Genomic DNA, 72089 nt, shown 5'->3' on the forward strand with positions numbered 1-72089 from the left:
TGTTGCTGGTGTGATGACACTTTCAGTGAGTTGCTGACACCATGGCCTGGGCCTTCCTTTTTATCCTGGTAAGTCCCCATTTTTGCCAGCAGATTGATGGGGGCCTCGCAACCGTATCCCCCCTCCATCATGAAACTTGTTGGGTTACCTTCACTCTCAGTTTAATCTAACACACAGGGTGGTTGCAGGGAAAGGGAAATAATGTATTTTGTCCCGAGCTCTTTGAAGGAAGTGGGATAAAATTGTACCAGACAGACAGTGACAGTGCTGCTAAACAGGAGGAGTGGAGAACATACTCCTATTAGCTTGCTGCAACTGACAGCCTGAAAGACACATTCTGGACCAGGTATAATTCCAAAAACTCTTCAAAATCACCGTTACTTATAAGGCATCACACTTGTCTGGATGCCACTGAGGTATTAATAAACGTAGCTAAAATCCTTCTGACTAGCTGGCATACCAAAGCTGGTTAAAGGCATTCCTGGCCCCACAGCCTCCATTTAACCATCTAGCATCTCCAAACTGCAAACCAGAGTTTCAAAGGAAGAGCAGCCACTAACAAAGGCATCACACCTACTTCCCAGATTAATTCAATAGTTCCCATTCCTCATCTGCATCAAATGTTTACATCTATTCAGTTCATGAATTATTTCACAGTTCAGTAAACTTTCATATTCTGTGTGCTAGACAATTTGAAGATGCCCCACACTTAATGCATGAGCTAAAATACAGTATGAAGAGACACATGGAAGTCTTGAGCCTTTTTGTGAAACACTTCCTGAAGAAGTCATTGGAGTGGTGGTTGTGGTTGGAAATTATGTGTGAAATTATAGAACTCAGCTCTACAGAGCCAGTAAAATTCAGTATTCCAGAAAGCATTCAGCACAATTCTATATTTCCACAGCCAGCTGTGGAAAACATCTGTTAAGACTGATCAGATTCCAAAAACAATGCAGCATCTGTCTTTTTCTTTATAATACTGTATAGTCAGGAAAACTGCACTCATTAAAGTTTCTTCCTTTCTTACTACTGTCTGACAACGTTCATAGCCCTCTTCTATACACAGTATGATTATTCCTGCCACCTTCCAAATGATTGCAATAAATGATTTGCCACAGTAGTACTGACACAAGGTCACTCTTTGCTTGGGAAAGGTGGTGTGAACCATATATTGTAACTGTATCTTGTCTTCAAGCAGGCTTTTTTTTTTACTCACTGGTATGGAGTACCAACACCTTTTGGGGGGCCCTCCCAAGTCCTAAGACAGGAATTGGCAGAAATCAGTGCAACCTTACATACCAGCATGGACACTGTTTTTAAACAAAACACACACAAACACAAAACACCCACTGTCTTCAAGTATTAATATTGTTATAGAGAGTTCTGTCCTTTGTTCATTACATTTCACCTTCATGAAGTACACTGCCTTTCAATGTAAGCCTTTTAATGTAGGTATTTTGGGTAAAGACCATCAGATAGATTTAAGCATGTCTCTGTTGTCCAAATGTAAATTTAGGTTAACGTCGAAGATTTCACTGGAACTGGACAAAATCCATGTAAATGCTAACTTGGGAAGAAACACATTTTAAATCATTATTTTTTCACACTTGCATGTTTTGACTTTGCAGACTGCTTAAGGACAATATTCAGTAAAATAAATACTAGTGTTTACAATATAATATTAGTATTTACTTCAAAGAGTCTTGATAAACTATTTAATACCTTTGGGTTAATGAAATCCATATAATTGTTGTGGAAGTATATGTTTCAAACCTTCAAATGTCTCATCATCTATAATTATTGAAGAGAACAAATATCTTTTACCCTCTCATGGATTGCTGCCTTGACACGGTGAGAGGACTTGCACGGTTCAGTGAGGCTGTGGGCTATGCCATGCAGGGCCACCCAAGATGGATAGGCCACAGCTGAGAATCCAGACAAAATGTGATCCACTGGAGAAGGAAATGGCAACCCACTCCAGTATCCTTGCCAAAAAAAACCCATGGACAGTAACCAAAGGCTAAAAGATATGGTAGATGAGCCCCTCAGGTCAGAAGGTGCCCAATATGCTACTCGGGAAGAGCAGAGGGCAAGTACAAGTAACCACAGAAAGAGTGAAGCGGCTGGGCCAAAGCTGAAAGGACACTCAGTTGTGGATGTGTCTGATGGTGAAAGGAAAGTCCTATGCTGCAAAGAACAATACTGCATTAGGATGTGGAATGTAAAATCTATGAATCAAGGTAAGCTGCATGTGGTCAAGCAAGAGATGGCAAGACTAAACATCGACATGGGGAGGGACGGTGGCTCAGTGGGGAGCATCTGCTTGGGAAGCAGAAGGTCCCAGGTTCAATCCCTGGCATCTCCAAAAAAGGGTCCAGGCAGATAGGTGTGAAAAACCTCAGCTTGAGACCCTGGCTGCCAGTCTGAGAAGACAATACTGACTTTGATGGACCAAAGGTCTGATTCAGAATAAGGCAGCTTCATATGTTCATATGACATCTTGGGAATCAATGAACTAAAATGGACAGGAATGGGCAAATTTAACTCAGAGGATAACTACATCTATTTCTGTGGGCAAGAGTCCCATAGAAGAAATGGTGTGACCTTTATAGTTAACAAGAGAGTGAGGAAGGCAGTAATGGGATACAATCTCAAAAAAATGACAGAATGATCTCAGTCCATATCCAAGGCAAACCATTCAATATCACAGTAATCCAAGTCTATGCCCCAACCACTGACATAGAAGAGGCTGAAGTGGACCATTTCTATGAAGATCTACAACACCTTCTAGAATTGATACCAAAAAAAGATGTCTTCCTCATCACAGGGGACTAGAATGCCAAAGTAGGAAATCAAAAGGTAACCGGAAAAACTGACAAGTTTGGCCTTGGAGAGCAAAATGAAGCTGGGCAAAGGCTAATAGAGTTTTGTCAAGAGAACAAGCTGGTCATAGCAAACACCCTCTTCCAACAACCTAAAAGGCGACTCTACACATGGACATCACCTGATGGGCAACACAGAAATCAGATTGATTATATACTCTGCAGTCAAAGATGGAGAAGCTCCTTACAGTCAGCAAAAACAAGACCTGGAGCTGACTGTGGCTCAGATCATGAGATACTCATTGCAAAATTCAGGCTTAAACTGAAGAAAACTGGGTAAGCCATTAGGCCATTCAGGTTTGACCTTGGTCACATCCCTTATGAATATACAGTGGAGGTGAAGAATAGGTTTAAGGAACTAGAGCTGATAGATGGAGTACTTGAAGAACTATGGACAGAGGTTTGTGACACTGTACAGAAGGCAGCAATCAGCATCATCCTAAAGAAAAAGAAATGCAAGAAAGCAAAGTGGCTGTCTGATGGGGCTTTACAAATAGCCGAGGAAAGAAGGAAAGCAAAAGACAAAGGTGAAAAGGAAAGATTCACCCAACTGAATGCAGATTTCCAGAGAACAGCAAGGAGAGATAAGGAGACCTTCCTGAAGGAAAAATGCAAAGCAATAGAGTAAAACAATAGAATGGGAAGGATGAGAAATCTCTTCAAGAAAATTGGAGAAATCAAGGGAACGTTTTGTGCAAAGATGACCATGATAAAAGAAAAAGCGGTAGAGACCTAACAGAAGCAGAATAGATCGGGAAGAGGTGGCAAGAATACACAGAAGAATTATACAAGGAGGATCTCAATGTCCTTGACAACCATAACAGTGAAATCGCTGACCTTGAGCCAGACATCCTGGAGTGTGAAGTCAAATGGGCCTTGGAAAGCATTACTAACAACAAAGCGAGCGGAGATGATGGTATCCCAGTAGAGCTATTCAAAGTCCCAAAAGATGATGCTGTTAAAGTGATGCACACATTATGTCAGCAAATTTGGAAAATGCAACAGTGGCCACAGGATTGGAAAAGGTCAATTTATATTCCAATCCCAAAGAAGGGTAATGCCCAGGAATGTTCAAACTATCACACCATTGCACTCATTTCACATGCCAGCAAGGTCGTGTTAAAGATCCTACAAGCTAGGCTTCAGCAGTATGTTAACTAAGAACTACCAGAAGTTCAATTTGTGTTTCACAGAGGTAGAGGAACTAGAGATCAAATTGCCAACATTCGATGGATTATGGAGCAAGCACGGGAGTATCAGAAAAACATCTATTTCTGCTTCATTATGTTAAAGCCTTTGATTGTGTGGATCACAACAAACTGTAGCAAGTCCTAAAAGAGATTGGAATACCAGCCCACCTCACATGTCTCCTGAAAAAGCTGTATAAGGGTCAAGAAGCAACTGTCAGAACGGGATATGGAACAACTGATTGGTTTAGAATAGGAAAAGGAGTTTGACAAGGATGTATATTGTCACCCTGCTTATTTAATTTATATGCAGAGTACATCATGCGGAATGCTAGCCTGGATGAAGCACAAGCAGGAATTAAGATTGCCAGGGAAAACATCAACAACCTCAGATATACAGATGATACCACTCTAATGGCAGAAAATGAAGAGGCCCTAAATAACCTCTTGTAGGTGAAAGAGGAGAGTGCAAAAGTAACATCAACATCAAAAACTCTAAGATCATGGCATCCAACCCCATCACACCTTGGCAAATAGAAGGGGAAGACATGGAAGTTGTGACAGACTTCACATTTTTTGGATCCAAGATCACTCCAGATGGTGACTGTAGCCATGAAATTAAAAGACGTTTGCTCTTTGGGAGGACAGCTATGGTGAACCTGGGCAGTATAATAAAAAGTAGAGACATCACCCTGCCAACAAAATTCCATATAGTCAAAGCTATGGTGTTCCCCATAGTAATGTATGGATGTGAGAGTTGGACCATAAGGAAGGCCGAGCACAGAAGAATAGATTCTTTCGAGCTGTGGTGCTGGAGAAGAATTCTGAGAGTCCCTTGGACTGCAAGAAGATCGAATCAGTCAGTCCTATGGGAAATCAACCCTGACTGTTCCCTGGAGGGCCTGACGTGACTTTGTCCATGGGGGGTGCGACTAAGTGTGGTTTTACTAGACTTCTGCTGTCCTTAATGTTTTAAATGTTTTAACTATTTTAACTGTTTAAATGTTTAAACCCTATTTGTGTTAGATTCTATGTTGTAAGCCGCCCTGAGCCACTCGCTGGGAAGGGCGGGATATAAATCATTAAATAAATAAATAAATAAATAAATAAATAAATAAATAAATAAATAAATAAATAAATAAATAAATAAATAAATAAATAAATAACTGACTGACTGACTGAACAACAAAAATGTGTTTTAAAGCAAAGGGAAAAAATTATCATAAATAAGCATTTTTTAAAAAAAATCGAAAAGTTCTAAACCTCCTACTCTGGAATCCTTAGGATCAGGGCTATTTTTGTAGGAAAAGCCCAGCAGGAACCCATTTGCAACACAAATAAATGGCTTGTATATATATGTTCTGTTATTCTTCAGGGCAAGACTGCAGAAACACAAAGGCTAAAGGTTAAGTGGCCATCTTGTTGTGAATGTGTGGTATACCTGTAAACTGGTCTCACATTTCTGCCAGGGAATCTGACTTTTAACATTTTTCTTTAATTACTGCTAAAGCTATCAAAGTCAACCAATCTCCTGAACACTTGATGGATGCCTATCTATGTTTGACATTAAGGGAGAAATCTATCACTTTTGGGGAGCTTCAAGGAATCAGTCTGGAAAAAAACAGGGCCATAAAAAGTCATTTGGCCAGTGTAATTAAAATTCCTCTATTGGGGTATGCGTTTATGACACAATGATCTCTCATTGGATATTCCACATATGACACTCTGATTTTTCATTGGTGTGACACTCTGCTTCCTCATTGGGTAATTGAATCGCTTGACATGACGTAATTTACCCTAGAAAATAGGCAATCCTACCTGTCAGGATTGAGAATTCCTCCATCCTCTCCTCCCTCTATCCCTTCCTGCCCTCACCCCCCTTCTTCTCAAGAGAAATCTCCCTCCAGAGGCCTTGTGTTTCCTCTGACTGAGCCTACTCTGCAAGATCTAGGTATTGTATCACCTCTCCCCCCATCCATACTTATTCAGCTAACCACTGTATTCCTCTTGTATGCTTGAAATTGTATGACTGGGATGTAACTATTTGAAAACCAATACCTATACTAAAATCCATTATTAACCAAAGGATTTTCAGTGGTCTATCTCCATAAACATTGACAGAGATCCTGGCTCACCTCACCTCTTATAGACTCACCAATATTAATATTCCCCAATAAAAGGTTAGTTGAGGTGTAACTTCTGACACCAAGCCAGCTGGAACTGTGTTCCTGTGCGTTCCTGCTCAAAAAAAGCCCTGCTTAGGATTAAAAAAAAAAGCTTAGCCTTTGCTAGATATAGTTATCCAAATACATGTAAAGCAGAAAGACTGCTTACTTGAAAAAGGTTTTCGTAATACATATTCTTCTGTAACACAAATCTGACCACATGATCCATGCTCTGATCACATCCAAGTTAAATTATTGTAATGCAGTGTATATGGTGCTGCCTGGAAGCTCCAGTTGGTTCAAAATGTGGTGGCCAGGCTGTCAATGAATAGGTATGGATATTCTATCACCCCTGAGCTGAAAGATCTGTACTGATAGGTACTGCTTACCTATCTATTTCTGGGCAAAATTCTAGTTCTTGCCTTTAAGGCTCTAAATGGGATGGGGATTGGGTATCTGAAGTATCCCGTCCTATCTAGCCCAGGAATTAAAATCTGCCTCTCAAGACTGGCTGACCGTACTCCCCATTTTTAGAGGTGACACCTCACCTTTGGAATGACATCTTGCTTGAGGCTCACCTGGCATTTCACTGTATTTTAGGTGCCAGGCCAAATTTCTTTTTTTGCGCAGGGTTTTAATTGGGGTTTTTATCTTTCCAACTTGCTTTTGGTCTGAGCTCTTTTTTAATGGCTAGTTTCATGTTGTTTATATCCATTGACTTGTTTTAATAACTTGTTTTTAAGGTAACTTATTGTTGTTTGATTCCTTCACTGCACCCATTTTCCAAATGTCAAAAAATCTAATTCCAGAAACAACCCAGAAGTTTTTTCCTTCTATACCCGTGTTTCACAATCTTTCAAAATGAACATTGGAGGCATGCATTCATTCCTTGGTTTGTTTCTTTTGCGTACAGTAGGGGGAGCCAAATGCAAAAAAATCTTAGCTACATTGTTTATTTGCAGTCTTCTTTATGTGATCATTTCCATATTTATAGAAGTTTTTAAAAAACACTACTTTCTAGGATGTCTACTAAATTCTATTTAAATGGAATCAGTTGGTAAGTCCAAGGTGTCTTTGGATAAATTCAAGGACTAAACAAGAATTAAAAGAAGCATTCATCATACTTCCTGATTTCTGACACACAGGCAGTAACCAAAATACAGTGAATCAGAATATTCCAAGATGTACTATGCAAAGGAGCTGAAAAGTACAGAATGTGCCATTATAGTCAACTCATGTCAGTATAGAGTTGTGAAATATCCATTCCTGTTATAGCTTGATTATTTGGAACAGATAACTGGAAATCGGGTTTGTACTCATATCAAATCACTATGCTGTCAGCAAAATGGAGAGAATTAATCCAATCAAATACACTGAAGATGCATCCTTCCACTCAAAATAATCAGGACATCAGCCAATTTGGGGGGAATGACATTATCTGTTCATATATTCTCATTTAAAGGATAGACAAAGAGCTAGGTAACATACCTGATAATGCAGGTGCCATTTGTGCTTTTTGGCTGGTAAGCCATCCCTATCCTGTCTGCTGCTAGGACTCTAGAAATACCATCCAGACATTAGTAATGTTCCAGTTAGTTTCTGTAATTACAGCATTTGTGATCATTTCGATGTTTCAACTAGTGTGGCATGGCATGGACCATCTTTTGACAAGCATGGGTTATACAGAATGTATTACACTAGTGGTAAATATACCTGTAGTATCGTCTGAGCTTCAAAACTCAGTTTTGAGTTCTAATTCATATCTTCAAAGTCTTTCATAGTTTTCACTTTACAAAACCAAGGGTGTGATCACTTGAAGTTTGGCCTGGCATAGCCACCCCTCCCCTCTGGATCAAATGGGCATGATCACATGCAGTCATCTGGCTCCTGTTCCCCACTCATCCCCACCTTGTACTAAAATGACTCCTATGTTGATTAAGTAGCCACCGGCAAACTCTGTTGGCTACCTCAGCTAAGTGCTTCCATGGCCATCTGATCACCCTGGCATACCATGGAAATGTGTGAGCAGAGTTATAATTCCATTCTGTTTCCAGTGTATCCCCCCCCCACCTCAACCCCACTCCAATATGGACTTCAGAGCCCCCATAGATCAGTGCCAAGAGTGCTTGTGCACTTTTGCTTCTGAGAAAGCACAGTGGGAATTTGGAAAAAAAATCTGTGGGTCTGTGGTTGCAGCATGCTAGCAATGTGGACAACCAACCACAGGCCTGCAGCACTATGATGCTGGGTTAAGGAGCACTGTCTGATCTACATAAATTGCCTCAAACTCAAGTGGCTTACTTAACGTTGTGATTCTGCCACAGCAACCCAGTAATCCCTTCTTCTATGCATACCTCTTCTTTCCCTGAGACCAGCATTAGGCCTTTGTTCATGTTCATGCCAGTCTGAGAAGACAATACTGACTTGGATGGACCAAAGGTCTGATTCGGTATAAGGCAGCTTCATATGTTCATATGTATCCTCTTTTACCAAAGTTAGACCTGAAGCTAGCCAGCATATAATAGGCCATTTAAGGTCACTAGGAAGAGATGTGGTGTTCCTGATTAGCTGCTTAATCCTCCTGAATTGTGGTTGAAAGCTCATGCTTTGTATTCTGTTCAGTTGACATTATTATTTATTTATTTATTAAGTACCTCATTCCCTCAACTGATTTGTGACAGGCTGTATAACTAGGTTTGTGGTCAACACGTTCTGGGATTATAAATAGAAGAGCACCTGTATGTTCATATATTTCACAAAACTGAGTGGGATTTTGATAAAACTAGATATCATTGCAGCAGACTCTTGTATTTATGAGCCTGACCTATCACATACAAAGTGGGCTCAGGATGGGAACATGATTTTAAAAAGCAAATGTGTTCAAAAGCAGAACATGTGCAAAGTCACATATGTCTGGAGGTACTTCAGAATAGAGATAGCCTAAAATGGATCCTCTGAAATAGCAAGAAATAGAAAGAAGTAATTAAAGCATGTATGCTTGCTGCTTTCACCATACAGGAGTAGAGGGTGGGAGTAAACTTTTAAAACAGATTTCGGAATAACTCATTTATTATATGTTGGAAGGCTCTGTGATGCATATTCTCTAGAAACCTTTTTATCTACTTTACTGACAATTTGGAGATTCAAAGCATGTTACAAAAATAGGGGGGGGGGGTTAGTTTATATCTGTCTAAAGATGAAGATGGAGGGGTAAAATTAAAACTTATATTCCTGTAGCCTTATATGTGGCTATGGCAGCAGTGAATTCCATAAGTGTTCCATTATCTGAAAAAGGCCCTCTCTTTTTTTCTGTTTTAAGCCTATGTACAACCAATTTTATTTGGTAATCTTAACTTCTAGTGTTATGTGAGATTTATTGCTTCATAATGTAAGAATCATCCAATATCAGTTGGCAACACTGTGGGTCTGGAGAAATGAGAAGATTTATGTTTGATTTCAAAATAAGCAGTCTTCCCAATGCAGCTCAAATTTCAACTTTTCACCCACTTAGCATATTTCATCCTGGCACTTCTGTGATTTCCTGCTGATTGCTAAGAAAAACAGCAAGAATCTATAAGAATATTTCACCCAACCTCCAAATGTTGTTTTCTTTGTTACAGAAAAATATTTTAGCGTGGAGTTTTGAAATAATAAAGCAAAGCTTCATCTAGAAATGAAATATAAGTCATAGGGAAGAGAAATCAGCAGCAAGCTCATCAGTCTTGGATAGAAAAACCGTCAATGGGCTAGGTGAAATTGCTATAGTTTTAGTAATTACTGGCACTCTTGCTGATTTAAGAAGTAAAATGGCTTTTTATAATGAAGTATGTAAACAAGTTCAGTGTTAGAAAACATAGGAAAAATATAAGACAGATAAAACTGGCACAATACACTGTCTTAGGTCAATACATGAAACTGCAAAATTTTTGAGGGGACTAAGGTATGAGACCTAGACCACAAAACATGGGCAACTTTTCTAAATACAAACATAGCCACTACCACCAAAGTCCTTCAGAGCTTCCATAGTATTAGATGTACAACAGCAATGCAACACTGATTACATCACTATCAGACTGGAGGATCTATTGGTTCTAGCCTTTCTGCTCTAGGCTAACATCATAATAATCCTTCAGGATGTAAGATGCAGTTTCATCACCCTTAGATTGACAGGTGACAATATTAAATTTACTACTGAATAATGTAGTAGAGGCTAGAACTCATCTTGATAGCATATTTGTAATTACACTAACTCCTTTCTTAGCATAACTGTATTTTGCATTTCAAACACAGAGCAGCAGTATGATATGAAGAAAATAAACTGGAAGCAGACATTCCCTGCTGCTGCTAGTGGTGTCTTTTGTGAAGAAAGGTGTTCTTCTAGTTTGCCCATCTCTGTGCTGATGCAGAGGAACCCACAGAAGGGGGAGGTGGAAATCCCAAACTATTCCTCAGATTCTATGTCTCCAGGATTTTCAAAGCAGATAGGAATGAGAGCAGGCCAGTGCCCCCTTGCCTTTAACTGATACTCAGCTGCTCTGTGCTGTCAATACCCCATCATTCTGGAGTATTTTTGGTCCTCCTCAAGCCATTGCAGAGGGTAGTATTTTGTTTAATTAACAGATTTAGGTCCCCTGAGTATGTAAAAACAAACAAACACACTAGTCTTATCTATAGGTGGCCTAGGTCTTCTGCTTTCATTATCAAAACCAGTTGTGCAGTTAGGAAAGTTGAGACTCTATTTAATGGCACCTATTCTATACCAGAGGCTAGCCCTGATGCACTGCTGTTCATATCAGTGGACTACCACTTTAATGTTAGAAAGAACTGTGACAACTCGAAGGTGTGGGGGAATTGCATCTCCTCCTCCATTGCTAGCCCCAGGCCACCCAGAGACAAGGCTGTACAGTAAGGCAGGTGATTAACTTTGGCATGGGGCCATGCTTGCAGTCTCACGCCACTGCTATGATTTTGTATAACATCTGCATATGTGCAGATACTGTATATATACAGATATCCCTTGTTACTTGGGGAGAGGGGATTAGTTCTGAAATTTAAATAAAACTTTTCAAATTTTCATGAAATTTCTACCCCAGGTTACTCCATCTTGTAGCTTTTTTGATCCACCAAGTAATGCCAAGTTGGAAATTAGGTATATGGTGAAACTTGCCTTCAATTTTGAACATTCTTTGAGATTCATCAACTTTTTAAAAAGGACATCTAGTAAAATATAAAATGTTGACTTTAGATTAAATAGTATGGGACAGCATTCATTGGCATTGACTGATACCTCTGAAGGTAAAACCAGAAAGGTTGGTGATATTACTATCTCCATGTGTGAATTTCTGCCTCTTATAAGTATAAGAGATTGTTCATCTTGCATGAGCACTGTCAGGGTTATGGCCTTTAATGAGCCTTCTAAAACCCAGCAGTAGAGAAGGAATTCTCAGCTGTCAAAATATAGAAACCTCGCTGAACAATTGTCTTGGGGAGCTGTCCAAACACTGAGAACTGCTAGAATATCTGTTACGCCTTTCAAGAAGTTGCCCATTGCTCGAAAGAGTGCAGGGTACAAAGCAGCTCAACATGGCTCAACTAAGTGCAGAGGCTCTATTCAAAGGTAAGATTAGATTAGTCTAAGCCATATCCCCTTGACCTGGATGGCCCAGTGAGCCCAGTCTTCTCAGATTTTGGAAGCTAAGCTGGGTCAGCCCTGGTTAGTGTTTGAATGAGAGACCACCAAGAAATTTCAGGGTCACTATGCGGAGAAACGCAATGGCAAATCACTCCTACTTAATCACTTGCTTGAAAACCCTTTGGGGTTGCTGCAGGTCAGCTGCATCTTGATAGCATTTTACACAAACACACACAAGCCATACCAGGGCCTCTGAGTATAGTTCAAATTACCCATGTTGCACTGCACTTGTGTGCAATGTTATCTCAGTGGCACTGGCCACTTATCCATCACGAAGTGCCTTTCAGAGGGTCCTTTCTAATGAAGAAGGTGTGGGGAAAGCAGGTGCTTCACATTTCCTGAGTAAGCTATTTACCCTTGAAAACTCCCATCCCTACAGCAGTGTTAACTTTCACAAATGTTCTACAGCCATATTTACCTCATGAAGATGCACCTGAAAAAACCTAGAGGGAAATGAGAAGGTGTGATCTAAACACAAGACTGGTGAGGTAAGGAGCTTCTTCATGCAATACTGCAAGGGCTCTGCATCTCATTTCTACTATGCTCAACCAGTACAAAGTAATATATCAGCAGAATCCTTACAAGGGCTACAAATCTCTAGCTACAGAACTAAGCATGTGAAGCTGCTTTGCATGGATTGAAATGAGACTACTGGTCTTGGGGTCACATGAGGAAGCTTGCCAGCCTCACATTTAAATCAAACATACTAAGTGGCAGGGGGACAACTAAGTACTTGCAGTGTAACATATAGTTTGGCACCGCCACAGGTTTTTCTGAATGGGTTTCTAAGAAGGAATTATTCTAGAAGGATTTACAAGGGATTGGCTCAGGTTCTGTTTAGAGCAAGTAGAATGTTTGTGTTTTCTATTCCTCAGAAATAAGAAAGCTCTGCTTTGTGTTTTGTTCTGAGGTGGAATGCAACATCAGCGTTCCTGAAGACTATTTACACACACACAACTTAAACGCTGCCATTAGAGCTTAAATCAATTTGCATTTATAAATCTCCCCAGAACTCTTTGCAAATCTTGATAGGGAATATTTTCTTTGGATTTACATTTAATGTTTGCCAGATATACAACATTTGGCATTGGATTTGATACCTGATTCTATTTTATTTGTGTTGACATGTTGATAAATATCTAGTATTTGATCATTTAAAATATATTTCATTTTTAATGCATTTAATAGCTTGAGTGACAGTTTGTGACATCTGCTGCACAGTAATATCTAGTATTCGACAGAGAACAAGGAATGGTATGTAATATTTGATAATATTTAACACTTGTTATCTTACACAATTTCATTTTAGCCACTTTAAAAATTAAAACAATCAGCAGTTGCCAACAAAACATCTGAATTTCAAATTGTGAGGTAAACTTTTGCACCCAGAGCTCAAGCTCTAATTTTGCATTTCAATATTTCCAGATTTTGAATATTTGTTTCAATTCTGCTATGGCAGAAGTTACTGTGCAAGGGAATGAGGTGCTTTCTTCTTGCTATAACTAACAATGGGAATGCAATACCTGCACTTGAAATTCTGCATTGCTAGACTGATGCAATATATTCCTCTCATAAGCTGCAGTGTCAATGGCAGAAAGCAGTGATGAGAATGAGAAAAGACCTAGTGACCAATACGTGATTAAAGAAGCAAAAGCTAAGGTGTGTTTGAGGCCTATAACCATCATTTCCTAAAGTATTAGTCTATAACCCAGTCAGCATCAATTTTTAAAGTAGACCGTAAGACAAAGAACAATGTTTAAATTCACCAATTTGCTGTTTGGAGAGCAGGGAAATAGTTCCCTCTTGCATATATCTTTTCCTCTTGTCCACTCTCCTATACCTTTCAACAAATTACACTTGCTTAGTATTAGTTCAGAGAACTTTCAGTACTTTGAAGCCTGCTCACACTTAAAACTGTTGCTGAATTATGTGAGAAACCTTGTGTTTATAATGGCAGTTGGCTAGCCAAAAATGACTTCCAAAATGAAGGCTGGTGTTTGTTTTCTCACAGGCTGGAATGCAAGTTTGTTTGTTTGTCACCCCCAGAAGATTTAGAAAAACCACTTTAAAATGTAAGGAGCATTGTGTAATTGTGCAAAATTCACTATCAAATCTAGCAGATGCATATGATTGCACAAAATAGCAGACAAGGAAGACACAAAATCTATTATCTCCACCTACACATAAGATGAATGTCTCCTTTCAGATAGTTTTGTGCTTGCTAAGTCTGACTGCAATCTTTTGTCCCCTCTTCAGAGTGCAACACCTTAAACTGCTTGTTTCCCTCTCCGGAGTGAAACACCATGCACAGACCCGGTTTCTGGAGCTCTGCTTCTGGTGAGGCTCCCCAGATGGCTCTCTAGTATAAACTTTTGCAGCCAGCAGCTGGTTAAATCAACATCGGCTCATCACTAGCCTATGGTAACTTAATGAAACTGACACAATCCATACTAAATGAATGTATCACTTCCCTACGGCGAGACGTTTCTGGATAAATTCCTATTCAGGGCTCTTTCATGTAACCACCAACTTTTAAAAAGTTAGGTTCTTCCATCAACCACTTTGAGTCTCAGCACCCGCTCTGCCTTTCTCCTTTTTCCATACCGTCTGCTTCTTCAGTATCCTCCGTCTTTTCTCCTCCCTACTCCTCGGCAGCCCCTCCTCTCACTCCTCCTTTTCCCCTCCTCCCTCACAGTTAGTGGCTTGAAAACTTTTTAAAAGCTCCCACATCGTTTCAAGTTAGGAAAAAAAGGAGGGTGTCTTTTTTTTTTTAAACAAGTTCTCAGCACTTTTCTTTCAGGAAAAGGGGAAGGAAAGACAGGGGAAAACAAAAGAGCAGGAGACTTTTAAAGTTTAAATAGGCATGTCTGAGTGCCTGAAGTAGTTCTTGCATTTGAGTTTTAACCCCCTGAGGAACAGAAGCACTTGTTTTACCTTCTTCACTGCTGACTAGCAAGGTAAGGATGGGGATTTTTTTCCACTTTTGAATTATCTCCAAGTAAATCTTTTTCAGAAAATTGCAGTTATCTCTAACTTGAACACTAAAAGTATATTTTAACATAATTTTAGGTTTTTCAGTCACAAGTACTGTTACTGTGGATGGCTTGTTTGTTTTTTGTACAATTTAAGCATGTATTCAGGAAACTTTATTTTTCAACTGATTGAGTTGCTTAGCTTCCACTATGTAGAATATAATTTATTAGGTTTTCTTTTTATATGCCAAGCAAGCTTGTTTAATTGAAGCTCTTTTTTAAAAATAACAATAGAATTCTTTTTCCATAGAGAAGAAATGTTCCACTTTAGGAAAAGCTAATCAAGGCACACTTCAATGGTACGTTGGAATCCCTCATTCTGAAAAAGATCACAGAAGTTCATAACAACTTCCAGCATGAATACATACACACATTTTGCTTTCATATGGAAATCCTGACTGGTGTTTAATAGTTCTTACAAAGCAAAGTCTTTAATTGGTTGCTTTGTTCAGACACTGCTTCTGATGCAGTTGCTACTAATCGGGTGACTTTCACGTGGCCTTTCTGAACTTTTTCCTCCTTTTTTTGATAATAAGTTCAGGCCTTTGTTGGTGATTCTTAAGCCCTTCTATGACTAGTTACCCTGAATTAGCAAACCTAGATGTCGCTTGTGAAGCATGAAAGAATCTGATGCCTCTCACCATGCTTACAATGCCTGTGAAAACTTTGGGTTGCTTGTTGACTGAGTTTGTCTGACTTTGTGTTCCTGACTGTGTCAATGTCCATTTCTTTCCATCTTATTCAAAAACACATAATTTAGGTTTGGAATGCTGGTTTTCTTTAGAAGGCACAGACAAGTCTCTCAGATTCCTTTATTGATTTCTTATAGTTATTGTTGACTAGGGTTCTTGCCAGAAATTAAGGGTAAGGGAGAGGGGAATGCAGGAGGATTCAGTGGGAAATCTTTTTGGAAAATAACACCCATTTTCTTTTTATTGGACAACCTTAATGTTCCAAGCTCAGTCTAACCTTTCATCCAGGTTCCGTCCCAGTATGCTTGGCTAGTCCTATGGTCTGGAGCACCGAGTTTTAGAAAAAGAAGAATGTTCATAGAGAGCTCTGTTATAGCCAGAAGGTCAGGCAGTGGAAGAACATATCTCTCTGATTTCAGCATGTGTTTGCATCTGGGGAGGGGGAGGGAATGGCTTGCCCTGGTCTTTCGTTCAGCCATATTAACATCTGGAGTTCAGAAGCCTCCAGACTTTGAAATGTTTACTGCAGTATTTGCCGGAAAAAAGAACCCTTCAAAGTTAAACACTGGCACTGACCCATGATACCTATCTGGAATACTAATAGGAGAAGAGTGAACAGAGTTCAAATGAGGAAAGGAAAAAAATAAAATGGAATTGATCAACAACAAAAAATAACTGTACATCATGCCAATCATAGGGGAGCAGGAAACATATAGAACAAACATTATTAAGTTTTGCAGAACTCCCATATGCAAAACCACTTTACAATTTCTCTAGGATCCCTATTCTCTTTTTTGGTTTGGCAAGTAAAACTTAACTTGAGCAAGGAAATGAGGTTTGAAGCCAACTCAGTTGCATCTAAGGAATGTTTGATCAACAAGTAGTTTTTACAATGATCAGTGTAATACTTTGTACTAAGTGAATCTAAGAATTGCAAATGAAATAAGTCCCACAAAGCTCAGTGCTGTATTTAGAATCTCTATATGTCATACAACTCAAAATTCATTGATCTATCCAGTGGAAAATAATTCCCTTACCTATCTTGAAAAGTAAGCTGTGTTTGGTTTTACACTCAAATGCTTGTTGGGGTTGAGTAGAAAAGCCCCTGGATAGATGATAGCTGCTTGTTGCTGAGTACACTTCTGACTGAACAAATAACATTGGCCCTCTGAAGCATGTTTTAGCTAGTCTTTCTGCTACCTTCCATGTAGGCATTTTAAGTGCTATTCATTGGCCTTAATGTTAACTTGACTACAGGTTCCAATTGGAGTAGTTTTTCCTGCTTTTCTTACCATCTGATGGCCTTGCTTATGGCAAATTGTATGCTTATGCCTTCCGTAGTCTTTAAGGTGTCAGGACTCTGTCAATCTTATCTTTTTGTAAAAGAGTGTAAAGTAAAATTTGTCTGCCCTTAATTATGGCAGACATACATTAGGGGCCAAGGATTGGGCATTCAGATATCAAAAGAGTTTGCCTTTCCCATTTCCCCATACACTAATTCAGGGCCTCAGTTCAGCCCCTTTAGCCCCTTGGTTCTCCACTATTCTCTTTGACAGTAAATTCATAGCTTTACCAGGTAGAAGTAAAGGTTTGAGGAAGAGCTTAGTTGAAAACGCAATTCTGGATTCTTCTTTTTTTTAAAAAAAAGCAATTTAAGTAACAGAATATTTAAGATGACCTTATTGCTTACATCTGAAATTCCCTGCTAGTTTTCTCAATAAACTTTAGATTTCTTCTCACAAGACCTTTTGTTTTGCATCCACATTTGTCCTCGAGTCCTAAATCATCTGCTTATTCCTCTTCTTACCTGCTATATGTTATGTTTCTGTTATTCCCTGGAAAATGTCCAAAGTAACACATGCTTAAATATTGCTCAAATTCTGACAGGAGGCTTTAGTTTTACAGGCTTTTCCTTCAGAATTTTATGTGAAGACTTAGATAAGTGTTCTTGCCTAATTGCAATAGGCATATGCAACTCCACAATACAATCCCATAGGACTCTACAGAAAATGCTTACCTATAACTTTCTGACATGGCACTCTGTTTCCATAGACACAATGGAGGAGTGGGGCTGCCTGAAAAACATGAGACACATAATGTACAGCACAGCTTGCTTTTTAAATTTCTCCATTTTCCCAGTTGTGACTTGCAGGTCAATTTTTTCTTGCACATGGTAATCTGAAAACGACAATAAAATAACACTTGTTCCTGCCTGCCCATGTTTGATGACAGGCTCTCTTTTTATCAAGACACACTGTGAAGGACAGCTCCATTATCAGATTGAACCCATTGTTTTATCATACCTCACTCCAAAAGATTATTTATATAAGGTGCTTCAGAATTCAGAACCCACCCAAGCTGTTTGAATGCATATTCCTTTCTGTATTTGGCTTTCACTGTAGCTAGCATACATGCCTTTGAAGAAGGAAAATACACAAGGACATTATACAAGTTATATGGCCTGCTATAGCCTATGTAATTTTGCTTTGCCCTCCTTCTAGATGTGTTAATTGTTATTGTCAGCCAAGTTAAGAACTGACTAAACATTCAGTATGGCATCATTGAATATGAAACAGTCTGTACTGGTACTTTGGTTGCCAGGTCCCCACTGTTCACCGGCAGTGGGTGGAGGGGAAGAGGTTTGCCAGCTTCAGGTTGAAAAACTCCTGGAGATTTGGGAGTGGAGCCTGGGGAGGACAGGAAACGCAGTGGGATACAATGCCAAACAGTTCAACCTCCTAATAAGCATTTGCTTTGTCCAGGGGAACTGATCTGTGTAGTTTGGAGATGAGCTGTAATTCCAGGGCATCCCCAGATCCCACATGAAAATTGACATCCCTAAGTCCCTGACAGCCTCTCCTCATATCACAGGGAACAGTCCAGGGTTAGTAGTATTTCCACTTGGCTTGTCAGAATGAGAGAAAATTTGTCTCAGAAGGAGAAGGAACGCTGCATTTTCCATAGAAGATTCTTTCAGTCATTTTTGTACAAACCAGAACACAGAACCTGAAGCACATGAAACTTCTGTAGTTTGACTGGGTAACTGTGTTGGTCTGCAGTGGAACAGCTTTGTTTTAGTCCAGTAACACCTTAAAGATCAAAAGATTTTCAGGGTATAAGCTTTTGAGAGTTAAAGCTCCTTCTGTAGAAGCTCATGCAAATGTTCTTTGCCCACTAGACAGAGTACTACAAACACAATGAGCAGAACAAGATTCTACATCTGTATCTCCTGCATTGTGATGGTGGTTCCAATAATTTATTTTTGCAAACAATTGGGTGTCTGAATTGTAGGCATGTTTATTTGGAAATAGCGAAGTCCCATTGGTTATTCTGAAGGTCTCTTCCAAACAAATGACCTCCTTCCATCCCCTGCCAGTGGCCCGAGGGGACCTGGCAACCCTAATCAGTTCTGAGGTCATTTTCACATAGTATAAATGTGAAACAGTTGAAGGCTTCCTTTGACCACACAATGGATAGGCTAGGATGTGCCAGCTGTGATGCCAATGCAATGACACAAAACATGACTTTGTGCCACTACTGTGGTAAAAATCTTTAAGCATCATAGATGCATAGATACATTTGTCAGTCTAAATGCTGGGGATCAGAGTGTCTTTTTAACATTAAATGTTCCACATAAAGTTGAATACAGAGATTCATATTATTCCATTACTTATACTTGGTACAAGAAGACATGCAAAAATCACCACTGATACAATATTCTTTCAGATCAGTTTTTTGAAAACAAAACTATCACATCATGGCAAAAATGTTCCCTGCAATTTCAGGTTTCCAAATCTATAAACAGCATGTCATTCAGATCAATGGGGAGGGATGGTGGCTCATTGGTAGAGCATCTGCTTGGGAAGCAGAAGGTCCCAGGTTCAATCCCTGGCATCTCCAAAAAAGGGTCCAGGCAAATAGGTGTGAAAAGCCTCAGCTTGAGACCCCGGAGAGCCGCTGCCAGTCTGAGAAGACAATACTGACTTTGATGGACCAAAGGTCTGATTCAGTATAAGGCAGCTTCATATGTTCATATGTTCATTCGAGCCTACTGAATCCCTTTAACATTCATGGCTCAAGAAGCAATGCAATTAAGCAACTTGTTGAAACAAGTTGTGCAGCACAAACTGATATGTTTTTTTCTCTGAAGTAAATCTTACTATATTATGTGGAGCTTACTTCTTGGTAAGCAGGCACAGTATTTCAGCAGTACTCCCAAGCAAGCAGTCATAAAGGTTGCTGCTTGGGCTCCTGTCTTGTTCTATTGGTTATCTATCAGCTGTATTTATAATAGTTCTCTAATAGAAATATTTCCAGGGTTAACAAAAATATAATTATGGGAAGAAATGAACCACACAGTCATTCAGTTGCATAATCTTTGTCCAAATGCCCAGCTTTATATGAAGTTTGACTCTAGCTGAGGGACATCAGTTATCTGGAATTAACGTGTACTTTCTTCATCCAGAGACTGCATTAGGTTATTACTCGCATGTGTGAAACAGCTGCCACAGATCAAATGTCAAATGTCATCAAATGTTTTCAGATCACTTGATGATTTTGAACATTAAAAAAATTGACATTCAGCTGTAAGTTACTGTAGTGGTGAGTTGTCCAGTCATGAGTATACATTTATGAGTCATTCCTAAGTCACCTTGATTTCCATGACATAAGCATTCAAACAAGTATAGTTAAGACCATAGCCAGTCGTTTAAGCATACTTATTCAGAGATTCCTGAAAATTAAGAGAGTTATTTCCAGGTAAACATGTTTAGCACGTAAGTGTCAGCATAGGGCTTTCTGTAGCATATAAGTAATAAAACGTAGGGCAAAATAAATCAGAATATTAAAAGATTTCTTTAATATTGGAGGTCTGGGCAGATTAGAATACCGTATATGAGCGTTTTAAGCTGTGTAAAATAAACAGTTGAGTCCTTGTATATTATGCTCCCACATAAGCATATAAAGAAGCAGCACTGAAACACTTAAAATCTACTTTAGAAGGTGCTAAAAGTTCAATTATTATCTACTTGTATTTAAGATCAATATATTAGTTGATTTCCCTGATGCCATAAAATGTTGTCATTCAAATAAACACATACTCACTAATGAAAAAGATAGTATTTCAAGTCTGGGCTCATTAAAACCATATTTCTTTAACATATACTATGCATTGGTAAAGCTAAGAATGCTTTGTGAATTATTTTTAAAAGGATATATTTGTTTCTTAGAACTGTATGAATAATTCAAGCAAGGAATGCTTCCTCCTGAAATAAATATAGCCAAGTGATAATGAATTTTGCTTGCTAAAAGAAATTTAAAAATTGATGCTAAATTGAAAAGAAATATTGCTGATGTGGAATTATACAGATAAGGTTTGGTGTATATCTTCTTATATTAATGGAACAGAGTGGAATGTAATTAAAAGCAAATAATCTGAAACTCCTCAGGAATAATACTTCCTTTGTTTTCAATCATACTTTCAATCTGAAATAATATAATACTGTAAAGAAATCCACTGAGCCTGGAGGGAATTTTGATAATGGCATGGCATATTTTAAAATCATCAGCAAAGCATTTAATGAAATCAAGAAGCTATTACTTGAGATGGAAGGTTCCCCTCTCCCCCTCAGATAGGGCACAGAGAAAGGTAACTTTTCAGAGAAAAATAACTTTCAATTTTATTCCTTGTGGCTTTAAAATCTTCCTGATATTCACATACAATTTTGCCTAGCAATGAGAATTGTTCTTTGGGGTGTAACTAGGGCTTTTTTGTAGCATGAACTCCTCTGCATATTAGGCCACACACCCCTGATGTAGTCAATCCTCCAATAGCTTACAGGGCTCTTACTACAGGGCCTACTGTAAGCTCCAGGAGGATTGGCTATATCAGGGGTATATGGCCTAATATGCAAAGGAGTTCCTGCTATAAAAAAAGCCTTGGATGTAACTATGGTTGTGGAAAGTGTCATCAAGTTGCAGACAGCTTATGGTGACTCTGTAAGGTATTCAAGGCAAAAGACAAAGAGAGGTGTTTGCCATTGCCTGCCTCTGCATAGCAACCCTGGTCTTTCTTGGTGGTCTCCCATACAAGTACTAAAAAGGGCTGACCCTGCTTAGCTGGTGATAGTTGATGGGATCAAGCTAGCCTGAGCCATTCCAGGTCAGGGCAAATGTAACTTTACAGGAACATAATGGTATGTGGGTGGGAGGGGGACATTTAGCACCCTAGGTTACAGTCTAATTTCTCCAATCATTTGTTTTGGAGAGTGAAGATTCTGATATCAGGCACAAACACTCAATACTTTAAAAGTCAAAAAACCTGCAACAAATATCTGTTTAGGCAGGGAGATCACCAAAGTCCACTATGCACATAATACAGTGTTATATGGGAGAGTTTGTGGGCTAGAGCCATGGACTTCATCAGACTTCATGATCTAAAGACATTTTGATGTTCTCACAGTCATACTTGGGGACCATAGGTCTGTAGAAGAATATGTGCATTACATGAAGTAAGACTGCCAATCTCCAGGTGGGTCCTGGAGATCTCCCAGAATTAAAATTGATCTCCAGATGACAGAGATCAGTCCCCCTGGATAAAACAGTTGTTTTGGAGGGTGGACACATAACCCATTCTTCTCTGGCACTGTCCCCAAATCTGAACTTTCAAACATGGTTTTGGCCACCCTGTGAAAAGGTCCAAGGTTCCATCCTTAGGAACTCAGGCAGCAAGACTTAAAAAGAAAAAATGCCTGAGCAAAGAGTATGCTGCTTAATATGACGGGTTTCTAGACAAATGTAGCTAACTTTTCATTCTAATGCCCTAGTGACATTAAGAGTATATTCAAGAAGACAGGAACTGACAATATTTTACTGGTACTATTTTACTGACTCAGAACAGATTAAGAGCTTGCCTTGCTGTTTGAAAAGCAGGTTGGCATGGTGGCCAGGCACTAAGGTCATCAACTCTGGTTTGGGGAAATTTCTGGAAGTTGGGTGGTGCCTTGGGAAGATGGTGTTTGGGGAAAGGAGGAAGCTCATTAGGGAAGCAATATCACTCTAGTACAATTTTTCATAGAGTTTATCATATACCACAGAGTCTCTCATTTGAAATTGCCTTTCATCCAGAGGAATTGTTTTTTGTAATCTGGAAAAAAGGGGTAACTCTAGCAGAACCCCAGGTTCTACCAGGAGGTTGGCAACCTTACCAGGCATGCCTTCTGCATCTAATTCACCAACTCTTTTGTTACCTAGACTCAATCTACCCTTGCTGATCCATGCTTCTGTAGCCTCATGGCTGGATTACTGCAACAGGCTCTACACATGGCTGTCCTTCAAGACAACCTGGAAACAACAACTAGTTCAGAATATGGCAGCCTAACCAGGGCCTTTTTTGAGCAGGAATGCACAGGATTCTCTGGCTTGGTGCCAGAGAGTGTGGCCTAATATTCAAATGAGGTCCTGCTGAGCTTTTTCTACAAAAAGCCCAATGTAAAACAATGGTGATGTCAGGGAGTGTGGCCTAATATGTAAATGAGTTCCTGCTGGGCTTTTTCTACAAAGAAAGCTCTGAGCCTAACTATTTTGAGTTGCTAGTCACTGTGAACATATGTTGCCCATTTTGAAACAGCTACATTGGCTACCACTGCCAGTCTGTTTTGAAGTTCACTTCAAGGTGCTGATTATCTTTAAATCTTGTCATGACCTGGGACTAAAATATTTAAACTAAGGATCATTTCCTTCCATATGTCCTTGTGTACCAACAATGGTCTTTGGTGGTCTGTCCAGCATCAACCAGAGTGTGACCTCCTGTTCTATGGAGCTCCCCCACCTTGGGAATTTTTAGGAGGACCTGGAAGGTGTTTGCTTATTAGAGGTTTAGAGGAGATTTGAATGATCTTTAAGGTGAGGGAGAGATTTATTTGTTGTTTCATTTTGGTTTTAACTGGAAATGTTTTAAATCTGTTGTTATAAGACACCTTGAACCATGAGGAGAAACAGGTTATAAATGTTTTAATAAATAAAAGACACTATGACACCTAATATCCTCTACCACCTAGAATATTAGTTCAAACCTAGAAAGACTGGGTTTGAATCACTTTTCAGTGCAGAGTTGCCAGCTCCCTGTGGGTGAATCCTCGGTTTCAGGGGCTCCTCTCTGCTGCAGACCAGCTGGCTAGTGGGGAAAGACCACCCCCTAAACAGGGCAGGGTTGCCAGGTCCAACTCAGAAAATATCTGGGGACTGGGGGGGTGGAGCCAGGAGACCTTCCCATTTCGTAAAATAAATAAAAACAGTGCAGTTCCCTGTCAATACAGTTTTTATTTTCTTGTCCCCCAGCAGTTGCATTTCCATTAAATGAAAGCACACACACACACATAGTCACAAAGCAGCTAAAATAAACAGTTTGCAAGCACACACTTTTGTGATTTCACTGGGGCAATTTATTTGCGGGAGTTACTGAATGTAACCATCTGCTGTATTTCAACCAACTTCTTCAGACTAACCAAAAAACAACAGGAGAGCAGCCTAGGTGGTGGAGTTTCCCTCCATCCTAGGTAACTCGATTTTACTATGCACATTTCTGAAATCAATGCAAAACAAACAGAGCACCTGTACTGGCTTCCCTTCCTTTCTCACATGGTTCACACACTCACTGGGAAGAGCCACATGGCTTTGCTTGTTTGCCTCATCCATGCAGCTTTCCTCCTGCTGAGATTTAATGGCGCACACGCAGTCCAAAATACAAATGGTTTGAAAGGTTCTTTTAAACCTGCTTAGGTTTAAAGGCACATCCTGGCTGTTGGGGCAGAGCTTCCTCCACCAGCTATTTGGCTGGCAGCAGGGAGGAGCCTGCAAAAACTGGAGGATCCCCCACCAGGACCTGGGGGCTGGCAAGCCTAAAATAGGAACAGTGCATGGTCAATTTAACCATAGAGTTTGCCCCAAAACCAGAGCATCCCTTGCATGATGTCCCTAATGTGATGTCACTTCCAGGTGATGTCATTGCATTGGACAACATCCCTGCCCACATTGCACAACATCTCTGTCCACCCCCAGAATGCCCCCCAAATCCCCCTGTCAGACAGACAAGGGGACCTGGCAACCCTAATTCAGTACTGTACAATTTACTGTCTAGGCTTGCCACTCCCCAGGTCCCAACAGGCCAGGATCCACTGGTTTTGCAGGCAGCTGGCTGGTGGGGGGAAGCCCCACCTCAATAGCCACCATGTGTCTTTAAATCTGTGCAGGTTTAAAATAAGCCTGCAAACTACCTGTATTTTGGACTGTATATATGTCTTTAAATCCTGTGATTAGGGAGACCAAGAGGAAAGCTGATTGGGCAGGGTGAAAGGAAGAGAAACGAGCAGAGCCCCCCTGTGAGTTTTGAGGAAAACTCTACCCCTTGGGTTGCTCTACTTTCATTTTCCTGTTAGTCTGAAGAAATTGGTTGAAGTACAGCAGATGGTTATATTCAGCAACTCCAGTGAGTAAATTGCCCCAGTGAGATTACAAAAGTGTGTGCTTGCAAACTGGGTTTATTTTAGCAGTTTTGTGTGTGTGTGTGTGTTTACTTTCATTTAATGGAAGTGCAGCCAGCTGCTGGGGTGAGGAAATGAAGACTATATTCAGGGAAACTGCACTGCTGTATTTTTTATTTATTTTAGGGAACAGGAAAGTCTCCTGGCTCCACCCCAATGTCCCCAGGTATTTTCTGAGCTGTACCTGGCAACCCTATTACTGTCTCTTATTTTCAATTCTCGGTTTGAGAATGATAATACTAGCCTACTTAGGACTGGTTAAAAGAAATATTTTGGGGGTTAGGGGAAGGCAATATTCGAATATATAGCTAAAATATGATTTTATAGTTTTAAAAGATAGATTCATTTGGCTATTGTTAAATCTAGGAAAAACCAATGATTAATTGATGTGCATGCTAAACTCTTTCTAGTGGTTAACCTAGATTTGTTTTCTAGAAGCAACTATCCCAAGATTTTTCTTCATAGAAATTTTATCATCTAGATTCCATATGTTCTCATAGTGATACTTAACACCCATGTTTAACTGGAGTTTAGATTTGTAGCCTTCCTTCCTTCCTTCCTTTCTTCCTCCAGAATTCTTTTTTTTTTAGTCTAGAATATTTGTTCCTGGGGTTTTCTCCCAATTTTTGGTAAATTGATAATCTTGACTATTTCACATTATTGATATTAAAATAGCCACAGGGGAGTTTTAAAGTAATCTAAAAGCAATAATGTCCACAATGTCTGTGTGTGTTTTAAAAAATAAAAAGCAAAATCTTCCAGATATGTATAAATTCAGATTGAAAGCTCTGCAAGATCTAGAAGTGCCTAAGTGTGAGAGTTTGTGCTCCAAATAGTGATTCCAGTAGAAATAGTCTAACAGACTTTCATTTTGATTTCTACTATGTTTCAGAAGCACCAGTTTGTTTGCTAAAAGCGTTCTGGCCATGGAATGTATTGCACTTCAAATAATTTGTTTTCACAAGGATTTCACCATGTAGTAACTATAATAGTCATAACATGCTGCCCAACCACACTTTAATATGCTTATTATTTAATATTTATTTTATTTTATTCATGCTGTGAATTGCCCTGAGCCCACTGTAGGATAGGGTGGTATATAAGTGCAATAAATAACTAGATATTTATTTATATTTATCTCCATTCATAATAGGTTAGACAAGAATTACGTAGGCTACTAATCCAAAATCAATCGTGAGACTGTGCAATAAGAAGGGTCTCAGTACTCAATACTCATATTTTTAACAAGACCAAGGAGTGAGTGTTTAAGCTGAAGTCATATTGATGAATATGGTAGAATTTTTTTTTTACCTAGCAACAGTTAATACAATTAAATGTCACCATATCTTACAGTTCACGTGTTAGGTGTGATAACTGTGCAGGCAGTCACATTACTTTATCTGTCTTTCTTTTATGTTTGTAGGTAACAGCCAGTGAAGATGGGTGACTGGAGTGCTTTAGGAAGGCTTCTTGACAAAGTCCAAGCCTATTCTACAGCAGGAGGGAAGGTGTGGCTGTCTGTGCTTTTCATTTTCAGAATCTTGCTACTAGGGACAGCAGTGGAGTCTGCCTGGGGAGATGAGCAATCAGCGTTCCGATGCAACACGCAACAGCCAGGTTGTGAGAATGTTTGCTATGACAAATCCTTTCCAATCTCTCATGTGAGGTTCTGGGTTCTGCAGTTCATTTTTGTGTCTGTGCCAACCCTCCTGTACTTAGCACATGTATTCTATGTGATGCGGAAAGAAGAAAAACTTAATAGGAAAGAAGAAGAGCTCAAGCTTGTCCAGAGTGAGGGTGTTAATGTAGATATGCCCCTCAAACAAATAGAAATTAAGAAATTCAAGTATGGGATTGAAGAACATGGCAAGGTCAAAATGCGTGGAGGACTGCTCCGTACCTACATCATCAGCATCATCTTCAAATCTATCTTTGAGGTGGCTTTCTTGCTCATACAGTGGTACATCTATGGGTTTACCCTGCAGGCCATTTACACTTGTGAACGAGTGCCATGCCCACACAAGGTGGATTGCTTCCTGTCTCGTCCCACAGAAAAAACCATCTTCATTATCTTCATGCTGGTGGTGTCTTTAGTCTCTCTCTCCTTGAACATCATTGAAATTTTTTATGTCACCTTTAAGAGCGTTAAGGATCGCATGAAGACAAAAAATGATCCTTTCTCTCCTAACAGCGGTTTGAGTCCCTCCAAGGAATGTGGATCCCCCAAATATGCCTATTTCAATGGTTGTTCCTCTCCAACTGCCCCTTTGTCACCCATGTCTCCACCTGGATACAAACTTGTCACTGGTGACAGGAACAATTCCTCTTCTTGTCGTAATTACAATAAGCAAGCCAGTGAACAGAACTGGGCAAATTATAGTGCTGAACAGAACAGGATTGGACAGGCCGGGAGCACCATCTCCAACTCGCATGCCCAGCCATTTGAATTTGCCGATGACCCCCAGAACAGTAAGAAAATGGGTTCAGGACACGAGCTACAACCTCTCACTGTTGTGGACCAAAGGCCACCAAGCAGAGCTAGTAGTCGAGCCAGCAGCAGACCTCGACCTGATGATCTGGAAATCTAATCCTTTGTAGCCACAGTACTTATCACAACTATGCTATGAAATGCATTAGAAGATGCACATATGATTTTCATGCGGTTCCATTGGAGGTGGTACTTAACAGTCTCAGTCAGGAGATTTTAACAAACATAAAAAAAGAACTTGGGGGATTTTTTTTTTAGTGGGAAGCTGGGGTGGTGTGGGGAAGTACAGCACATGTTGGTATTTAAAGTAGCTGATTTTAAAACGTTTAAATGCTAATTTCTAAAAAAACTTAGTCAACACTACATTAGGGGGATTGGGGTTGTTATTTGCTTTAGAAAGATTATAAATGAGTAGGTATGTGTGTGTGTTTATAATATGCTGATTTTTCTGAAGAGTTTTGTTTTTGTTATACTAAAAACAAAAGTTAAACTGATTTTTTTTTATCAAGATGAAATGGAGATGGTATTCTTTTACTGAAAACTGACAGTCTTACATCAGATTCTGATGATTTTCCTGTTAGAACATTCCATTGTTAAAATTTGCACTTTGAAGGAAAACTTCCTGGTATGACCTGGTCAGTGTCTATATAATTATGCAAGTATAATCTGTTTCCTTGAAATCAGTCAACTACATTTCAGACAAGGCCCACCTGGCATACTTTGGCCATGTTCGCCTTATGATTCAAACAGATCTAATTCAGGGTGTAGAGTGGAGTTTTTGTTCCTGTGCCATTGTTTTACCACCTCAGTGTCCTGCTGATCACATACAGCCTTCACCAATTGCTAGGAAACCGTTTGTCAGGTATGGTGTGAAGCTGGACAATCAAGCCATTTTTATTTAATGTTATCACCTACATAGATTATTTGTCCACAGTTAAGTTCCACTATTATTAGTGGGGTTGAACACTGGTTGGAGTTATAGTCACTGGGTACAATCCAGGATGATTAAATTTGCTGGAAATTACTTACTCCTATCAGAGTCTCTCATGCATTGGGATGCATGCACAGATTTCTGTTCATAAGAACCATATCATTTACTTCAATACTTATAAAAGTGTACAGCTCTACATCCTCAGGAGTGTGAAACACCCACTACGTACAATGAGATTTTCCTATACGTTTGGACATCTGTATTCATAGCACATTACTAGACTAGGCCCAGCATATGAATCAAAGGACAGGTATACATGGAGTTGAGAATGTATTAGTGAATGGCTTAGTCTTCCATGAATACACACACATTAATGTGTCATTGTGATGTTTACATTAAACAATTCTAATAAATAAATCTTTTACCCATTTTTAACAATTGAAACCATATTTTTATATATTCCATAGCAGATGCTATAAACTTGTAAGTATATAAATTTGTAAGATCCCACATTTTTTAAAAAATTTCCCTATCAGTTCCAAAAAATAGTTAGTGTTCCTCAAATTAAGAAGGAAAGAATCTACTAGGTTACCTAGTCCATTTCTCTGACTTTTAATGACTTATGCTTGAATAACATAAATGGTAGTACTGTGGTGATGGTGGCAATGGTAGCCTGCCGATAATGTGAGAGACTTGGGGATAATTTACACAACCACGTTTATCTTGGAGTAATTTCAGTTATCATGTGATTGCTCAAGGGTATGAAAAGATCATCATGGATTATACATCAAGAACTGAACAAAAAAACCTCCACTTGATAACTGCTGCCTCAGAGGATTGTGTGAATAGGACCCTAAAACAACTGCTTTGAGCTGTACAAATAATACATGTCTATGTCAGTTTTATGGTAACAAGCACTTCGTGAGTGTTGTTCACATACAGATTAGCTCAACTATAACATGATGGTCTAATTCCTTCTCAGTGACAATTTTGATATTTTGCACATAAATTTTGGGTAATGCAAGTGAGGCTGAAAGAGTACAATTCTAATTTATTTGAAATATATGCTGAAATACACAATTTCAACCACAGTGCCTTTTACTTCAACACAGTTCAACCAGGAACACAGCCTGGTTTCATTTTGCAGCAGCACAGACTTAGGGATCTTATAATATGTTGTACTAAGTAATTTTTGACATTCCATGTTAAAACTATTGTCAAGCTCATTGATTGCATGTATGCCGCCATAGTCCATCAAATCACTTTTTCTGGAGAACAAACTTTAGTCAATAAAGTTTTAATTTAGTATAAATTGGCTTGCCAATAGTCAGTTTGTGTGTCTGTGTAACTTTCCCATCATAGTATTTAAAAAAGCCAAATTAGGCTGTTTCGGCAATGGTATTCCCTGTACTACAGAAGCATAACATGTGAATTGTGGTTCTCAACTGAAGCCAATGCTTGTGGAAAAGAGCAGAGTTCCATGGCTCTGCACCAGTTTCCTGGGAAGTTCTATGCTCCTATGCTTCCAGGGAAGTTCTATACTACCAGGCGGAGAAATTTTGTACAACCCTCTATTGCTCACATACACCAAAGCACAACTTTGCCCCCCAAATGGAAGGAAGAGATGGACACAAGGGTTTGGGTAACTAAAGGGCCACTTTCTTTATTACATTAACACAAGGGCTATAACATAACAGGCAGCATGGCAAGGCCAGGGGACAAAATACCCCTTCCCTGCCGCATGACGGGCAAGCCACCCTGCCCCAAGGTATAGCCAAAATACATGGTTTGTACCCGGGCGGCCTAGCAAAGGTTATGCCCTGGAGTTCCAACCCTCAGCCGCATGGCTAATGGGTGAATCAATCCATGCAAACCCAAGGAAGTCCGCTTCATCCCTCAACTGTCCCACACGGTCCAAGAATGAATTAGCGAGACCCCGTACCCCAAAACTGAGGTGCTACAGGTGCTCACCAAGCTGCATAATGAAAGTTTAGGCCAAAACCCAGCCAAATTAAAAAGTGACTGACCTATTTAACCAGCCACACCCCAGCCAATTCCACATTCCCTTCTACAAGCAGTGTGAGGTAGGTGAAAAACACCACTTCCTACAGCCAAAACAAGTGTCAAAAACATTCCTACCCGGTCTCCTAAAACAGAGCAACCAGCAGTTGCCCACATTGCATCAAGGGCAGGAGGAAGGGCCAAGCACAAGGCAAAGAATGAGAGGAGGGAGTGGAGCCCGCCTCTAGGGTGTGCCTGCTCCGCCCCACCTCTGATGATGCCCTGCCCGCTGCTCCTCCTTGCGAAGAAGCAAAACGGCCCCCAGACGCAAAGCTGTGCATCCTGCCTCTGGATGGGAGCTTCATTGCCCCCCCAGAGAGAAGGAAGAGATGGACACAAGGGTTTGGGTAACTAAAGGGCCACTTTCTTTATTACATTAACACAAGGGCTATGACATAACAGGCAGCACGGCAGGGCCAGGGAATGAAATACCCCCACTCCTGCCACATGACAGGCGAGCCACCCTGCCCCTAGGTATAGCCAAAATACATGGCTCGTACCTGGGTGGTCTAGCAAAGGTTATGCCCTGGAGTTCCAACCCCTAGCCACACGGCTAACAGGCAAATCAATCCATGCAAACCCAAGGCAATCCGCTTCATCACTCAACTGTCCCGAACGGTCCAGGAATGATTTAGTGAGACCCCGTGCCCCAAACCTGAGGTGCTACAGGTGCTCACTGAGCTGCATAACGGAAGTTTAGGCCAAAACCCAGACACCACAAGGCCAAGCTTCTGCTTACGCAGCTGTGCCAACTAAACGCCCAACACTTCCTTAAGCCTAAGTTTCAAGTCCTCTAAAAAGGCATCATTACCTTTGTCTGAAAGATGTACGCCATCACTTCTGTATAAATCTGTGCAATAAGCCCAGATCCCAGGGTGAGGAAGAAAGTGGCCCAACCCCCCCTCGAGGGCTCTTTTAAGTTCTAAATTGGCTTTGCAGTGAGCTTTCTCAATCGCCTGTGGGTCCCAAGACGCATGCTATACCCGGCGTGGGATCATGGCCGACCACATGATCAAAGCCTGCGGCCAATGCCTCTTGATGACTCTAAAGTCATCTTTGGCCTGCAACACAAGGGCTTTTCCCTTGAGCAGGCCTAAATCATTACCACCCAGATGTATCACCACAACATGTGACGGCAACACATGCACATCTTCAACCAATGGAGACCCCACCGTCCATGCCATTCAATGGTGGCCCACTTGCTGAGCCCCAGCCAAAGTTCTCCTGGCCCGATGGGCAGCCCAAAACACGAAGCTGTGTCTGCATATGAGGACGCGTCGTCTCTCTCCACGGACCACAGCACCTGAGAAAAGAAGAAACAGTGAATAACATAGTCCCCTAATAACATGCCAATTACTGCAGTGCAAGAGGGCAAACATAGTCCTTTTAGGCCGAGGAACGCCACCTACCATAAGAACATAAGAACATAAGAGAAGCCATGTTAGATCAGGCCAATGGCCCATCCAGTCCAACATTCTGTGTCACACAGCGGCCAAATATATATATATATATATATATATATACACACACACACACACACACACTGTGGCTAATAGCCACTGATGGACCTATGCTCCATATTTTTATCTAACCCCTTCTTGAAGGTGGCTATGCTTGTGGACGCCACCACCTCCTGTGGCAGTGAATTCCACATGTTAATCACCCTTTGGGTGAAGAAGTACTTCCTTTTATCCGTTTTAACCTGTCTGCTCAGCAATTTCATCGAATGCCCACGAGTTCTTGTATTGTGATGCTTCTGATGGAAGGCAGGGAGTACCCCAGTCGTAGATGCTGCTCCAATACGGAAGGAATGGGTACCGAACTTAACTCCCGACAGGCCCAGCATAGCAAGGGCCTTGCACGTCACTGTCCAAAACTGATGTTTCGTCCCTGTGATGGAACAACAGGCTGGCACCCAAACCATGAGCAACCATGTATCGTGTTAAAGCTGCTACGGGATAGATCTCGACATCAGAACAGGAACCCAAACTAATAGTATGCCGTTGATCGGTTTTGGAACGATGAACTGTAACATATACAGACCCGCCAGCCAGACAAATGTCTTAGTCCCTCCCTGAAACGTCCTATTTGAACTGAGCCACCAGCTCACTCACCTGGAGAGCCCCGAAGAATGCCATGAGAGAGGCGGCGTGAAAGAGCAGTGTTTCATACTCCGACACGCACACCTGGCCCCAGACCAATCATAAACCCATAAGAACTGCTAGGGAAATCAGTTGCCTAGGATCCCACCTGGGCCCACCTGGGCCCAACTTCTCTAGACCAAACCTTCCAACATGTTCTTAATGTAGAAGTCATCAGTATTCTCCTGGAAACCCAAAGCCTTACTAACGAAGGCCAACGCAGACAGCCAGCCCTGAATAGGTCGAACTGCTAATCCCCTGCACCTTAAAGATACACTATAGTGGAGTAATTGCTCCACCGGAAGGGGCCATCCTCTTTGGTAACCCACTTTGAACTTTTGAACTAGCATACTGCCCTGTTGTATGATTTTCTGGTACTAGGAGCAATGGCAAGACTTATTGCTCTGCCAGCCTCGACCCGCCAATCATCCATATCCCGGGGGGCATCATTGTCAGAAGAAGATCTGCGTCTGGGGCCAGCTGGCGAAACCTCTGCATCTGTTTGCAGGAGAGAGCGTCAGCCACCCCATTAGCCACTCCAGGCACATGCCTGGTGAAAAATAAAATATTAAGCCTCAGGCAATTGAGAGTGAAGGCCCACACCAGCCTCATCTCCCTGGAGGATTTGGAAGTGAGGGAATTGATAACATGCACCACGGCTAAGTTGTCACACCAAAAGTAGACTGTGTGGTCTGCTAACTCATTCCCCCACAACCAAATGGCTTCCAAGATCGGGAAGAACTCCAAGAAAGTCAAATCTCTGTTCCACCCTGTATCTACCCATTCCTGGGGCCATTCCTCTGCACACCAGTGTCCAAACCCAAGGGACCCCACTGCATCTGATGTAATTTGCAGCTCAGCTTCCAGCTGTAACTCAGCCCTCCAAAAGGAGACACCATTAAAGGAGGTTAAAAAACTTCCATAGTAAAAGGTCCTCCCTCAAGCTGCGTGAAATCCTGATTCAGTGATGTGGCTGGCGTAATCCAGCCATTGCATCACACAATCTCCTCAAAAAGGGGTGACCAGGAGCTACCACCTTACATGAAAAATTTAAGTGACCCACCAACTGCTGCAGCTCCCTCAAGGTCGCCTTTCGCCACAGCAAAAACTGAGCAACCATTTCCTGCACACCTAGAATTTTGTCCCTTGGGAGGCGTGAAGTTTGTTGAAATGAATCAAGTTCAACCCCTGGGAACGTCAATCACTGGGTAGAGCCCTCTGTCTTCTCATGGGCTAAAGGAATGCCCAGCTCCACTGACTGCACTGCAAAGGCCACCATCAAATGGGTGCACTGGTCAGAGCCTAAGGGGCCCACAAACAGTTAATCATCCAGATAATGCACCACATTGCTCAAATGAGCCCAGAGGTGCACCACCCATTCTAAAAAAGAGCTAAAGCGCTCGAAGGCCACACAAGAAACTGAGCACCCCATGGGCAGGGACCTGTCCATATAAAACCACCCTTCAAAATGAAAACCCAGCAATTCAAAATCCAAAGGGTGAACTGGTAGGAGGCGAAAGGCAGACTTTATGTCGCACTTGCCAACTCAGCCCCTACCCCACAACGCCTTACCATCTGCACCGCTTGGTCAAAAGATGTATACTGCACAGTACACAAATTTTCTGGTACGGCGTCATTCACCGATTCCCCATGGGGATAAGATAAATGATGCATCAATCTGAACTCACCTGAGGCCTTTTTAGGCACCTGGCCCAATGGGAAGACCCTCAAGGTACTCACAGGGGGTACGGAAAATGGGCCAATCATCCTACCCTCGGCTAATTCCTTCCCAATTTCTGACGAACTATGTGCTCCGTCCCTATAACCAACTTCAAATTATTGGCTGTAAACGGCTTTCTGGGGCCCTGAAAAGGAATTCTAAACCCAAACTTAAAACCATTTAACAAATAAAGCCGACCTTCATCCCTTGGATAATCATGGAGCCATGCCTCAAGCACTGTTGCCCTTATTGGGCTGGGACCCTTTACCAAATGGCTTATCTGCACCACCCGGACCCTGCTTGCACTGTCCCTGCCTGAATCTACCCCTGGAACAATTCATGAAAGAATGAGACCCCCCACAAAGGGGGCACTCATGTTTGTATGGACAGTTCTTTTTACCACACACTCTCTGGGACCCAAACTCCCAACAAAGTGGGCGGGGTTGAACCACCTGCCCTGCACTGCTGCGGGCATCAGAAGCAGTGGCTGTGTGCTGAACAACATGTCCACTGTCTGACCTATCACCCAGGTTAGGTCATGCTGGAGACATAGCCTGCAGCCACAGCTGTGGCTGAATCTGATCCCATTGAAGGGCTGGGTTCAAAGCTGCCCTCATTCTGAACTCCTCATGATATTGAAGCCAGGCCGGGCCAGTAAAGCTAATATAGCTTTTGTAAATGATGTCAAAATACTGAAAAAGGGATGTGGCCCTCCATGGCTGTGACCTGGAAATAATTCCGGCGTAAATAATGAACTCGGGCACCCAGTTCGCCCGTGTTCTGTCAACTTTCCGCTTCTTGATTTTCTCCTTTTTCCTATCATCCAAATCCTCTTTATCCTTTTTCTCCAGCTCCCTATAGAGCAGAGAGAATAGGTCCACGAATTCCCCTTTCAGTATCTTATCCTTGTTGGCCGGCAACAAGTGATCCCCAAGAGGTAAGGCCATATCACCAAAAGGTAAAGCCTTAGCTGGCACAGCAGAGTATGATGGACCCCAAGGATAAGAAACACCCCAGCCATCATAGGGTGCCACGGACGCTCTCGGGAACTGGCTGGGCAGGTCTCCCCAAGGACCCCAAGGGTTAGCGAGGTTAAAGCCCCAAGCCCAATTATTAAAAGCTGCAGGCTGGCTATTGGCAACCGGCCCCAAGGTGGCCGACTGCCCCCACGACCCCCAGGGTCAAGCTGTGGTAGTGTGTTGTGCAAACTCACCCCTACCCAACTGCAAACTCTGCGAAGCATCCGCATCAGGCACCTCCGCTAGAAGAGGCAACACACCCTCCGTTTTGTCTGTAGAAGACCTGCTTTCAAGGGAAAACAAACGATTAAGGATTTCTTCCCGGAAGCGCTTCTTAGCAGCCCGCTTGTCTGCCTTGGAAGTCAGGCCCATTACTCCCAATACAATCAGCTGCCTACTACTTGGCCCCTCCAAAGCGGCTATTCTGGCTAACACAGACTGCTCGGAAGTGCCATCCTCCTCATCAGACGATGAAGGCAAAGGTACTGACCGCTTAGGAACAGGCCGCTGCGGTCTCGGTGCAGGGAACTTGCCCTTGGATTTGCCCTGTCCCTTAGGCATGATAATGTGCCCAATAACAATGACAAACCCGTCTACTGCCCTCACTGATGTGGTCCCCACCTTACCAGAGGCAGGTGATGAACGTTAAAGCCATCCTCGAAATGGCTGTTCCAAGCAATCCACAAAATGGTCGCTCTTCTCCCCGGCAACAGGGAGGAAGAATAAAAAGACTGTACTTGAAATGCCTGCCCCGAGCTATCCGTAAAATGGCCACTCTTCTGCCCAGCAACAGGGAGGAAGAATCGAGCAGCTCCAATAAAATGGCTACCCAATTTAACCCACGATTAGCTAAGGCCTCCTTCAAAACTGCACTGTCTGGAAGAACAGCCCCACACACTGTGAAGTAACCATGCACTCCCCCAGAAGATTATATAAACGGGGGGTGGGGGGACTTCGTTCCTCAGCCGCTTAACAGAGGGAAAAAAGGGGGAGTCTGAACAGCACCCTCAAAAAGGGAGAGGCACCGCAAGATACCCTAAAACAAAAAGGGGAAGCACAAAAACGCCGGCTGCGCAAAAACACCACGGCCAGTGACAAACCGCAGCGTCAAAGATGCTCCCAAAGATGCTCCTGATGCAGTGAGACTCCTCCTGAAGACCACTGTGGCTCACTACAAGCAGCTGTGGCAAAGTCCGACACGTCAACCACTGTGAATAGCAACAGGTCTCGTGCAGGGAAAGAGCACATAAGCTGCGCTCTGCCTTCCCCGAGCACGAGGCAAAGAATGAGAGGAGGGAGCGGAGCCCACCTCTAGGGCGTGCCTGCTCTGCCCCCACCTCTGATGATGCCCTGCCCGCTCCTCCTCCTTGTGAGGAGGCAAAACGGCCCCCAAACGCAAAGCTGTGCAGCCTGCCTCTGGATGGGAGCCGCATTCTGTCCATTCCTTTCTGCTCTTGGAGCACCCCCTTGCTAAGCACAGCCGGGTCTAATATGGGGTTTGGTGTGGAGAGGGAAGCCTCATTTATGATTTTAGGATGTTGGGTAAGAATTTGAACCAAGTTCTTATCTGACTAGTGTCCTTTCATTATCCTTACTGCCTGGATCTTATACATTCTGGAAACAAAGGATTGCTTCACAAGATCGAGAAGATGACAGAACTGGAACCCATAGAGTAATTCATTTTGATATATTTCAGGGTTACCTAATATTTTGAGAAGAGACGTAAGTGCTTTACATTTCAAAGTGATTGTGACCTGGAAAACTGTTTGTCTTTCCCTGTAGGAAGAACTCACATGTTTAACTTTTGGGGTAGTTTTCTAAACAACTCATTTTATTGTCTTTCTGTGGTACATAATGATCCATAAGCAGCTGATACAGTGTTTGCTACAGGCTGTCAGAACTACCTTGTTCCACACCAGAAAAAAATCTGATGGACCCACATTTTTTTTAATTTGCATGTCCATCAAATCACCTGCCCCTCTTTTGAAATTAACTATGTATTCTGGAAGCTCTAGTGTCTCCTTCAGAAATAGCAAATTCTGGTGATTCTAAAGGTTTTTCAGTGCATTTTTGCAGATGCCTCCTATAGCTATGTAGCATTTCACACTATGGTGAAATGAGGCCTGCTATATTTAAGAAGCATCTACAATGAAACAGATTTGTGACTGATTCAGTAAGCCTTCAGAGCATTCTAGTATGAGTTTGCCCTGCCAAACCACAGATTCTAATGTGGCAAAATCTGATGACTTTCCTTTAAAAGGAAGATCATTTTGCTGTAGAAAACGGCAATTCTGTCATTCCACTTTTAAGCTCAAAACAGAAACTGAGGTGGTTTGCTGAACAGTAAAGCAGAGGAGCAATCAGGTGTGACCCAATATCTTTAGCAGCCAGCATTGTAAAATGGTACCAAAGATATGGGTTTGACTAGATCATCACAGGTGCAAGCTATGAAATACTGGTGGACTAGCTCAGAGTTGAAAAATAGCTGGAGATTTTGGGGGTGGGAGCTGAGCCATCAGCTGGAGTTTGGCAATCTTAATAATTGGCCACTGTCCTTCAGTGCATATGCAGGGAAACTCATTTTGCAGCTAAAGTGTCTTCAGCATCACTGTAATGAAGACATACACTTTATGTAAAAATGAATTGCATCTTCAGCAGTGTGAACTGAATCTCAAGGTTGCTTCTACTCACTTCATCATACCTTAATACTGCTTTACTGATCTGTGCTGTTTGACTCTTTGCCCCCCCAGTCAGAATGAAGAGACAGACACAGAGTGTTGGGTATAAAAAACTGGGCCGCTTTATTTAATAACTTATTAACCTATAACTGGCAGGGATAGGACCTGAACAGGACAAGCCCTGGGGTCACCCCCTGACCCCGCCTTGTCCTAAAGGGCGAGCCACCCTGCCCCCAGCACAAGCCCACCGTATTCAGGTTGTAGCTGAGCGGCATGGCCCCCAGCCGTTCTCCACCTGGGCTAGCATCAATCCCCCATGGAAAGATCCATCCAGATGAGGCTCTCCGTGATCTGCATTCCCCGCACTGAGCCGTGTAGCCCATCTGCGGTTCATACAGACCACCCGCACCACTGGTGCTAGGCCATAGGTGCTCCCCAGAAAACACTGTGGCCAAAACATCCTCCAGCCTGAGACCGAACTAAAACTCCTACCAATGAAACCTAAAGCTACAAGGCAGTACAAGGTAGGCGAAAAACAACTCCACATGGGCCAATTATGTGAAGGTGAAAAAATTCCTACCTGGCCTCTAATAAGGCGACCGGTTGAAACCTGTACTGCCAAGGGGAGGGCGGGCAGAGAGCCCAAACGAACTGCGAAGCTCTGGGTGGGGGCGGGGCTTATATAGCCCCGATGCCACGCCCAGAGAAAAGACCTGGATATACCGGGCCGAGCGCTCTGCTGCTCCCTCCTTCCGAGGGGGCAAAGACGGCCTCCAGTCTGAATGCCGGCGATGCCGGCTTAGCTGGGAAGGGGCCGGACCTTATAGGGGGTGGCATTGTTTTAAGCTATATAATACAAAGTTAAAACAATCTTCTTTTTAAAAAAAATATTAAAAAAGATTTGTCTCAAACTGCTCTGCTTGAGAACTTTCTGTTCTAGGCAACATCAGACCAAGTCCTTTATTTCATTATTTTGATCCATAATTCCTTAGGGTTACCTTTGCCACTCCTGCTTAGGGTATCTCAATGTCACTAAAGATTTCATGAGATATTGCAAAATATTTTCATTGAAGGGATAGTGGTTGATTTTTTTTTACCTTAGAGAAATTGTAGCGTATGGTGCATTTTTACAACTTCAGTATCAGCCAGACTATAAATGAGGCCTAAAATTCAAAATAGGGTAGCTTATTATTTCAAGGCAAGGGAGCTATTCAAGAAGACATTTAACTATTTGGAATGCATGACAATGTGTGCCAGCTTCCATATCCGCAGAACCCATGGGAACAAGGTGCATTCCAACAGAGAGGCCAAGTGGCTATTTACAGAGTCCTTTAAAAAGGATAAAAGTTGCATTGAATTTGCATATGCTAATTTCCATTAATAGTCGATACTTTACATGTCATTACATGTAAATAGAAAAGCAACTCATCATAGTGCCAGGTGCTTAGTGTTGATGAGGAACTTTTCCAGATCCCTACTATCTCTTATGACTCATCATCTTTCATTCACCCCAAACAGCCAGCTTAACTACAGCAGCAGGTAGATGTTCTAGAGTGTCATCTCCACAGCCACTTTAGTTGATTTTTTTGTGGAAGCAGAACTTGGACATTTCAGAGGACGACTTTATGACAATCTGACCACCCTACATAGAGGGAAGGAGGGGATTGCAGCTATAACAAGAGGGGTTACACTAGTTCCATGCACTGAAAGGGAGTGGAGTGGAAGGAGATGCCTATACTGTGGTGCTGGTCCCTCTATCTCCAGCTTCTCCCAAATGATTGGGACAATATTTAGAGTTACTCTCAGGACCACATTGATAAATTTCTAGAAATACTTTCTATGTTTGAGTCCCACTCTTCACTCAGTAAGATTGGCTGGGAAGAAGTGGTGAATCTTAGCAAAACCGTGATTAGAATTGAATTACACTCTTCTACTTTGCTAGAATATTGCCAAACTTAGTGCATACTAAGAGCCCTAAGAATAAATAACCAGGCCTGTTTCAAAATGATAAGCACTTTTTTTTTTTACAAAAATGATTTGTTATTTTAAACAAATGCTCATTAGACCTTATGGTTCTCATTATTGAGACATCCAAGCAACATGTTACCAAAATTAAATCTATAACTGATAATAAAGTAGACATGGTTCAAATTGCTAACAGCCTTGACCAAAAGCTACAAGGGTTAGGTAAGGAATTAAAACAATTTAAAGAAGAATTGCAAACCATCAAGCACAAAAAAGTTGTATGCCACAAAATGGACCATGACAATAACAAAGTATATCTCTGGCTTTCAAAAACATCACGAAAATCTACATGCCAAGTTTCATTTTTGACTACAGACACCTTGGGAGTTAGTTCCAGGCTTTCCAGCAGAGATGATAACTGCAGAGGAGAAGAGGTTACACATATTACAACAGACCAGCCACTTTGGCCTCATCATTGTCTTCTTTTTTGGATGCCCTGACAAAAGTATACTATCCAACAAAAGGGCGGGGGGGGGGTACATATCAAGAGAAGACGCAACCATCAAGAATAAGGTTGCCAAGTCTAATTCAATAAATATCTGGGGACTTTGGGGGTGGAGCCAGGAGCAAGGGTGTGACAAGCATGACTGAACTCTGAAGGGAGTTATGGCAATCACATTTAAATCACCTTTTAAATGCCATCCCTCCATTTGGAAACAATGAACAATAGGGGCAACTTCTTTTGGGGCTCATAGAATTGGACCCCTTGGTTCAATCTTTTTGAAACCTGGGAGGTTTTTCTTGAGGAGAGGCACTGGATGCTATGCTGAAAAGTTGGTGTCTCTACCTCAAAAAACAGCACCCCCCCTCCCAAGCCCCAGATATACACAGATAAATTCTCCATTCTACCCTATGGAAATTGGTCTCCATAGGGTATAATGGAGTGCCCAGCAGACATTTCCCACCCCCATCCACACTTTCTGATAACCCTGAAGCAGGGGTAAGACCTCCAAACTGGGGGATCCCCTGCCCCCACTGGGGATTGGCAACTCTAATCCAGAACAAGATGGAGACTCTAGTTAATCTCTCTGACAGGATTTTATCAGAATATGAATGGCAAGTTCCAAATAAAGGTTTGTCTTTTGCACCTACTCCTAGATATGACCCTGTAGGCATGAGGTTAGATATTTTAGGTTCATTAGAACTGTGGGATGAAGGCATTTTTAAAAGACAAAAAGCAGCTGAGCCTTCCCCTGTCTTTCCCCTTTTCAATGACATCTAATTTTATCCCACCAGGTCCAGAACCAATTACTATCCAAGTTTTTAAAAGTGAAATACTCCAGGACCTTGAACAGTTTGAGAAGCATAACAAACCTGCTTGGTCCAATTTAAATGGAGGCCCAGATAACAGCCACTGCCAAGTCAGCTTTCTTCCATCTGAGGCGGGCAAAGCAGTTGGCCCCTTTCCTGGAGCGTCGGGACCTAGCAACGGTGATCCATGCGACGGTCACCTCACGATTGGACTACTGTAACGCCCTCTACATGGGGCTGCCTCTGTGCCGGACCCGGAAGTTACAGCTAGTGCAGAACGCGGCGGCCAGGCTGTTACTTGGTCTCCCAAGATGGGAACATGTGCGGCCGGGGCTACGCGGACTGCACTGGTTACCGATTGTATACCGGGTCCAGTACAAAGTGCTGGTTATCACCTTTAAAGCCCTATATGGCCGAGGACCAGCCTACCTGAGGGACCGTCTCTCCCCGTATGAACCCCAGAGAGCACTGAGGTCAGTAGGAAAGAACAGACTGACTACCCCTGGGCCAAGACAAATTAAACTACAGAATACTCGCTCTCGGGCCTTTTCGGCCGCAGCCCCACATCTCTGGAACCAACTCCCAGAGGAGGTGCGGGCCCTGCGGAACCTTGATCAGTTCCGCAGGGCCTGCAAGACCACCCTTTTTAAATTAGCTTATGAATAACTGAAAATCCGCCATCAGCATCAACTAGAAGAGTGTCAAGGATAGCGTCATAAAATGTTTTAGTTAATTGTTTTAATTCAGGCTTTTAAGGTTAGTTTAATGTTAATTTAATGTTTCTAGTGTAACTGTTTTATTGTTGGTGCACCATTGGTCACCGTATTGTTAGCCGCCCTGAGCCTGCTTCGGCGGGGGAGGGCGGGGTACAAATAAAATTTATTTATAAATTTATTATTATTATTAAATGAACATGAAAGATATAATTAAATACATTTGCAAAGGACCAAACCGTCATAATCAAGGAAGCTGATAAAAGAGGATCTATAGTCATAAAAAAATAGGAAGGAATATGAAGCAGCAATATTTAGATAACTGAACGATCAGACTTAGAATCATAGTCATGGAGCTGGAAGGGATTCCATGGTCGTCTAGTCCAGCCCCCAGCACAATGCAGGAAATCCACGAATAGCCAAATTGGGCTCCCCATACCACCAGTGACCCCTGCTCCACGTCCAACTCCTCTCACAATACAAGAAACCCACAAATACCCCCAGTGACCCTTACTCTGTGCCCAGAAAATTGTTTAAAAAAACTTTTAAAACCCCCACCCAGGATCCCTGGCCAAACTGGCTTGGAGAAGCATTATTATTATTACTTTAAATTTCTATCCCGCCCTTTCCGCAAGCGGACTCAGGGCGGCTAACAACATACATTTTTACAATTTAACCAATAAAAACTACAATTTAAAATTATTTAAAACACTTAAACATTAAAACATTCCATTGCATTTTTGGTGCTGTATCACTATGATAAAATTTAACATAAATATAAATGTAAATGGTGATCATGGTACTCTGTAATCTGTAATGGTGTAGAGTGGCAGTGCTCTCCCAAATTAGGTTAGATCTCAAAGGCCTGTCGAAACAGTTTGGTCTTACAGGCCCTGCAGAAGGTGGAAAGATCCCTCAGGGCCCTTATGGCCTCTGGGAGAGTATTCCACAATTCTGGCACTGCCACCAAGAAGGCCCTAGCTTGCATCTGCCGCAACCTATCCTCCCTTGGTCCAGGGATGGACAACAGATTTTTTGTCCCTGAACGCAGTGCTCTCCGGGGAACGTGTGGGGAAAGGCGGTCCCGCAGATAGACAGGCCCCTGACCATAGAGGGCTTTAAAGGTCAATACCAACACCTTGAAACGGACTCGGAACACAATAGGTAGCCAGTGCAGCTCTCTCAGCACTGGCCGAATGTGCTCCCAGTATTATAGTCCAGTATGACCCAACAAAAAATATCCAAAAGGAGATTTGAACCTTGCTGGAGGAGAGCGTGAATATGGGATATATTTCAACACAGGAAAGAGCTTGTTAAGATAAAAAAAAAACACCCTAGACCACCTGCGTTTTATACTCTGTGTGGCAGAACATGCCTTATTAGGCTTCCCAACCCTCCCGCCCTGGCGGGGGACCCCAGAATTTCCACCCTCTTCCCCCGCTCCCCCAAAAAAACGGAAGTGGGGGGGGAACGGCGCCAGGGAGCATGGTGAGCCACCCCATCCTGGAGCGGGCGAGGCCACCGCGCTGCCGCCACCGCCCCCTCCCCACCCACCGCAGCTGCTCCTCCGAGATGGGCCCAGGCTGAGCCCATCTCGGAGGAGCAGCCATGGCGAGCGGAGAAGAGGCGGCAGCCGCGCAGCGGCGTCGCCCGCTCCAAGACGGGGCTGCTGGCCACACTCCCTGGCGCCGTTTCCCCCCTCCCCCTAGCTCCACCCCAGTGTCTCCTGGCTCCACCCCCAAAGTCTCCTGGCTCAACCCCCAAAGTCCCCAGATATTTCTGTGGTTGGACTTGGCAACCCTATGCCTTATTCTGCCCTGCCCTCCTAGGTGTTTCTCCACATCCGAAGGGGTTTTTTCCTTCACTCTCAGGATAGCTCACCAGAACCACCTGACCTCTTGCCAGAACTGCCCACTGGGAGGGTCAGACTCCTGACTTCCCTTCCAAGTTCTGAGGCCTTGCCTCTGTGTTTTCTGCTTCCCAATGCCTGGTCACCATGGGGACAGTTTACTGCCTTGCATGCCCCTGGAAGAATAGCCACTTGCCAACTTCCTGACTTTCCCCAGCGTACCTTTTAAAATAGTGTGTCTGAGACAGTGAAGGTCTATGTGGTACAAAGAACCACTGACAGCTTAAAACTTATAAAATATTTATTTAAAAGAAAATGTTTACAAGCAGGGCCAGCTCGCTCACTAGGTGGTTGCCTAGGGTGCCGGGAGGTGGGGGTGCTAAATTGGGCTCCCCCCAGGTTCCCATGGCAAACACCTAGTTTGCCTTCCTCCCTCTTCCCGCACCGCTGCCACTGCCTCCCCCCTCCCCCTGCAGTGCTGCAAGCCAGCGCCACACTCCATCTCTGTCGCCCCGTCCCTGCCCAGTCAAGCCAAGCCTGCTCCTTACCAGCTTCAATGTGGCTGGTGTGGCTTTTAATGCTTTGAAGGGCCCACAAGAAGAGACTTCGCTCCCCCTCACTTTTGGGAAGGAGGGAGAGCAAACTCTCCTCCCATTTCAAAGCATTAAAAGCTGTGCCAGCTGAGAACAGAAGGAGGGCGGCGGGTGCGGGGGGCAGCGACCGTGGAGGAGCGGCAGCCACAGAGCCTGCCTGGGGCGTCATGCGCCCACGGACCAGCGCTGTTTACAAGCATACTTTTAGCACAGCACAAAATTGAGTAGGGGATTCAAAATAAATTGGTAAAATGCAAATCCTCTGTTCCTTTCTCTATACATGTCCTATCAGATGTTACAATACAGCTTTAGCTTTAAGAAGTTACAGATCTCTACAATGTCTATTAACTTGAAGCTTGCTCCAGCTCTTGAAGCAAACACATGGTCAGTGGGCTATCTTGCCAGTGAAGAGGTCTGTGGGAGCTCACAGATGCAGCATCCAAGGGAAAGAGTACTCCTTCTTTTTGAAAGGAGGTTGTATCATATCTCCATATCTGTTTCTCCACCCACTGACCTGGCCAGGTCAGGTCAAGAAAGCATTTCCTGCAGCTTCTTCCTGGATATTATCTAGGATTCTATCTCTCCAAATCTCTGTTCCCTGTTAGGAAGATGGGGGAGGTCTATTAGCAATTCTTAGGAGGTAGCTGAGGTGAGCCTGAAAAGTCATTGACAGACTTCCTCCTTTCCAGCCCATTCTCTGCCCAAAGGGAGGGGGGCATTAAAATGCCTAGTGGAGATTTTGCTCCTTACAACCCTCCTAGGAAAAAAATGCACCTTTTCACATCCTGCCAAAAATCCATAAAAATAAAATTCCCCTCCCAGGAAGACCTGTAGTTTCAGGTTATGGTTCATTCCTTGAACCAGTCTCACATGGAGACATACTACTGTTTTGTTGCTTTTGTTAGGGAATTCTGTTTGAAATTCTATTTCTTTATCTCAAACAGTACGATGGATCACTGGATCAAATAATCATTGAGAGGCATTTAACATGAAAAAGCAAAAACATATTTATTTCTACAGGGAAAGGGTACTGGGAGGTGAAAATAACAAACACTATAGAACTACATGCTTACACTAGAAGATCATGTGCTTAATGGAAGACCACTTCCTCCTTCTTCTTGAACTCTGCCTGAACAAAGGAAGTCACCTGACTAACTGACCAAACAAACAAAACAGGTTTTCCCGCTTCTAGACCTTGATTGACAGCAGTCAGTATGTTCTTCCTAGCTCATGCAGACAATAGGGAATCAGACAGTGTTAACCCTATAATGACTGGAACTTTAGAACATTGCAAAGGACATGCAGAACAGATACATATTTCCAACACCCCTTCTCAATGCCTAATGTGCAAGTCATTATACATTCAATAGTCATTACTCATTATTCACTGTAACATTCACATCAACTAAATTCATCATGTCACATAAACATTCAAATCTAGCACAAGGTAATGGCTTTGTAAGTATATCAGCTACCTTAGCTTCTGTACAACAATATTTTATTTTAATCAGCCCCTTCTGGTGTAAATCTTTCACTAGTTCACATTTAATACCAATAGATCTACTTCTGGCTGTTCTACTTTCCCCTTTACATATAGTAATACAAGCTTGATTATCTTCAAACACTACAATAGGTACAGGTTCTTTTATCTTGAAGTCTTTCAGAAGATGAAAAATCCATTCAAGTTCACTCACTGCAGGCACTGGCTGCTGACACACACTCAGCTTCTGTTGTAGATTGTGGCACTATAGTCTGTTTTCTGCTAGTCCATTCTACAAGTCCATTTCCGTAGAAGAACAAGTATCCGCTGGTTGATCTGTAATTGCACGATTCTTCTGCATAGTTGGCATCCATGTATCCAACTAGTCTGGGATTCTCAGAAGATTCAAGGATCAGTCTTAAGTCCATAGTCCCTTTTAAGTATCTGGCAAGTTTCTTTACTTCATTCCAATCATGGTGATTAGGCGAACTTACTTTTCTGCTCAGTATTCCGACAGCAGCTGAGATATCAGGTCTGGTAGTTTTACTCAGGTACAGGAGTTTTCCTATAGCTTCTCTGTACTCTCCAATGTCTTTGAGTGGTTGACCACCCTGAGCTCTCAGGTATGCAGGTTCAAGAGATATCTTAGATTCTTTAAAGTCTCTCATGCCAAGAGATTCTATAAAGTCTATAATCTTTTGTCCTTGGCACAGTTGAAAGGTTCCATCCTCGAGTCTCTCAATCTGTATTCCTAGATAGTGTTTAATATCTCCAAGTCTTTTGACTTCAACCTCTTTGTTCAACTTTTCAACAATGTCTTTAATGTCCTCTTTGTTCTTACAGCTCACAACCAAATCGTCATCGTAAACCAGAATGTATTGATATTCTCCATCTTTAAGTCTAGTGTACATGCAGGGTTCAGCTTTCCCTTGCTCAAATTCTTGTTGCTGTAGTAGTCCAGTTATTTTGTCATACCAACTTTTTGCAGCCTGTTTCAAACCATACAGTCCTTTGTCGAGTTTGAAAACACAGTTCTCTTTGCCAGGGACTTGAAAACCTTCAGGTATTTCCATATAGATTTCCTCTGATAGTTCACCATTAAGAAACACTGTCTTAATGTCTAGGTGCTCTACAAGCATATTTCTAGATGATGCCACACTCAGTAGTGTTTTAAGTGTAGCACTAGTGATAACTGGTGCTGAATACCCAGTTCCAAATTCTTGTACATAGCCTTTGGCTACTAGCCTTGCTTTGTACAAGTCTATAGTTCCATCATCTCTGTACTTTATTTTGTAGACCCATTGGCATCCAACAGGCTTTCTTCCTGCAGGTAGCTTTGTAAGAGTCCATACATCTTTTTCATAAATGGATAGTATCTCTTGTTCCATTACTTGAATCCATTTCTCCTTTTCTTCATTAAGTAAATCACACACTTGTTTTCAGTTCTTGGGTTCCTCTTTAGGTTTCACAGTCTCTATAGATCTCACAGTATCACAGTATCCATATTTATGTGGTGTTTTTGTGCTCCTTTCTGATTGTCTTAAAATGAGTGGAGGTTCTGTCGCTCCCTGTGGTGCGGTCCCCATTTCCCCTTCTGGTTCAGTAGAGTCTTCAGAAAATAGACCTGCTAGTTCACCGGTGGTCACTACAGGTAACCAGGTACACCAATCTTCAGAAACATCATCAGTAACCTCAGGATCAGATTCAGGTACACAGGTTGCTTTAGGCAAATTACTGTCATCCACAAACACAACTTTACAATGTTTAGTCTTATTCAGCTTTGGATCATAGACTCCATAGCCTTTTCCCATTGAGGGAAATCCTGCTATGAATCCAATCTCAATCCTTGCATCAAGCTTCACTCTATTTTCTCTAGGAATATATGCGTAGGCTTTTGCCCCAAAAGTTTTAATGTGCTTAAGTCCTGGCTTCTTGCCAAACCAAGCCTGGAACGGAGTAATTCCTGTTACCTTTGAAGGTATTCTATTGTGAATATACAGCTTCAGCCCACAGGTCTTTAGGTAATCTAGAATGCATCAACATTGCTTTGGTCATTTCCTGTAACACACAATTAAGTCTTTCTGCACTCCCATTCTGCTATGGAGTGTATGGGACAGTCACTTTGTGTTCAATCCCTTCTGCTTTCAGAAATTTCTTGAACTCATTGTTGCAATATTCACCACCTCCATCTGTCAGCAAGCTTTGAGGTACACACCCAAATCTATTTTTAACCATGACAACATATTCTTTAAATTTATCAAGTCTCATCTTTTGATTTGAACATATAGACAGTGCTATATTTTGTCTTTGCCTCTGTGAATACTGAGAAAAATTTATTTCTCCCAATCGAAGCTTTTATAGGCCCAATAACATCACTGAATATTGTCTCCAAAAACCTTTCATTATGCACATTGCTTTTTCCACTGAAGCAAGGTACAGTTCCTTTTGCTCTCAGACAAACGTCACATCTTTCCTTGGATTTATCACAATGCACAACATCAAACCCACAGTCCTTTAGCAACTTCTCAACACTGCATGCTTCTGTGTGCTAACTTTACATGCTAAGCATAAACACATCTCCTATGATCACACTTTCTGCCTTCAGTCTGGCAAACAGTCTTTTCCACATCAACAGCATCTGACCTTTCACTTAAGTCCATAATATAATGAGCTCCATTTCTTTCATCCAGTTTAAAACTAATTCCAGAATTCTTCTGAATAATTTCACCATCATCTCCTTTATCAAGATATACAGCATAATTATTTCTTATAAGCACTTGGCTTGAAAGTAAATTCTCAGTTGATTCAGGTGCATAAGCTACATTTTTCAGTCCTGGCATTAAATCTCTACCAGTGGTAAGCAATTTCATTTTGATCTCACCCACACCACAAACTTGTAAGAGGTTCTGGTTGGCACCTATCATTTCAGGTCTCTGACTTTCATCCAACTCTGAAAACATGCCTTTATATCGACAAATATGCATACAAGATCCACTATCAATCAAAAATCTTCCCCTTTCACCAATAAAATTCACATTATTAACATGCATAGTACTTTCTCTGTTCTTTCCTTAGTTCCCACCTGGGCCCTATAATGAACTTTAGAACATTGCAAAGGACATACAAAACAGATACATATTTCCAACAGCTTTTGCATGCTCATGCTACTCAGATCAAAGGTTTGCTCAATTTGTTAATTTTACTGCATACTACTGTTTTGTTGCTTTCACATGCTCATGCTACTCAGATCATAGGTTTGCTCAATTTGTTAATTTTACTATTCTGTTATTGTACCATTTTACATTCTAAACCACTGCCTACCAGATAATTTTACTTCACTGTCATTGGTTCTTAAATCTGTACCATGTTGCATTCTGAGCCACTGTCTACCAGCTATGTATGGCTCTGCTCAGCTATGTATGGCTTTGCTCACTATGCTGGATTCCTCGTCTGATGAAGTGTGCTTAAGAGCACACGAAAGCTTACGTTCTAAATAAAAATTGGTTGGTCTTAAATGTGCAACTTGACTCCTGCTTTGTTCAACTGCTTCAGACCAACACAGCTGCCTGCTTGGATCAGTCTCTAAGTATGTGGGATATTTCCTTAGAAATTTTGTACCAATGTTACCACCATATATTAAATACAACATTGATTTTATTAATACTTTGGGCCATTGGAAATATGCTGATGCCAGTGTTTCCCTAGTAACTTTAGATGTGGTCTCCTTATAGACAAACAGTCTACAACAAGAAGCACTGTTGGTTATAGAATGTACATTGATGAAGAGAACATATGAACATAAGAGAAGCCATGTTGGATCAGGCCAATGGCCCATCCAGTCCAACATTCTGTGTCCCACAGTGGCCAAATACACACACACACAAACTGTGGCTAATAGCCACTGATGGACCTCTGCTCCATATTTTTATCTAACCCTCTCTTGAAGCTGGCTATGCTTGTAGCGGCCACCACCTCCTGTGGCAGTGAATTCCACATGTTAATCACCCTTTGGGTGAAGAAGTATTTCCTTTTATCCGTTTTAACCTGACTGCTCAGCAATTTCATTGAATACCCATGAGTTCTTGCATTGTGAGAAAGGGCGAAAAGTACTTTCTCCATTCCTTGCATAATCTTGTAAACCTCTATCATGTCACCCTGCAGTCGACGTTTCTCCAAGCTAAAGAGCCCCAAGCGTTTTAACCTTTCTTCATAGGGGAAGTGTTCTAACCCTTTAATCATTCAAGTTGCCCTTTTCTGGACTTTTTCTAATGCTATAATATCCTTTTTGAGGTGACCAGAATTGCACACAGTATTCCAAATGAAACCGCACCATCGATTTATACAGGGGCATTATGATACTGGTTGATTTGTTTTCAATTCCCTTTCTAATAATTCCCAGCATGGCGTTGGCCTTCTTTATTGCAATCGCACACTGTCTTGACATTTTCAGTGAGTTATCTACCATGACCCCAAGATCTCTCTCTTGGTCAGTCTCTGCCAGTTCACACCCCATCAACTTGTATTTGTAGCTGGGATTCTTGGCCCCAATGTGCATTACTTTGCACTTGGCCACATTGAACCTCATCTGTCACACTGACGCCCACTCACCCAGCCTCAACAAATCCCTTTGGAGTGCCTCACAATCCTCTCTGGTTCTCACCACCCTGAACAATTTGGTGTCATCTGCAAATTTGGCCACTTCACTGCTCACTCCCAACTCCAAATCATTAATGAACAAGTTAAAGAGGATGGGACCCAGTACGGAGCCCTGCAGCACCCCACTGCTTACCGTCTTCCACTGCGAAGACTGCCCATTTATACTCACTCTCTGCTTCCTATTAATTAGCCAGTTTTTGATCCACAAGAGGACCTGTCCTTTTACTCCATGACTCTTGAACTTTTTAAGGAGCCTTTGATGATCAAAAGCTTTCTGGAAGTCAAGGTAAACAACATCTATTGGGTCTCCTTTGTCCACATGTTTGCTCCCCCCTCCCAAAGAAATGCAACAGGTTAGTGAGGCAAGATCTTCCCTTACAGAACCCATGCTGAGTTAAGAGATAAAACTGCAATCCACCTACATTCTTTCTTGTGGCACTGGCTGAACTAATATTAATCAAGAATTATTTTTCATTTAATATGTAAAGACCAATTAAATGAAATGGGTCCCAGGGCTTCCTGTGGGGATCCCCCATCCCCTCAGAGATGATGTAGATGGAGCCCTGAGATGCAGACCCCCATCCACCTGGCAAAAAAATGATACTGACATTGGCTATGAACACAGAGGGGCTTTAGCCGCTGAAGAGAGGCCAGAAGAGGCAGCTAAGGCATCCAATGGAGCAGGGAAGCACCAAGGAAAGTGGTCCACTGGCGAGGATGCCAAAGAGAACCCAAAAGCAGGTGAGTGCAGGCAAGGGGATGCCCAGCCAGAGAACCAGTCTTTCTGACAGCTGGCAGCCGGGATGAGCAAAGGCAGGCAGGGAAGAAGATGCGTCCTGGATGGGCCCAGCCAATAGATAGAGTGGAGTGAAGACAGGATGGGTGGGGGAAGCCAATAAAGAGTAGAAGGCGAGGGACAGTGGCTCAGTGGTAGAGCATCTGCTTGGTAAGCAGAAGGTCCCAGGTTCAATCCCTGGTATCTCCAACTAAAAAGGGTCCAGGCAAGTAGGCATGAAAAACCTCAGCTTGAGATCCTGCCAGTCTGAGTAGACAATACTGACTTTGATGGACCGAGGGTCTGATTCAGTATAAGGCAGCTTCATATGTTCATATGTTCAAGGGGGGACTTACTGGATGAGCTGCTGGTGGATTGGCATAGCTTACTCTCTGAAGCCATTTATGAAATCACTCCCTTATGCCCTTTCAGCCCCCATGCTAAAACAGTCCCATGGTTTACCCCAGAGCTGTGGAGGATGAAATGGGAGCTAAGATGGCTAGAGCAATTGTTGCAGTGAAATCGTGATGAAGCTGCAAGAACATCTTATAGGACTTTTGATGTGGGTGTCCCTTCCATTTCTATTACTCTGTGGCAATGAAAGTCACAAAGAAAGAATTCTATATGTCTTCCGTTGTGTCCCCAAGCTCTTGCCAGCCCAATTATTTAGTGTAATTAGATTATTAACTTCCCTACCACAGGGAAACCAAAAGAATAGGGAATAGGTTTTTAGCTGTGAGGCATTTGCAAGCTATTTTGCAGACAAGATCTCGTTGCTCTGCCAGGATCTCCCAGGGTGATACAGTAGCTGAGCTGGAAGCCCCTTGGCTGTCTTCTGGTCCAGTTTTGGACCAGTTCAGCCAACTCTATTAGGAGGAATTCAACAGAATCCTAGCAGGTGTGAAGCCCACCACTTGCTTCCCTGATCTGTGCCAGTCCTGTCTGGTTAAGGCCAGCAGTGGTGGATTTCAGGTTCTTCTTATCAGAGAGATTATTATCTCTGTCTTCAGGGACCTTCCCAGGGCTTTTAAAGGAGGCAGTGGTATAACCACTCTTGGGAAAAAAAAATTTGGACCCTATGGTCCCAGCCAACTACTGCCCAGTATCAAACCTTCCATTTCTGGGCAAGATAGTTGAGAGAGTGGTAATGGAACAGCTACAGGTTTTTCTGAATGACACCTCCATCTTGGACCCATTCCAGTTGTTGCCCTGGCTATAGGTGACAGAGGCAGCACTGGTCTCCTTCATGGATGATCTCCAGAGATACCTGGATTTAGGCAGGTCAGCACTGCTGTTGCTGCTTGACTAGGCAGCAGTGTTTGACATGGTTATGGCCCACTGCCTTGCCAATGTGAGGATACAGGGAACACCCTTGCAATGGATGGTCTACTTTCTCCATGGTTGGGGACACAGAGTGGCACTTGGGGATAGGGTATCTCCATGTTACCCTTTGGAATGCAGCATCCCTCAGGGGGTGTTCCTCTCCCTGATGCTGTTTAACAGCCAGTTTGGTGTAGTGGTTAAGTGTGCAGACTCTTATCTGGGAGAACCGAGTTTGATTCCCCACTCCTCCACATGCACCTGCTGGAATGGCCTTGGGTTAGCCATAGCTCTGGCAGAGGTTGTCCTTGAAATGGCAGCTGCTGTGAGAGCCATCTCAGCCCCACCCACCTCACAGGGTGTCTGTTGTGGGGGGAGAAGATAAAGAAGATTGTAAGCCACTCTGAGTCTCTGATTCAGAGAGAAGGGAGGGGTATAAATCTGCAATTTTTCATCTATATGTGCCCTCTTGCCCAGTTAATCGGGGGGTTGGGGTTGGGCTGGGTTGTCACTAGTTTGGTGTAGTGGTTAAGTGTGCATTCCCTAATTTGGGAGCACTGGGTTTGATTTCCCACTCCTCCACATGCAGCTGCTGGTGTGACCTTGAGTCAGCCACAAGTTTTCAGCAGAGCTGTTCTCTCAAGGGCAGTTCTTTGAGAGCTCTCTCAGCCCCACCTACCTCACAGGATGTCAGTTGTGGGGAGATGAAGGGAAAGAAGATTGTAAGCTGCTCTGAGTGAAGGGCAGGATATAAATCCAATGTCTTCTCTTCTCTTCAGTACAATGATGATACCCAGCTGTATCTGTTGATGGATAGCTGCTTGGACTCTGCCCCAGACATTCTGGCTGAGGCTTTGGAGGTTGTGGCTGGTTGGTTACAGCAGAAGCAGCTGAAATTTAATCCATCAAGTATGGAGGTCCTGAACCTGAGTCATAGAGGGGTGGTACTGAGAATCCAACTCCCAACCCTTGATAGGGTAGCTCTAGTGCCAGCACCAATGATGAGGAGCTTAGGAGTGATCCTGGATGCCTCATTTCCAATGGAGGCCCAGGTCATGACTATTGCCAGATCAGCCTTTTACCATCTTCAGCTGGTCAGACAGCTGGTTCTTTACCTCTACTCCTGTAATTTGGCAATAGTTATCCAAGCAATGGTTGCCTCCAGATTGAACTACTGCAATTCATTCCATGCAGGGCTACCCCTTGAATAGGACCCGGAAAGTTCAGCAGGTGTAAAATGTAATAACGTGCCTCCTGTCTGTGACATCTTTGTGGGGGCCCATACAGCCAGTGCTTTGCCAGATACACTGGTTTCCAATTAAGTGCCGGATTAGGTTCATGATTATGGTATTAACCTTGAAGGCCCTATATGGCCAGAGACCAACATATCTTCAGAATAATGCTCAGCAGAACACTTACTGGTGATCTCCGGTCCAAGAGACATCTGCCTTGACCAGAGCTAGAGCTTTTTCAGTTCTGGCTCTGGCCTGATGGAACATGCTCTCAATTGAGATCAGGGCTCTCTGGGACTTATTACAATTCTGCAGAGTGTGTAAAACAGACTTGTTCTGCCAGGCCTTTGGTTGAGGTGGTGGGTGTCATGTTATATCAGCCTCTCCTGCTCTAACTAGCTCATTTCCCAACCAACCTAGGTTATTTTGCCATACCAACTTGCACCATAGGCTGGAGGCTGGGCCTGGTTATTAACACAATGACCCTTTCTGGAGTTATATGCAGTTATATCCCTGAGGTCTGATGGATTACCACTTTGCCATCTTGTTGATTAGTTGAGTTTTTTAGATGGTAAAGATGGCCGTATGCAATGAGCTCTGATGTTAGAGCTCCCGCTGTCTTCTTCCCCTAAAATACCTGTATGGAATCGAATTGCCAGGATTAAATGGCAAATGTGGCGACACAACAGTCTGGGGCAGAAGGAGGTTGATGCGGACCATCGAGACACCAAAAATCACGGACGAAATCGAGCCTGCGACTCATCTCCTCTGCCGCCGCAGCATATCTCCGCTGGCGAGGACCATCGAAGCTGCAGCATAGATTACGGATATATCCGAGCCACGGGAGAGGAGCTGCAGCCGTATAGAACTGCTGGCCTTGGTAGGTTCCCCATGGTGACAACGCAGCCTGGCCCTGCTGCAGCCATTTCGCGAGCTGGGCTCCTTTCTACAGCTGGTGGTAGCGGCTATTGCCGTCTCTGTTGCAGACCCCAGTGAAGCAGTGAGGGGAGATCAGGGAGAGTTTCCGCTCCCCCGGAGCTCCCTGAGGGCTGCACGAAGCCAACAAATTGTCCAGCTGTGCAGAGGCGAATGAGAGTGGTGGGACCTGCTCCGTGTCGGAGGAACTGTACCCAGACGAACTGTGGCCTATTAAACTGTTCCAACCTTCACAAAATCTGCATTTTGCATCCAGACTGCGCCTTGCACTTTATACTTTACATCTTTGCACTTTACAACTTGCCCCTGGAAGATTCTGGATGTTTTAACCCAGCTTTTTATTCGATCATCTAAAATCAGCCTCCTTTTTAACAAACTGCTGCTAACCGAATGAATTGTTATTAAATAGTATATTAAATTAAATGTATAAGATAATGAAATGTTAAATTAAATTGCATAGGATAATAAAGTTTACAAAATTAAGTCCACCCAAAATTAATATGTAAGGAGCCTGGACTGGCTGCTAAATTTAACTGTAAGAATTTGATTCAGGTTTATCTGTAGTATTATTGATTTGTTATGTTTAATTAATTAGCAATGGTGATTCTTTAATGAACTTAAATTTTTAATTAATTTAGTAGATAGTAAATAGACCTCACTTCCACCTTCTTTGTCCTCCTCCCCCCTTTTCCTCCCTCCTTCCCCCACCCCCGGAGAAACATTGGATGCTAAATTAAATGTTAGAAGTTGCTGATTAAATTGGGAGTAAATTGATAGTACTAATTGGAAACTCTTCAATTATAATATTAAGGGTTTATAAATTTAGTAGGTAAGACAAATTTGGAATACTGGGCTAGACTAAACTGGTTGGTAAGGTATTGTTGTTAGCAAATTGGAGGCATATTGAGGTATAGTTAGGGTCTCTCTGTACCTTTCTTTACTGCTATTACCATCACACCTCAGTTGGTCTGAGACGATTGTGAAGACCATCAGGAGGAGGTGATGAGTGAGCTGGGGATTCTGGTGCTCCTGGAAAGGGGAAACTACAGCGGTGGGAACAGGCATAGAATTAAGGGAAGGAGCCTGAGATATCAGAAGGCTCGGCCTCCTTCCAGCTTGCATCCCATCCCAACGGTTCACAGACAGTGGGGTCAAGCTAAAGTACCTGCCTCCAACATTGGTGCTGTGCAATGCCAGGTCCGTTAATAACAAGATCTCAGTCCTTCAGGACTTTCTGTTAGAACAGAATATGGACCTGGCTTGCGTGACCGAGACCTGGGTGCGAGATAGGGAGACAGTTACTCTCCCCCAGATGGCTCTGCCTGGGTTTTTGATCCTCCACCAATCACGGACTAGCGTGTAGGGGGGAGGGGTGGCAGTATTCATCTGGGAGGCTTACTCCTTCCGGGTGCTTCCATCTCCACAGATCACTGGCACTGAATGTGTCGGCATGGTGCGTGAGGCAGGAGAGAGTTTGGCTATCTGGTTGGTGTACCGACCACCCAACGCACCGTCCAGTGCCATACTGTCCCTGGTGGAGGCAGTGGCAGGATGGGCATTGGAACACCCAAGGCTGTTGGTCTTGGTGATTTCAACATCCATGCCGATGACGCACGCTCCACTCAGACAACGGAACTAGTGTCATCCATGACGGCACTGGAACTCTCTCAATATTTAACAACTCCCACGCACCAGGCTGGGCACATGCTGGATTTGGTCTTTGCGGTGGGAGTGACAGTGGACCATATCACTGTTGATGCAATGCCATGGTTGGACCATTATGCCCTGAAGGCCTGTGTGAATGTTCCACTCCAACCCCATTTGGGTGGCTGGTGTATTTTAGCTCGCCCGCGAAGCCAAATGGACCCCATGCGGCTTCAGATGGCTTTGCGAGACTCTTGGTCCCCTGGCGATTCTCTCAATAAGCTGGTGGAGACCTGGCAAAACTGGCTTTCCATGGCCATTGATGAGATCACTCCCAGGCGCCCTCTCCACCCCCGTTCAAAGCTGGCTCCATGGTATACCCCGGAGCTACGGCTGATGAAACAGTGGCTGAGATGGCTAGAGAGGCAATGGCGGTGTGCCCGTGACGAAGTGACAAGAACATCCTATAGGTCATTTATGAGAACCTATGAGATGGCAGTCAAGGCTGCTAAGAGAGTCCATCTTATGGCCACGATTGCATCTGCAAACTCACGCCCAGCACAATTGTTTAGAACAATTCAGTCACTAACTACCCTTCCATAGGGTAATGAAAATGTTAGGGAATTGGACATAGGCTGCGTGGCTTTTGCGAGTTTCTTGTCACTCCGCTGCGACCTCCTGGCCACTCTTGAGACAGTAAAGGAACCTGAGGTTCCGTGTACGTCTTCTAGTCAGGTTTTGGATTACTTCACTCCACTCAGCCTGGAGGAAGTCGACAGTACACTCTCTATTGTATGCCCGACTACTTGTAGTCTGGACCCATGTCTGTCCTGGCTTATAAAGGCTAGCCGGGATGAACTTCGGGTCCTCCTGTGGGAGATTGTAAATTGGTCCCTATCTGGAAGGACCTTCCCTCAGCCTCTTAAAGAGGCAATCATCCGCGCCCTCTTAAAGAAACCATCTCTGGACCCGGCTGTATTGGCAAATTACCGGCCAGTGTCAAACGTGCCTTTTTTGGGCAAGATTATCAAGAGGGTGGTCGCGGTGCAGTTACAGAGCTTTTTGAATGACGCTTTCATACTGAATCCTTTCCACCCGAGCCATGGGTTCCACCCAAGCCATGGAACGGAGACGGTTCTGGTCGCTCTCATGGATGACCTCCAGAGGCATCTGGATAGAGGTGGCTCAGCAGTACTGATGCTTCTAGATCTATCAGACGCGTTTGACACAGTCGATCATCAGTTGCTGACCTGCCGTCTTGCCGACGCTGGGATATGGGCGTTGGCCTTACAGTGGCTCTCCTCTTTCCTTCAGGGTTAGGGACAAAGGGTGGTGATAGGGGAGGAACTGCCCTGTTGGCACCCACTTGTGTGTGGTGTGCCACAAGGGGCAGATCTATCCCCGATGTTGTTCAACATCTACATGCGCCCCCTTGCCCAAATCGCCCAGAAGTTTGGGCTGGGATGTCATCAATATGCGGATGACACCCAGCTTTATCTACTGATGTGCGGCCAGTCCAACTCCTCCATGGAAGTTCTGACCATGGCACTTCAAGCTGTGGCAGGATGGCTCAGGCTAAGTCAACTGAAGCTGAATCCGATGAAGACAGAGGTCCTGTACCTAAGTCGTGGTGGTCTGGGAACTGAGGTCTTACTACCAACCTTGGACGGGGCACCACTTACACCAGTGCCCAAGGTCAAAATCTTAGGGGTGCTCCTGGATTCCTCTTTAAATATGGAGTCTCAGGTGGCAGCAACTGCCAGATCAGCCTTCTATCATCTACGGCTGATAAGGTAGTTGGTCCCCTACCTCGAACGCAGCGACTTGGCGACAGTGATCCACGCCACAGTCACCTCAAGATTGGATTACTGCAATGCCCTCTAAATGGGGCTGCCCTTGGATCAAACCCGGAAGCTTCAACTGGTGCAAACGCACCAGGTTGTTAATGGGCCTTCCTATATGGGAACACATTCAACCCGTGTTGAAAGCGCTGCACTGGTTGCCTATTGCATACTGGGTTCATTCCAAGGTGTTGGTTCTTACCTTTAAGGCCCTATATGGCCAGGGGCCTGCAAACCTGAGGGACCGCCTTTCCCCACATATTCCGCGGAGAGCACTTCGGTCTGGATCACAAAATCTACTTACAATCCCTGGCCCTAAGGAGGTCAGGCTCATGTCAACTAGAGCCAGAGCCTTCTCTATAGCGGCCCCAAGCTGGTGGAATGAGTTGCCAGAAGAGGTCAGGGCCCTGCGAGAGCTCATACAGTTCCACAGGGCCTGTAAGATGGCAGTCTTCCACCAGGCATTTGTGAACTAGGCTGTTGGCCACTACAGTTTATAGCAACATGTGAACCACCATCAACAATCTGCTGTATAGCAGTTGCAGAGAGGATAATTTAAGATCTGCTATACAGAGAACTATAAAATTGGAAAATGTGAGATCATGGCACCGAAACGTTATGTATTTTATGTCTATTTTACTCTTATGTTTTACGGTTTTAATGCTGTATTATTACATTGAATCATGCACATGCATGTCTGTGTGAGCCGCCCTGAGCCCGCCTCAGTGGGGAGGACAGGATATAAGTGGAATAAAATAAATAAATAAATTTCAACTGAAACTACATGGAAATTATTTTATATGTTTATATGCACTGTACCCTTCCCTGAGCCCGCATGTAGGGGAGGGCGAGATAAAAATCCCATAATAAATAAATAAGTAAAATATAAGGAAAGGAAATGACAGCTGGGGAGGAGACTGATGGACCCAAGTTTCCTCTGCTGCTGGAGGAGAATCAACAAGGGCCAGGAGGAAGAGGCTGTGGCTACTGTAAACCCCCTCCCCTCCTCAGACAAAGGCTCTGAGGCCTGAGGAAAATTCAACAAGGCGGAGGGTGAGGTGGAGGAACAAGTCAGGAAAGAGCTGAGTCCTGACACAATGTTTGCTTGCACATTCAGGGGTCCTCTATGGCTCCAGAAATTGCTAACATATGTGGGCCAATTTGAAGAGAAATGTATATCTTCAGTGAGGAATTATTTCCAGAGATTTATATCTATATGTTGGAGATATATTGATGGTATTTTCTTAATATTGAAAGGCAGTTGTACTCAGTTGCAAGAAATTCATAGGTGGCTTGATATTCAGGATAATAACATCAAATCTGAAATAAATTTCAGTGAACATCATATTACTTTTCTGGATGTCATGATCAATAAAAATGACAATAGAATATGGATAAATATATACAAAAAACCCCCTTATAGATAGCATTTCCTTTTTAAGGTTTGATAATTTTCATCCAACTCACATAAAAAAATTACCATATAGCCAATTCTTGAGACTTAGAAGAAATTGTACTAATATTGGCGATTATCAAAGGGAAGCAAGAACCCTAAGTCAAAATATTGCCACTGGGGTTACTCAGATCATATCTTAAAAACAGCATTTGATAAGACTTAAGCTTGCAAAGTGATCTATTGCATAACAATAAAAGCAAATCACATAATGAAAGAATACTGGTCAGTTTGACTTCTAACGACATCAGTGAACAATTTAAAAAGAACACATAAAAACAAATATGCTATATGATGTTCCTCTTTGTGATAAATAAACAACTATCGCTTTTAAAAGAACATCAATTTTAAAAGACAGATTGGTTCACACCTTTGTTCCCATGAACAAACAGTGAATCATTCCAGCAGCAGATTTGCTCAATGGTCATTTTAGATGTGGACACTGAAAGTGTTATAACCTAACTCAAAATATTGAAGGTTTTATCGATCCATTTGACAAAAAAGAATATGTTTTAAATAACTTCACAACATGCAGTTCAGATATGGTTGTATCTTGCAATAAGATGTATGTAGGGAAGGCCTCCAGACAATCAAAAACTCATAGAACATAGGAGCAACATACTTCGCAGAACCTATCACTTTTTCCATTTTGTTCTGTTGGCATGCACTGTAGGGGGAGTATACTGGTGTGCAGGTCACTCTAGCACCAGCAGCTAGACTGCATTTGCATGAACAGGAGACCATACTGCTGCCATTTTCCAAGAGGACTCTACCTGAATATATCACAGGATTTGTGGATAACAAGAATGTGGAAGGGATTCTGAAATTCAAAGAGTTTTTAAAAATATACTCTCACATTTTAATACCTAGATTGCAGAATGGCTCTGGTGAGCAAACTTACTCATAGAGCTATGGGTGAATTCTAGAATGTGATGCTGTATGCAAGTGTGACGTTGGTGCCTCTCCATTTTCCCCCATGGAAACAGGGGACACAGTGTGACTAGGTGACCACAGGAGTTCCTCTAGACCTATGGACCTCCATTGTCTATATTCTTTATTAAATAGATGAAGGATTTTTTATTAAAAAGATAAGATAGCTCAATATGAATAATAATAAAAGAACATCTAATGTGTGTATGAGTATATGCAGGTTTCTAAATAAAGATTTATATGTATCCCCTTTAAATCTAAGTGCAAATAAACATATCTAGCTCAGTCACAGAAAATTATCCTGCCTGAAATAATAATGTGTGATGTAACAAAGAACCTTTAATATTCTGAAACAGATATCCAAATACAAAATGCACAGGCTTCTTGTGAAATTATGAAGGACATGTACTTATGTTTCCCTAAACTAGTCAGGGTGGTTCTACACTGGGGCTGTTCTTAGAGTTGCCAGCAAACCGGGAGGGGAAAAAAATCTTGTCCCTTTAGTTTATGGGAATCAGTAGTTGAAACTGTTAGGGCATGAAATTAAATAATATCACCTGGTAAATGAAAACCCTTTACGCCTCTATTAAACAGACAGGACAAATTTCTCCAGCTTTGTTGGCAACCCTAGCTATTCTTTGCAGTCAAATAATTAGAATATAGACCTATGCACACATCTATGGCTGTTTTCAAACTGCCTTTGTATTCTATTTTAGTAACTGGTTGCTAATGGTTTTTTCCTGTCATTTCAGACAGACCTGTTTTAGTAACCAGCTGCTAGCAGAATTTATTTACTTGTCCATACAAACCTGCTTGTGTCAGTTTAGCAAAGAATGGTTGAGTTGCTCTTGAGGGAAATCGCTTTCTTCTGTTTTCTACCCCCTGGTTGCACTTCTGAATCCCTATGGTGTGCTGTTTAAAATTTCCATAGTACTTCCTACATTGCCACTCCCCCACCCCATATCCCTTTGCACCATGTGATCTTCCTCAGACTTTTTAAAAAATGTTCTAAGTTGAGCACTATAGTGCTAAACCAATATTACACTTCAGTGTTATACCAGCATCACTGAGATGCCTTGAGTGCATTGACTCAATATACCGCTGAAGTGTTATATTGGTTTAGTACTACAGTACTCAGCTTAGAACTTTAAAAAAAAAGTCACATGGCAAAAAAGGGCAGGGCAACAGTATGTGAAAAGGAACTATAAGTATTATGTCCATGAAATCATTCACCCCCCTCAATGTATTTCCCATCAACACAAGAGGGTTCATTATATTTTCCCCTAACGTTAGCAGGGGGATATATTCACTGGGTTCTCCCCCCACTTCCCCCCCCCCCCCCGCATAAGCCAATTAGTTGTACAGTATTGTGACAATATATAAATATTCGACTGTCCTTACCCGCTGTTTTGCCTCTGAAAGTATGTGTGTGTGTTTGTTTTTTGCTTTTGAATATATATATTTGCAGTTACTGCTGTTTTGGGTTCAACCAGCAATATTATCAGAACAGAGCATTATTGATTTTAATGACCAACTGGTGGCTTTATTGCTGAATTTTCTCCTGTCCCCAAATGTCAAAGGAATATACAACCTCCCTGTACCACCAGGACCCACTTTGCCTGATGCCCCTTCCTTATGAGACATCACATAGGAATACTGTCTAATAATCAAAATGGCAGCAATGCAGAATGATATAAAAAGAAATAGTGACTGCAGTAAATAATTCAGAGACTAACAGTTGGAACCATTGTACGGTATGTTAAAACATAAGAACATAAGAGAAGCTATATTGGATCAACCAATGGCCCATCCAGTCCAACACTCTGTGTCACAGTGGCCAAAATCTTGTTGCCATCAGGAGGTCCACCAGTGGGGCCAGAACTCCAGATGTCATCCTGAGAACATGGTGAAACAGCAGCACAAAGACCGTCCACACACCACAGAGACTGCACTTCTATTACAGAGCAGAAGAAAAAAAATCACAACAGAACATTTCCTTTAAAAAGAATGTGACTGGAAAGAATAGGAGAGTAGCAGATTTATGACAATGACATCTGGAATTCACATTATAGACATGTGTAGAAATGACTGCAACTGTGCTACATTTAACTAAAGCTGAACCACACTCGGAAATGAGATCCTAGTTCTTTCCCGATGGCTACACCTTTTAAGCACACACACAAATCATACAGGCTTTTGGTTGAGGACAACAACAGTTACCTCTTGGCTGGCACTCTCTTCTGCTCTCCACATTTGTCTTGCCCCTCTTTCCCCCCTGCCTGCAAAGTGGCCAGCAGTCTCTAACTGTAATATTTGGATTTTGCCATTTGATTTTAGATTGTAATACAAATGTTATTTTAATTTCCTATTTATGTTTGATGCTTTTATTCCCATTATACATTGCCCAGAACCCTGCTGTAACAGGGATGGCTGATTCATAAATCTAATAATAAATAAAAATAAATACTTGTGTGTGCCCTTCATGCCTTCTGAAATGTGTCTATTTTGTATTCGGGTCTCCATACCCAAATGCAAAAGCTAAACTGGCCCTAAAAATTGACTAGGAAAGAGAATCTCCTTATGACACAGCCAGTGCAAAAGCTCTTACATTGTTACTTGTCGCTGGCAGGACCAGAAAAAAAGAACAGCATAGGGGAAATCCTTCCCTTTGGAAAGGTGCCATGGCGTCTGCTAACTGCCCTAACTTGCCTGCGGATTAGCCTTCCGCACTCTGGACTCCAGATCAGGGGATTGCAAGGCTATGTTTTGGACAACTATTGTATTGTTCTGATCCCTTTTTCTGCTTACTAGCCAAAGTGATGCCTTGTTGTGCTATTTCTTATGCCTAGGTTCTGCCTCCCTTAACAACTAGGTGCAAATTCCTTTGTGTTAGTGAATTACTGAGAGAAACCAAATTACTGAAATTGTTCCTCATGAAATATGTTCTCTCTATTGATAGACCTGACAGCGACATCAGATCTTCAGCACTTATCTGCCAAAAGAACTTGTCATTTGTCTTTAAGTGGTTTAAATAAACCATCATACAAACACTGATGAAATGTACAAGTATGGAAGTACAGCAAAACACTGCACCCAAGTTCATTATTTAGCTTATAGCATTATCAGAGTTTTAGGGAAGAAAATGGAAACACTTTCATCATTGCCCAGCAATGACATCACACAATAACTATATTTAATTATGTTCCTTGGAATGTGTGGATGAGATACCTGGCTAACATACCCATAAACTGAGGGCTGAGGATGATCTATGTAGACATTCAAGACAATCTCTCAGTGTTAAAAATATATTTTAGATTCACAATCCTTTAATTTTCAGTAAGAGAACCCTCCCAAAAGACTAACAGCAACCTTACATAGACTAAGGGTCTGTCTAGACCAGGGGTGTCAAACATGCAACCTGTGAGCAACCTCTGGCCCCTGCAGGACTGGTATCCAGCCTGAGCAATTGGCTGTTTCTTGCTGCCTTCTCTTGGCCACTACCGTCACCATGCCTTTACGGAGGAAGTGAAAGGGAAGGAAAAAGAGACTGCATGCACACGCAGCAGAGAAAAGCTTCCTCCACTGGGGCTGCTCTCTTTCTAGCCTCTTCCCTCCTTTGGGGAGGAAATGAGGGGGAAGGGAAAAGACAGTGCATACATGCACACCAGAAAAAAGCTCCTTTGTCATCTGCACTGGGGCTGCTGCTGCATTGCCAAGCATGTCTTCCTTTGCTTGGATGGACTAACAACAGTGACTTAATGACCAACAACATTTGTGGCTGGGCATGAGCTTTCATGAGGCACTGCTCACTTCTTCAGACTTATGCCCATTTATTCTTTGCATCCTCCTGGACCAAACTGAGACCTAAGTTTCCTGTCCTATTACCAATTATGATATTGCCAGGCCTACCTACTCCTTAGCATATCACACCTAATCCAATCAAGCCTATTGCCATTTGGATCTGAAATCATCTTTATAAACTTTATATCTCTGGTACCCCATGTTACATTTTATGGCACTTATGGTCCATTCTGAAAAAGTGACATTTATGTCAGATCTAGCCCTTGTAACAAATTAGTTTGACACCTCTGGTCTGGCCTGATGGTCTCTCAAACCTTCAGCAGTTTCCAGTCCTGGTCACTAGGGATGTGCAAAAATAAAAAAATTCGGTAGTACACGGATTCGGAAATATATGGGGGGGAAAAATTCGGAATCCCATATATTTCTGAATTCCGTAGTCGGAATAGCCACATATACGGTAGATGCATGGCTATTTCCGAATATACGGCCCCATTATACCCAATGGGCCATTGAAATCAATGGCAAATAGGGTATATTTGTAGCCGCCTGGAGGAAGGGGGTTTGAGGGAGAGCCCCCAAATTTGCAGGGGACTCTCCCCTACAAACCCCCCAAGTCCCAAAAAGATTGGGCCAGGGGGTCCAATTCCTGGGGCACCCAAAGCCAAACCTAACTTCACACCAGAGAATCGCTATAGGACCCAAATGCACTATATACATCTATCTACTCTATGAACCCTGCCACACAAAACACAATTTGCTCAAGGTCTGCTCTGCAGACCTGGCTGCCGCAAATCCAGATGCCAGCTCTCCAGCCCTGCCCCAAAGAACGCGGGGAGAGCTGGCCAAGCACAAGCATGCTGGCTCTGGGTCTCTCACCCAGGTGTCAGCTTCCCTGCCACAGAACACACAATCTACAGATGCCAGCTCTCCAGCCCTGCCCCAAACAACATGAAGAGAGCTGGCTAAGCACGACAAGCCTGCTGGTTCTGGGTCTCTCACCCAGGTGCCAGCTCCCCCCCCCAAAAAAAAAACCAGAACCAGGAAAAGGGACAACAGGAGAAGCCCAAGAAACTCAACTGTTAAAAAAGTGGCCTTTTAAACAATGAAAATTAGGCCAAACAGCCCCTCGCCCCAAGAACCAGAAGAGAAAAGGAACAACAGCAGCACAACACAGCAGCAACAAATCAAACACAGAATCCTTTTAAACCAGTAAAAAACTTAACTTTTAATAATACAGGAACTTTACCAATCCCTCCTCCCCCCCCCAAAAAAAAAAACCCCTTCACCCTAACCCCAAGAAATCCAAGCCACCCAAATCAGGAAAAGTAAAAGGACACTGCACTTTTAAAAGTCCTCTCATTAAAGTAAGATATGGGCAAATTGGCAAACCCCCCCCCCCCATCCCAGGCCCCCTCCCCCAGCTGAACCCCCTAACCCCAAATAAGCTACCCACCACCCAAATCTGGATAAGTAAAGGGACTCTGAGTCTTAAAAAGTTCTTTTACCAATTAAAATAAAAACAAGAACCCCAAGACTGTCTTACCTTAGACATCCTCTCTACTCCAGGCAAGTCTGGTAAGACTGAGAGAGAGCAGCAGCAGCTGAGGCCAAGGGCCAGCACAGCACAATCTCTCTCACACACCAACACAGCAGCAATGGAGGAGTCAAGCCAGACAGACTCTTTAAAAAGGTTCTCTGGCCCTACAGAGAGCAGTTTCAAAAAATAGCACTGCTCTGTGATTGGCCAGACAACAGTGCTTACTTGGATACCCAAGTAAGCAAAAGATCAAAAGAACAACAATGTTGCTGATGGCTGGGGGATCAGCTACACAACAGCCCTGCAAAGTATGCATTTGCAATGCATTTTGCAAATGCATGCTTTGAATTTGCTGCTGGGGCTCCTCTTCCCCCTCACCCTCCCTGATCCCAGGGAGGCTATGGGAGAGGTGGGAAAAGGCTACCAAAGGCAGGAAAGGAGGCAAGCAGCTTCCCTGAGGCTGCAGAAGCCCCTTTCCCACCTTTTCCATGGATTTTCGTATACTTTCGAATATCTATACAGAAGTATACAGGGAGCCATACTCGGCTCCTGCATAATGGGCTCCAATTGGATTCAGCTGTATGCGATTTCGTATACAGCCGAATCAGGGGTGATTCGGCGGTTGATTCGGTTTGGCCGAACCAAATGCACACCCCTACTGGTCACTATTAAGGAAGTCTATACTAAAATGAATAGTAGCAATAGCCTGCTGTCTCTGTTCTTTCCTTCCAGTGTGGCAAACCACTAGTCAGGAGATCACCACCAAGCACCAACAGTATCCTCAAGAAAATGTATATCCTCAGTAGCTTCATCTATGACTGTTTTTATTCGTATATTCTATTGATTGTCATCCTGTTACTGTAAATACTACTGCAGCATATATGTCTTTGCTCAAGAGTCAGTCAGTCAGTCTCTCTCTCTGGCATATAGTAAAAGAAGAAAGAAAACATTTTCAGTAGTTATAAAAAACAGAAAATGTCAAGATTCTAAAAATGACGGTACTTGCTGAAACAAGCACTTTCAGTCTCTGCTTCAGCCTGAGTAACAGAGTTTGCTTTATTTTTAAAGACTTTTGAAGTAGCCCGACTCAGAGGCAAAACTGCTCTGGAATTGCACATTCCAGCTGTTTAAATAACCCCACAATTTACTATCCTGTTCACAAATCATTGCTGGAGTAAATAAGCACAATATTCAGATCTGTTAACACTACAATGTCAGCCTTTAGTGTGAACTTCCCTGGTTTTCGTTTGTGCGTCATAAACTCAGCCTGTTTCCATTTTTATGGCTGCCAGTCGCCAAGGAAGCTTTCAAGCACCCATAATTGCACACAACTGCTAGTGTTTTGAAGAATCCTGTCCCAGGCCGGAATTCCAACTAGAAGCCGTATAGCAATTATGCTATGTGAGTAAAAATGCATGTATTCAGTTTATGTAAATCCATACCCAATGTAATCACTCCTCATTGTCTTTCTTTCTCTCACATGCTTCATTCTGTAAATAACTTTCCCACAATCTTTTGAAACAGGTGAACAAGAAAAAGAATGATATATTTTGTTATAACTATATGTAAAGGTAGTCTCCTGTGCAAGCAGCAGTCATTTCCGACTCTGGGCTGATGTTGCATCACACCGTTTTCACAGCAGATTTTTTATGGGGAGGTTTGTCATTACCCTCCCCAGTCATCTACACTTTCCCCCCAGCAAGCTGGGTCCTCATTTTATTGACCTTGGAAGGCTGAGTCAACCTTGAGCCAACTACCTAAACCCAGCTTCCACCGGGATCGAACTCAGGTCATGAGCAGAGAGCTCGGACTGCAGTATTCATCTTACTCACCATCAGCTTTCAACAGTAAAATGGCAATGAATTTAGCATTAAACTAACAATGGTGATAGTGCTAGCAATTTTCTAGTGTGATCAGAACTATAGGATTTTAGAGGTGAAGGGATTCCAGACATCATCTGTCATTACTTTTAGCTATACTATTTACCCACGTGATTCTTCTCAAATGATCAGTGTAGCATGTCAGTTGGAAGCTCATGAATATCTTCTTTCCCAAAACTTTCATAATCAGTGTCACTGGGTCTATGTGGATGTATATTCCTCTTCTTCAATGCCATCACCCCAAGCTACATCCATCCTCCCAGTTACCAGTGGCTTGGGGAATACTAGTGAAGTCTGACTCTGAGCATGCACAAAGGACAGAGTTTCCCAGTTACTTCAGCCCTTCCACTGTGTGTGTGCATCAGCATGAATGAGGGGCCAGGAGTGCAGGGAGGAGTTCAAACACAGTCTGGTCTCTTGAACAGGGAAACTTTATTGCTACCAGTTATTAAACTAGAGTGCAAGAAGACGAAAAATGACTATGAAGCTTACTAGCTATGCAGATCTAAGGAAAGAAACAGGAAAAATCCTATCACTAAGCTAAACTTAACAATACAGAAGTTTACCTTCACATCACTCCTGGATACTCATGCAGCAAATGTGAATCCTGACCATCCCCCAATGTGGTCCATGCAGGAAAATCCCATCCCTAGCATTTGAGCAATGGTAACTGGATGTGCCATCCTCTCAACCCTTTCTGCCTTAGCTGTCTGGAAGTCTCTCACACAATTAGGGTGCTGCTCACATGTGGATCGTGAATTCATATTTCCCAAGTCATCAAAAGTGTACACATTCCACACATCTCAATACTAAGATCATATTTTACCACAAGCTATCCATCTCACCTTTCCTGGTAGTAAAGCAAATAGTAATCTCTTTGCAGAAACCATCTCTGCTCTTGCTGAACTCTTGGTGCATTTTATGGCCCTCTTTCCTGGGAACGCAGGCAGCTGTCAGGGTCCCAGGAAACTTCTAGTGAGCTTCAAGACCCTTACATCTCTGGATTCATGACAATTTGTAGCTTCTAACAACTGTGGAAATTGTTGGGACTGAGGCTGTCAATGTAATTTTAAAAAGAGTTATGCTATCAGTTTAGAAACTAGGAACTTTGCTTAGGATGGCACTATGGCTCACAGATCATGCTGTGAATGAACATAGATGCTGAATGTAATGCAAAGTTGCCTTTAAAATTAATCCCTGAGTTTCCAGTCTACATAATTAAAGCACTAGTTGTAACAGTTCATCAGGACCCATATACCTTCACAGTTTCATCATGGCCTATTTCCAATGCAGTCCTAAACTGAGTTACACCCTTCTCTTGGAGTCACTATCAGAGTGCCATTATGTAGGCAGATTACATTCGCATCTGCTCACCTTAGGGCTTTTTCAGTGGAGTATCAAGAAGATCCCCACATCATTAGCATTTCAGCACCTGTGTATGAACAAATTATACATGTCTTTTAATAGATAAAGTGTGTCTGGTTTGAGTTTGGTTCTGTTTGGTTTGGCACATTGACTTGTGGTTCTTCTGGGACTGCTGAGCTCTGCAGTGGTTCTGTTGGACTTTCTATTTGTTCTCAGTGATTGGCACTTTCAGGCATGGCTTTTTGTCCTGGAATCAGCTTGAGGGTTTTTGTTTTCTGCCCCCCTACATAGGAAACAATGAAGAACAGCTGGGCATTCAGTTCAGGGGCCCATAAAATTGGACCCCTTGGTCCAATCAACTTGAAACTTGGAAGTTGTTAAAAGACAGTCATCAGCAGCTTCACTGCCATTTTGGTGACTTTCCTCTTAAAAACAGCTCCCCTAGCTACCCAGAAAGCGTTAATAACAACTTCCCCTGCAATTCCCCATAGGGAATAATGGATCTGAAATTCCAGAAATTAAAAAAAAAAAAATCCAAATATCGTACCAGTATTTGGAATTCAGGAACATTAGAAATACCGATATGTTTAAAGTCCAATATACTTGAGATTGGACCTCCCCCCCTTTTTTTTGGGGGGGGGGGGCATACCGCTCTGCTGACACTTTCCAGTACAAATGCCCTTGGGAAACTTCATTTTCGCAGTTGAAATCTCACCTCACTTGTTGGATTTCTTTCCATTCTTAGGACTCTGTTTCAGCATGACAGCCTTCTAAACCCATATTCTATGCAACTCTCTCTTTAAATTTAGCAGCAGCTAACTGAATCATTTGAAGAACCTGTTTGTCTTTCCCAAGGCCATCTTAACAAGCATTATGGGCCCCAGGCAAAGCAGTGTACTAGGCCCTTATGACAACTACTCACAGGAATAAAAATGTAAATGGTCGATAAGTACTGCATCATACACAGATTAGTATGGGGCCCCTTTGCTCGTGGGGCCCACAGGCAAGTGCCCATCAGGCCCATGCGTAAAGACAGCCCTGGTCTTTCCCTTCTTCCTTGGATGGGCACTTAGAAAACTTGATAGGCAAGAAAATGTCTGTTCATATGATCAAAGATGCTGGGTTTTGTTCATGATTCTACATAAGCAAGCTGATTATTTTAAATGGATCCTCATGGTTTTTACACAGGGTCACTCCAACTTACTATCAAATCACATTATCCCAGTGAGGTCCACAGACTGCACCCTAGAACCCCAGCACTTTTCAGTGTAAAAACAGCAGGAAAAAAAGCTTAAAGCAAGGTCTTTACCCCAAGGACCTTACAATCTAATTTTAGACAGTGGGACAGAGAGCAGAAAGAGAGGCAGAATGGGTAAAAAGCCAGCATAGTAATTGAAAAGGAGGGTCTCTATGGGCAGGCAATGCCTGTTGGAAGCACAAAAATGTAGCATCTGCTGCACTCTCCTCCTAAATTGAGGATGGAGAAGAATGCCTTCCTTCCCACAGAGATTTTCCTTTGTGCAGGGAAATCTCACCTACTTGCTGCAGCCTTTAAAGGACAGTGAAACACAGAAAGCTGAAGTCTAACACAGAAATGTTAAACTCATTTGTTATGAGAGCTGGATCTGACATAAATGTCACTTTGTCAGACCAGGCCATGTGTGCCATAAAATGTAACACAAGGTACTAGAGATATAAAATTTATAAACATGATTTCAGATGTCAAGTGGTAATAGGCTTGATTGGATTAGGTATGATATGCTAAGGGGTAGTAGTCCTGGCAATATCATAATTGGTAATGGGAAAGGAAACGTAGGTCTCAGTTTGGTCCAGGAGGATGCAAAGAATAAATGGGCATAAGTCTGAAGAAGTGAGCAGTGCCTTATAAAAGTTCATACCCTGCCACAAATGCTAGTCTTCAAGATGCTACTGGACTCTTACTCTTTCTACAGCTATAAGAAACCACAACATTCAAAAACCAGTGTGTGTGTGTGTGTGGGGGGGCATTTTAACCTTCCAGGACATTCCGTTGCTGATCTAAGAGTAGCAGTTCTGTTTAGGCTTCCCAATCCCCCCGCTTTTCCGGGAGACTCCTGGGTTCCCAGCTTCATCCCCCGGTCTCCAGAAATCAGGAAGCGGGGGGGGGGTGGAGGGGGGGGGGGAGAACATACCTGAAGCGTTCATGTTGGTGTAGAGCTCCTGAGTCCTGAGCAGTTTGTAAAATTTCTGCCCCTTTAAGGCTGGGCAGGAAGGAGGAAACAGGAAGGGCTTCGGAGAACGGCCCCGCCCTTTCAGAGCAGGCAGAGGGAAGAAGACCAAGTGCGGTAAGTGTTTGTTTGTGTGTGTGAGAGAGGGAGGGGGCAGGGAGGGGGGAATTCCCTGGTATGGAGGCCCTCCCCCTTCCTTTAGAAAGCGTGTGGGGGGGGAGGGAAATGTCTACTAGGCACTCTATTATTCCCTATGGAGAACAATTCCCATAGGGAATAATAGGGAATTGATCCGTGGGTATTGAGGGCTCTGGGGGGGGGCTATTTTTTGAGGTAGAGGCACCAAATTTTTAGTATAGCATCTAGTGCCTCTC

The 72089-nt window shown here is 42.7% G+C and overlaps 1 protein-coding gene across 1 annotated transcript; it reads left to right on the top strand.

Annotated features, from left to right (window-relative positions):
* Positions 1-14555: 14555 nt before the first annotated feature.
* Positions 14556-29920, top strand: GJA1 (gap junction protein alpha 1). Its single transcript, XM_060238722.1, has 2 exons — positions 14556-14883; positions 26613-29920. The coding sequence occupies exon 2, from the start codon at positions 26629-26631 to the stop codon at positions 27775-27777; it is 1149 nt and encodes a 382-aa protein (XP_060094705.1). The 5' UTR covers positions 14556-14883; positions 26613-26628; the 3' UTR covers positions 27778-29920.
* Positions 29921-72089: the final 42169 nt, after the last annotated feature.

The sequence above is a fragment of the Heteronotia binoei genome, chromosome 1 (assembly GCF_032191835.1).
Source record: "Heteronotia binoei isolate CCM8104 ecotype False Entrance Well chromosome 1, APGP_CSIRO_Hbin_v1, whole genome shotgun sequence".
Classification (NCBI taxonomy): Eukaryota; Metazoa; Chordata; class Lepidosauria; order Squamata; family Gekkonidae; genus Heteronotia; species Heteronotia binoei.

Excerpts from the sequence above, each read along its gene's own strand:
- GJA1 (XM_060238722.1), top strand. The coding sequence starts at position 26,629 with ATGGGTGACTGGAGTGCTTTAGGAAGGCTTCTTGACAAAGTCCAAGCC.